This window comes from Castanea sativa, chromosome 2, assembly GCF_040712315.1.
Source record: "Castanea sativa cultivar Marrone di Chiusa Pesio chromosome 2, ASM4071231v1".
NCBI lineage: Eukaryota > Viridiplantae > Streptophyta > Magnoliopsida > Fagales > Fagaceae > Castanea > Castanea sativa.
This window is the reverse complement of record NC_134014.1, coordinates 27,081,844-27,153,932: the sequence shown is the minus strand read 5'-3', so window position 1 is coordinate 27,153,932 and position 72,089 is coordinate 27,081,844. Positions and strand designations below refer to the sequence as shown.

Below are 72,089 nucleotides of genomic sequence, written 5' to 3'. Positions count from 1 at the left end.
TAGTTGCTCCAACTAAATACATCTTCCATGATTCCACCTCAATCTCCATAATATCCGCATCTGGAAAATCTCCTTGGATCTCTTCAGCTTATTCTAATGAACAATGGGCAAAGTGATTGGCAATTACTCTCCCCTTTACAAACTTATGAGTTACATATTTAATATCAAATATTGACAAAAGCAAAACCCATTTAGCTGTCTTCCCGTCTGATAGGGCCAAAAACGTATTGGCCCCTTGTGATGGATTAAGTTGATTAATTATCCAAGTTTATTAATTAATCAAATTAACATGCAAACACATGGTAGCACAAACAAATCACCAATAAACTAAAATGCATCGGAAAATAAATTGATACGGTGATTTGTTTACGAATGGGGAAAACTTCCAAGGCAAAAACCCCACCGAGTGATTTTAAGGTCACCACTCCCAAAAATCCACTATTATCACAGCAAGCGGTTACAAGTAAAGGAATTCCAGTACCTTATACCAACCTACAGTTGAACCCTTACCCCAATACCCAATTGGACTTGTTCTGTAGCGACAATCTCTCCTTTTCAATACACGGCTCCCAGTACGTGACTAACCAATTGTGCAGATCCCAGTACGCGGCTTACTACTTTGCACGAATCCCAGTATGTGACAATAATATAATATAAAAAACGTTTACAGACTTCAGAGCCTATTTAAGGGCTCCATAAAACTTGACAAACAAGAAAACATATTCTAAAATAACTCTTAATTGATACCTAACCATATCAGGAATCAAATTTGACCTAAAAAGCATTAATTGCACCTAAAAACAAGGAAATAAATCACCTAAACCTAAAATAACGATTTTACATAAAAATAATAAATTACAATAAATAAACAGTAAATTGTGTCCTACATCACCTAGTATGACTACTAAAGGACATAGAGGAATTAGAATTCCCCTTAAATTGAGTCAAAAAGCTCAAAGCTTTTAATAACTCACCAAGAATAGGTGCAGAGCATTTAGACAATGGATAAGACCTATTGGACACTCGCTTATGAGGAAACAACTTAAAACAATTAGGACAAGTGTGACTAGATACACCACAATGGTGACAAACATGAGTAGTTTTAGAGCTACTCGGCTTCCTAGAAGGAGGTCTAACCTTAGAGGTTGACAGAGACCTCAACTTAGGACAATTTGGCCTAATATGACCAACAATATGACAATGATGACAAGTGGGGACAAATTCAGAATTTTTATTCAACCTAGGAGGAGTTTTAGACATAGGTTTAGAAATTTCAACGTTAACATCAAATTGTTTACCTTTGTCTATCCTAGCAATATTAGCCTTCAACTCTTCATTATTCCTTTTAAATGGGGGAATATAAAAATCTTTTTCTTTTGAGTTAGGCTCAACAACAAGTTTGGCACTAGTTAATTTTTCAACTTCAGTTTTAAATTCAACTAGTTGCTCTTCCAAACTCTTAATTTTGTACACCTGAGATGAAATTTGATTTTTAAAATTCTCATTCAAATGATTGGCTTCATCCAATTTTGCAATCAAATCATCTTTTTCAAGCTTGACCTTTTTAAGTTTAGCTTTTAATTTTGTAGAACATTCAAGAGATTTCATACAAAAATTATAAAGCTTGCAATAGGCATCTTGAATATCATCATCATCATTCAACCCAAGATCATGCAAATCAAAACAATCAAGAGTTTCCATGACAACAGGGGTCAATGGATCTCACAGCAAAGATTAAACCCCAACCAGAGTGTGCTCGCTCTGATACCACTTGATAAGCCAAAAACATATTGACCCATTGTGATGGATTAAGTTGATTAATTATCCAAGTTTATTAATTAATCAAATTAACATGCAAACGCGTGGTAGCACAAACAAATCACCAATAAACTAAAGTGCAGCGGAAAATAAATTGATACGGTGATTTGTTTACGAATGGGGAAAACCTCCAAGGCAAAAACCCTACCGGGTGATTTTAAGGTCACCACTCCCGAAAATCCACTATTATCACAACAAGCGGTTACAAGTAAAGGAATCCCAGTACCTTATACCAACCTACAGTTGAACCCTTACCCTAATACCCAATTGGACTTGTTCTGTAGTGACGATCTCTCCTTTTTAATACACGGCACCTAGTACGTGACTAACCAATTGCGCGAATCCCAGTACGCAGCTTACTACTTTGCACGAATCCCAGTACGCAGCTTACTACTTTGCACGAATCCCAGTACGTGACTAACTCCACAGCAACCCTTGGATTGTTGTAGTTGATTTGCAGCAGCTTCACATAGAAAAACCAATAAGATCTTCAATGTTGGTGCAAGAGACTTTGCTTGGTTGCAAAACCCAAAGGTGTACAAGAAACGCAGCAAGAACTCTTTCTTCTGTAAGAGGAGGCTAGGGTTTCAAAAAGAAAACCTTATGAAGCTCTCTAGGGTTAGGTTTTTCTTTTTCCACCTCCTTTAAATAGGAGCTTTAATGGGCTCTCCTATTCCAAATAGATTTACACAAACCTTGAGCTTTCCTAGTCCAATAAGAATTATACAAATCCATCAACAAATAGCCTTTTAGAATAAAAATGTTGCTGGCTATAATCTGAAACCGGTAAGCTCGATCGATTGAGACATCTTTCGAGCTTTAATGAATCTCGACAGATCGAGCTTCTGTCGAGGAGGTATCGAAACATGCAATTTGCACTTTTCTTAAGCAGTTCTTGAGTAATCTTCATGTCTTCAGTTTAACCACTTGTAATGATCATCTTGAACTTACTTAGACTTACCCAAATATAAGTAAAGTGCGTTTTATCAAATGATATGCCAATTACATAAAAATATGTCCCCAAAAATCTCCCCCTTTGGCAATCCGTGACAAAACCACAAGAGTACATTGAATGTCCTAGAATGCATTCTACTCAAGATTACAGTATAAATAAGCCTAATCTAAAAGATCTGAACCTTGGAAGTTGCTGCAAGAAGAAGGTTCGGAATCTTGACTTGGCTTAACTTGTCTTTCCTGAAAGGCACTAAACAAAATACATCAAGGTACCATGTGGAAAACAATGACAAGTTAAATAAACAAGAAACATGTTTATAAAAAGAGAAAAAAACAACACATGTGAGATAAAGAGTGAAACACATACATCATCACATATACCACTTGGTAAGCATCATGTATGTAAAAATGGTTACAAACCCAAAAGATACACAACACAAGAAATATATCAATATCAATGTGTATCAAACTAACTCTCCCCCTAAGTTAGTTACAACAAAAACTTTCTTCCCTTTAACATGAAGTTCTCCCTCTAAGTCTATTACTCCCCTTGAGGAATGACATTCAATTCTCAAATTTCTCCCCCTTTTTGACACGATTGTCAAAGGGCATAAAAAGCCAAAATACTTGACCGGAGATAGACAGGAAACAGATATAGAGGGAACTAGGAGAACAAGGAACCATAGACCTGTAAGAAAAAGAAAAACAAGATGCTATGGACACAAAGGAAAAAAAATGCAAAACAAAGAAAAATGAAATGCATGCCAGGGTATCTCGATCGATCGAGAGGTTTCAAGAATCAATCGAGAAGAAACCAACCTTGATGGATCGAGAAGCTATCGAGGAGCTATCGAGCAGACAAGAGATATCTCGATCGATCCACCAGCTATCGAGAGGTGTCGAGATTGCAATAAGATGCAACTGAAGAGCTCGACAGAGAAGCCAGGTATCGAGAGGTGTCGAGAAGGTATCGAGATGGCTTAAAAACAGTTTTTCAAAGAGGAGAAAAACACAGATATGAATGCAATCAAACATGCAACTCAGCCAATGATCCAACCAACATTTTAACCTCTCAAAACATCTCTCAACCAACAAAGAGTTAAGCATTTAGCTCCCAAAAACACACACATACACACTAAACAAGTCTAACCAATTTTATATTTCAAAAATAAGTTAAGACAGTTTAGTGAGCAAACATCAACACAAGTAAACCTTGTGATGGTCAAATCACATTGTACCTGCACATGTATCAAGAGTAGCAAAGAATATTGTGTGTTGTGTGTGAAAAACATTGCAAGATTACACAAGTGTCTCAAAGTTATGACGATTTGAGATATGAGAAAATCACTTTAACTCACACACAATCATAACTGTTTGATGGGGACTATCACCTTTAAGGTACATCCTATAACTCCCACATCTCCTAGAAAACACGCTTGCAATCATATTTAAAGCATTTTGTTCTTTTTGCTTTTATTTTCTTTGCATATTTTCTTTTTATTAAGCAAACCATGCATGGGTATACAAAGGAGAGAAAAGAAATACCCAATTATGTTAAGCTTTTGACATTGCACTTTTGCTATGCTGAAGCATACAAATGTCATTTCATGATTGGCTTGTAACAGTGGTGAGATGGTTATTTATGCCTTTCTCTTAGGATTTTCTAGTCCTTCCCATCAAAAAGAGTGATATGGGTGTTAAGTACAAGAAATCACTTAAACTTGCTCATCACAAACAAAGAGCCACAAAGCTCACTTGCTTAGTTTGTGCATAAGAATGTTCATCTAAGGTACAAGAGATACAAATTTTAGAAAACTTTGTTTCAAATGCCATTTTAAGGTTCACAAGAACCAATGTACACATACACACACTATTTTTGTATTTTTCTGAATTTTTCAATTTTTTTTATTTTGAAAACAAACAAAATAAAAACTAGACAACCAAACAAAAACAGACAAATAATCATTAAAGCATGAAAGAAAGATGCATATGCATGAAAGCATGATAGAAAAATGCAGATGCATGAAAACAAGCACAAAGAGTCCTACTTTAGATAGAAAGAATTAAAGCAGAGGACAAACAGAAAAAACACTTAAGTCTTAGGCTCCTTTCTCACCCACACAGCACGAGTCTTTGGCCATGAAGATGAAAAGGCACGTGTCCTAGTGATGCGAACCTCAATCAACACGCTTTAAGACCCAACAAACAATATTGGAATATGATGCGAACCTCAACTGACACGCTTTGAGACCCAACAAAAATATTGGAATACTTGCCCAAGAAAGCTAAAATTCAGATTTTTGATAGAAACCTTGACCCAACGTTTATAATCGAAACGCGAACCAAAGGTATAAGTTGACATTGACCCAATGATTATAAAGAATCACGAACCAAAGGTATAAAGTTTGAACGCCACAAGGAAGAATCCTTGATAAGTTCACAATTCCTGAAGAACCAAAAGAAGAGCAAAGCCTCACCTTTTCTGATTTTTATTCAATAATATAATATAAAAAACGTTTACAGACTTAAAAGCCTATTTAAGGGCTCCATAAAACTTGACAAACAAGAAAACATATTCTAAAATAACTCCTAATTGATACCTAACCATATCAGGAATCAAATTTGACCTACAAAGCATTAAATGCACCTAAAAACAAGGAAATAAATCACCTAAACCTAAAATAACGTTTTTACATAAAAATAATAAATTACAATAAATAAACAGTAAACTGTGTCCTACATCACCTAGTATGACTACTAAAGGACATAGAGGAATTAGAATTCCCCTTAAATTGAGTCAAAAAGCTCAAAGCTTTTAATAACTCACCAAGAATAGGTGCAGAGCATTTAGACAAAGGATGAGACCTATTGGACACTTGCTTATGAGGAAACAACTTAAAACAATTAGGACAAGTGTGACCAGATACACCACAATGGTGACAAACATGAGTAGTTTTAGAGCTACTCGGCTTCCTAGAAGGAGGTCTAACCTTAGAGGTTGACAGAGACCTCAACTTAGGACAATTTGGCCTAATATGACCAACAATATGACAATGATGACAAGTGGGGACAAATTCAGAATTTTTATTCAACCTAGGAGGAGTTTTAGACATAGTTTTAGAAATTTCAGCGTTAACATCAAATTGTTTACATTTGTCTATCCTAGCAATATTAGCCTTCAACTCTTCATTATTCCTTTTAAATGGGGGAATATAAAAATCTTTTTCTTTTGAGTTAGGCTCAACAACAAGTTTGGCACTAGTTAATTTTTCAACTTCAGTTTTAAATTCAACTAGTTGCTCTTCCAAACTCTTAATCTTGTCCACCTGAGATGAAATTTGATTTTTAAAATTCTCATTCAAATGATTGGCTTCATCCAATTTTGCAATCAAATCATCTTTTTCAAGCTTGACCTTTTTAAGTTTAGCTTTTAATTTTGTAGAACATTCAAGTAATTTCATACAAAAATTATAAAGCTTGCAATAGGCATCTTGAATATCATCATCATCATTCAACCCAAGATCATTCAAATCAAAACAATCAAGAGTTTCCATGACAACAGGGGTCAATAGATCTCACAGCAAAGATTAAACCTCAATCAGAGTGTGCCTGCTCTGATACCACTTGATAGACCAAAAACGTATTGACCCCTTGTGATGGATTAAGTTGATTAATTATCCAAGTTTATTAATTAATCAAATTAACATGCAAACGCGTGGTAGCTCAAACAAATCACCAATAAACTAAAGTGCAGCGGAAAATAAATTGATACGGTGATTTGTTTACGAATGGGGAAAACCTCCAAGGCAAAAACCCTACCGAGTGATTTTAAGGTCACCACTCCCGAGAATCCACTATTATCACAACAAGCGGTTACAAGTAAAGGAATCCCAGTACCTTATACCAACCTACAGTTGAACCCTTTACCCTAATACCCAATTGGACTTGTTCTGTAGTGACGATCTCTCATTTTTAATACAGGGCTCCCAATATGTGACTAACCAATTGCGTGAATCCCAGTACGCAGCTTGCTCCTTTGCATGAATCCCAATACGTGACTAACTCCACAGCAATCATTTGATTGTTGTAGTTGATTTGCAATAGTTTCACATAGAAATACCAATAAGATCTTCAATGTTGGTGCAAGAGACTTTGTTTGGTTATAAAACCCAAGCAAAGTCTAGGGTTTCAAAAAGAAAACCTTATGAAGCTCTCTTGGGCTCTCCTTTTCCACCTCCTTTAAATAGGAGCTTTAATGGGCTCTCCTATTCCAAATAGATTTGCACAAACCTTGGGCTTTCCTAGTCCAATAATAATTATACAAACCCATAAACAAATAGCCTTTTAGAATAAAAACGTTGCTGGCTATAATCTGAAACCCGTAAGCTCGATCGATAGAGACATCTATCAAGCTTTAATGAATCTTGACAGATCGAGCTTCTGTCGAGGTGGTATCAAAACCTGCAGTTTGCACTTTTCTTGAGCAGTTCTTGAGTAATCTTCATGTCTTTAGTTTAACCACTTGTAAGGATCATCTTGAACCTACTTAGACTTACCTAAATACAAGTAAAGTGCGTTTTGTCAAAGGATATGCCAATTACATAAAAATATGTGCCCAACACCGTCCTATGTAGGCTTTTCCATTAAGTATTTCAAAGGATCCATTCTTGCAATCAACAAGACCTTGTAAGCAAGCATATAATGTTTGAGTTTGTGAGTTGCCCATACAAGTGCTACGCATGTCTTCTCTAGTGGTGAATACTTTTCTTCATAAGGCAACATCTTCTTGCTGATGTAGTAGATTGCATTCTCCTTCCTAGACTCTTCTGGTTATTGAGAAAGCAAAGCCCCCATTGTTGTATCTACAGTTATGAGATACAACAATAATGACTTTTTAGGTACTGGTGGGACAAGTACCGGTGGCTTCATCAGATAATTCTTGATCTTTTCAAAAACTTCTTAGCATTGTTCATTCCATACTGTAGGAACTTCCTTCTTGAGCAATCAGAAAATTGGTTCACATGTCATGGTAAGCTGAGCTATGAACCTGCTAATGTACTGTATCCTCCCCAAAAACCCTCAGATCTCCTTCTCAGTCCTTGGAGGCTTCATCTCTACAATGGCCTTGTTTTTGTCTGGATAAACTTCTATTCCCCTCTGGCTTACCATAAACCCCAATAGCTTTCCAGATGTGACTCCGAAAGTGCACTTCTTTGGATTCAACCGTAACTTTTAGAACCGGATTCTTTCAAAGAACTTCCTCAAAGCTGGTATATGCCCTTCATGCTCTTTAGACTTCATTATCATATCATCAACATAACCTCTACTTCTTTATGGATCAAGTCATGGATCAAGTCATGCAACAAAGTGGTGGTTGCATGTTGGTAAGTAGCACCAACATTTTTAAGGCCAAATGGCATGACCTTGTAGCAATATGTCCCCCATGGAGTAATAAAGGAGGTTTTCTCCACAACTTCTAGAGCCATCTTAATTTGATTATACCCTAAAAATCCATCCATAAATGATAGTAAGGCATGACCTGCTATATTGTCAACCAGGATGTCAATATGAGGTAAAGGAAAATCATCTTTTGAGCTAGCCTTATTCAGATCTCGGAAGTCTACACACATTCTGACCTTCCCATCCTTCTGTGGTACCAGAACCACATTAGCTAACCACTCTGGATAGTTGACCACCCTCAGGAATCCTGCATTGTACTGTTTCTCAACCTTTTCTTTGATCTTGAGAGTCGACTCTAGCTTCATTCTTCTCAATTTCTGCTTGACCGGCTTCATGGTTGGATCTGTTGGAATGCAATGATGCACTATATCTATATCAATCCCATGCATGTCTTCATATGACCACGTAAAGACCTCTTTGAATTCTGTTAGCAATGCCACTAATGCATATTTCTTAGAAGTGGTTAGAGTATTGCCCACTTGTCTCATTTTAGGTTCATCATCAGTTCCTAGGTTAATGGGTTAGGTTTCTTCTTTTATGGGTTCTAGGTGTCCTTATTTTAATTCTTTATTATTAAGAGTTTCTTTACCAACTTTAGAAATAAAAACATTCAAAGCCAACAAATAAGCAGAATTAGAAATCATATTATAAGGAAAAGAGTTCTCAAGAGAGTCAATAGACTTAACTAAATCAGACTCAACTGTAATACTATCACAAACAGACTTAACAAGAATAGGAATACTAGTAGAAATAGACTCAATGGGGACCGAAACAATGTTCTTAGCAGGGGTGACTGGCTTGACGATCTTGATCTTCTTGGCAGGGGTGACTGGCTCGACGGTCTTGATCTTCTTGGCAAGAGTGACTGACTTGACGATCTTGATCTTCTTTACGGAGTTCTCCATAGGGTGGGCGGCTCCCTTCCATGCCCAATTCTTCAACTTAGTTATGGCTTCAGTGATGGCAAGCCTCTCCTAGCAAGTTCATTCTTTTCTCAGCATCAATAACGGGGGGTTTTCATCCATATAATCCATGCCTTCATCATCAATCTCCATATCTGTGGGCTTGTCAGTCACATAAGCATCCAAACGCTCTATGCTATCGATCCACTCACCAAACAGATCTTGCTTCCCTTTGTAGCTCAAGTGGGTGTGTTGAAGGAGGTGTTCTGACTCGCCCCCTTCCATCTTCTCATTATCACCTTCAGCATTCTCAAGTGTTAGGATTTTGAGACTATGGATCATCAATTTTTGGTCTAGAATGGCCAATCTAGCATCCATGTCATCATCTTCTTCATTGTATAGGGTCAATGAGCCAGGTTTTGAACCATAATATAATCCCAATTCTGGAATCTCTTTACCATGATTGTTATATCGAGGTCCTAACTTTGAACTAACATCCTAGTGCAGCTCCAATCCGAGAGACGCCCATAGTCTACATTATCGACTTCTCCAATTTCCTCTCCTACATCTTCTAATACATTTACCAGCCTGTATTAGTCACTATCAGTGTCACTCCACCTGTTAGCTTCAGCATCATCTTCAATATCTTCATTGTAGTAATCTACATCATCATCATACTGTTCATAATAGAGTGCATAATCTTCATATTCTCTATCACGGGTTCACCCCAATCATTGCCACTGTATTGGCTATCATAGTCTTCACTTTGTTGCTTTCACTATCACTTTGGCTATTGTCATCTCCATGTCCACTGTCACTACTGTTGCTATCACTACTACTATCACTCTTGGCATCACTTCCTTCATCATCATCACTAGGGGCTGCTTTCCCTTCCTCGTCTTCATCATTGGCTCTTCTTGCTTCATACGGGCTTTTCAATGCATGCTGGCAAGCCTCCCAGCATTCTTCTTCTTCTATATTGCAAATGGCATCTCCAAGGAGTGTAGCCATGGCATCAGGGTCCATGTAGTCAGCCCAATCAGTAGGAACCTAGGTTGTATCTTCCTTCTTACGTTCTAGAAGTTTGTTTTTGCAATCAAATAGTAGCTCAAACCCAGGCCTCATAGTTCTGGTCTCAAGGTCAAATCTCAATTCAGGGAATCCTTAATAACGTTGACTATCTCCAGCTTTGACAAACTTTCTGTTTAATGTTGGAGTATAGGGCCTTAGGGGTTCCGGAGGACAAGGAAGTCCCTTTGCTTTAGCTTTGACTCAAGCTATCTTTTTCACCTCCGTCTATAATAAATCATCATCAATGGGCTTATAGCCTAGCCCAAAAGGTGGTGTGGCAGCAGAAATTATCGGGTCTTGAACAATCAACTCCTTCACAGTCTTCCCCAAGTTCATTCATTCGGATCTTGACCAAATTCTCCCCTAAGATAAGGCTTGGTTGGGTTAATCACAGCTAGGTCCCTATCTATATCAATCAATCAAGCAATCACACACAACATGCAATGCAATTTTAACATGAACCAGCCTAAGGGTAGGTTCTAAGCCATTACGTTGTATGGTGGGTTTGTTGTTTCATTATTTCCTATAGCTAGAACGTTACACCTCCCAACTTGTAATGTATTGAACATTGCATTGGTCCGAATGGCATGGCTTGTCCTTTACAGTCAACAAGAAATGATCCAGTGACTTTAGGAACTGGATACCCGAATCTAATGAAAACCGGTGATCCATGGTTACTACCACCACATGTTGTTGAAAGGAGTGCATACATATTTGTTGTTTTGATGGCCCACACTATGACAGTTAAGGAAAGCTTTTAACAAACAATACAAACCACCAAATATCATACAACAATCTCAACAATCATAAATAAGCAAACAAACAACAATATCATGCAAGACTATGCAAAAACAACGGTACATATGTGGTCACTTAAATCTAATACGAAGCTTAGCCCTCGACATCCCCAATGGAGTCACCACTGTGAGAGACCACAAAACCTAGGGTGCTCTCAAAAAAGAGATTTAGGTGCTTTTTCAAGACACCTCTCTTTTTTGGGTAAGTGGTGTGGAATCGTCACTTATTTTTTTATACCAAAAAAAATAAGAAAAAATTAAATACAACTTTACATGTCTAAAATGTTCCATTACCATTAATTGAATAAAAAAATGCAAACTTGATAAATTGAGTTTACATGGCTTTGGGTCCTAGTTATAAACTACCAAAAATACATAGTTTTTTGTCCTAGCTACAATCTACCCAAAAATAAAAAATAAAAAAGATAAAGCCTAGGTCTACCTATACAAAGACACTAAATTCGGAGGCTAGATTACGAAATGGGAAAGTGTTAGGCACCCATTCTGCCTAGACAGAGTTTGGTCTTCTAGACTCTCATGACCAATGTACCCCTTTATGCATGATATGAATGATATGTTTCATACACAAAACACTTAACTAAACTAAGTTACATAAGTCTGTTATGAATATGTCCTCTTCTTTGTGAAAAAAAAAATCAAATTTGTTGTTATGACAAAAAATTTGGTTTGATTCATTAAAAAGAAACCAGATATGTTTTCGTATATGTAAAAAAAAATAGTTTTGGTGAAGAAAAATCAGATCTATTTTATTAAGTAAATCAAGATTTTTTTTTTTTTTTGGGTTTAAAAAATATCAGATCTGTTTTGGGAACAAAAGAAGAAAAAAAAATTGGTTTTTAGTTTGTATGTAAAAAATCAGACCCGTTTTGTAAATAAAAAAATCTAGATTTGTAGAAAGCTTTTTTAAAAAATTAGATCTGTTTTATATGTGAAATAAAATAAAATAAAATAAAAAGATTTCTTTCTTTTGAAGAAGAGAACTACATTCATGAAATAAACCTACGCTACTCGCATAAAAAAAAACATCACTACTCATGACATTCTTTTTTATTTCAAAATCTGCTATGTTTAAAAAATTCAGATCTACATCTAAAGAAGATATAGATCAGTTTTTGTGTTTTAAAAGATTGCATCTAAGGAAGATACAAATCCGTTTTTGATTTGAAAAAATTCAAATTTGCATCTAAGGAAGATACAAATCAATTTTATTTTTTTTTTTTTTTTGAAAAAGTCATATTTGCATCTAAGGAAGATACAAATCAATTAAAAATTCAGATTTGCATCTAAGGAAGATACAAATCAGTTTTTGTTATGAAAAAAATTTAGATTTGCATCTATGGAAGATACAAATCAATTTTTAGTTTTTTTTTAAAAAATCAGATTTGCATCTAAGGAAGATACAAATCAGTTTTTATAAAAATTCAAATTTGCATCTAAGGAAGATATAAATCCATTTTTGTTTTGAAAAAAATTTAGATTTGTATCTAAGGAAGACACAAATCAGTTTTTGATTTGAAAGAGATGTGATAATAAGCAGATTTTTGAAACTAAAAAAGATAGATCATGAAAATAAATAAATAAAACATCAAGAACATATTTCAACAAAAATATTGACCATACATGTTACGAGCATTAGAAATTAAAACTAAAAGACTATCTACATCATGCATCATCAAAATAAAAGAACACAAAAAAAAGGGTAAAGAAAAACCACCTCTTGCATGGGCGTACTGTTCTTATCGAGGGAATATTTTAGGGTTCAAAGAAATTTGTTCAAATATCTTTGAAACCTAAAATACCTTGCTTACAAAAAAGAAATTCTTAAGGCTAGAGCCTCCAGAAAGTCTTTAACGTAAGAGAGAAAATAATAGAAAGGAGAGTCAGAAAGAGGGGAAATTAGAGAGTGTGAAAAAGTGTCTTAAACTTTGAGATGCAGCCTCTATTTATAGAGGCTGGGGGGTTCAAAAAATTAGTTAGACGATTAGAATATGAACTGGGACGCGTCCTTATCTCTGAAAATCAAAAGGGATGTGTACCTAACCCAAGTGCCCTCAGGCCAAGGCCCGAGTTTGTGCCAATCAACACTTGGAAAATGTCGATCAACACTCCAAAAGTGCCGAATGGCGCTTTTGGGTGCCGGTTCCTCATTTGAGTTTTGGTCCATTTTGGACTCCTTTTTTGAGGTTTTTTGAGCCCAGACTTGTACTTAGACGCATTTTTTTATCCATATTCTAAAAATTAAACTCTTTTCTGGATAATTTAGGTCTTTTCAGCGACAATTATCTTGTAGATAAATACTCCAAAAGTCTGGATTATCCACAATTTTATTGTTATCCAATTATCCTCTTTATTCCTATGCAAGCAAGCCCATTTTTGACACTAACTAACAACCAATCACAAAAACATTTAATTAATTTTAATTGTCTAGCCAATCAAAATTAATTTAAATTAATCATGCGTGGTTGATTCTACCTAAACACAATGCATGCTAACCATACAGACTTGATCATGCGATATCTTTCAATCCAACGATCTAATTTGAAAATTGGGCATACTGTCGCAACCTTCAGTGTTGGAAAATCTGGTTTTGTATCTCATACAAAACTGTAACGTCCCAACCTGTTTAAAAAAAAAAAAGGTGTAAGATCAGATTTTTTGAGTCCACACGTGCCCCCCACCTAACCCCACTCCCCACCACTCATTTTTCACTTATCTCTTACTCTCTTTGACCAGCTCCTCACTTCTTCTTCTCTTTTCTTTCTTTTCTTCTTTTTCTTTTTTGGTAGAACACTCCTCTTCACTCCCTCAAACTCTCCCACCGATACCTCCATATCACTATTTCTACCATCATTTTTTCAGGCAAGATCACCGGAAAATTCTTGTGAACCCATAAGCACCTTCACATCTTTTATTTAAGGTAAAATTTCTAATCTTTTTGGTGGGTTTTACACTTTTGCTTGAGGTTATTTTTATCTAAGCATGAATAATGATACCCATGTGATTAATAAGCATTGGAAGTGATATTTATGTGTTTTTATGCATGGGTTTTTATTGGAGGAATTAATTGATGAGTGGGTATATAAGTTGTGCTAAAAATGGCTACTTAAGGTTTATGTATGGTGAAAAATTTAGTGTTTTAAGTTATGACATGCGATGGTTGGTAAATTTAATTTTCCATTGCCATTGGGTTTATTTGGAGTTAGTTGAAGTTCTAAATTTCTTGTCTTGGAGGATATTTTGATTTTGCTTTTGCTTTTATAAGGCTCTTAATGAAGTAGTGTAAATTTTATGGAAGCTAGTCATAATGTTGGAGATGATATTGAATGGGTTAACTTTATAAATTGGAGTCTATGCCTTGTGAATTAATTTGTTGAGAAACTTTGGAAGAGGAATATGTTATTGATGAGGTTAAATATTGGGCTTGCCTAATTAAGTGCTTATTTGACAATTCCTAAATTGTAGCTAGATACAATTTTAAGCTTTATGCTTATTGTGTTAGGTTTGCTTGATATTGTTGAGGTTCTAGCTAATCTTCTTTGGAGCTTGGAGAATTAGGCTTTTTGCGGGTTGCAAGGTAAGTAGCTTCTTAATGGAATATTTTTGGAAAATAACCATGTTTCATAAATGATGTTTTTGGGTCAAACACATTTTGGAAAATTATATATGGATATATGTTTTCTTAAAAGTGTTGTGTTGTGACCCTATTATATATTATTATATATGAAAATGCATCATATTTGGTATTGTATTTGGGGAAAAGCATGAATTTTTGACATGGAAATTATGAGCATCTTTTATTTAATCTTTGATAAGGAAATTATGGATTCTCTGGTTTATTAGAAAATCTAAAGATGCTTATCTTGTCTTTTTATTGGGAAATTGATATAAAATCTTTTTGACAAGAATGAAGTTGAAAACCTTACAAACTTTGTGGAAGTTAGATTATTTAAGGTTTTCCTGAAATTATCTAGATATAAACTATGTATTTGAAAGTAATGTAACCTGTGAGCTTTATATGGTTTTAACACCATGTCATGTGTGATTTTTCGGTGATCACCTGATTTGGTTTCTGTAGTCTTTGTGACAACGGAATCAAATCCAAGTCAGTGCCCTTTTACTTTGGATGACGCATTCTTCCTTGCCGCCCATAGGGGGAAGAGGTTCCTTGATTGTGTGTGGGTGAGGCTGCTGCCCATGGGGCCAAGAGACCACATGCAAGATAGGTCCTATTTGACGCACTCTCTCTGCTGCCCATGGGAGGGAGAAAAACCTTGAGGGTATGGGTGAGGTTGCTGTCCATGGGCTAAAAGTTTGCATACTAGAGAGGGCAATATCATGCCAGTTGTGAATGGGTGGATCCCCTGACCGGTCTATGTGGTAGTGTGGTATATTTGTGATAATTTACCTTATGTTAGATATTATTGCTTTGAAAACTATATTGTTGGTGCTCACAAATTATAGTATATAGTTTCAAGGTATTTACTTAGAGAAACTTTGTGTTTCATTATTTAATCATTCTTGTCATATTATTATTATTGAAAATGAAACTTGCATTTTCCCCCACCCCTATTAATTATGCTACTTATTGGGCGTTAGCTCATCCCACCCTCTAACAGTTTTTCAGATTTATTAGCTATACCTTAGGTATGGGACTTACTTCTTTGGTGATGATTAGAGTGCTATGTTAAATTTGGAGACTTCTGCTGTAAATGGTTGGTGACTCGAGCTTGCTATGTTCAACGAGACCTTAATTATTTCTATTGGAGGTTGGTCACTTGAGGTTTGTCAGCCTTAGGCGTGGTAGGCCTAGACTCGATATTAAGATTCCTTATTCTTGATAAGATTGTGACTTTGTGTAATCCAAGAGTTTTGTAATATATATTCATGTATTATGTGGAGGCACATGATTTTTAGTTATTGTTCATAAATGTGTTATAGAGCTCTGACTTGTAATGTGGAGATTTATGGTTATATATTCTTATCATGTGGAAATGAAAGAAAAATAAAGATCTCCTATAGTTTGGTTTTCCAAAAAGGGAAAAATCTATAGGTACTTGAGACGTCTTTCTCACGCTTTGGACCCTTTGGGGTTTGGGGCGTGACAAAAACACACAGCGGAAGCAATCACGGATCTACTACATTCAAGAAAGATAACATGTAACATTGAATTCTAAACAATGAATAGAAAGCGTACCCTGATGCAGTGAAATTCAAAACCAAAGCTTGAGAATACCTTTAATCTTCATCTCAATCCATATGGTGCCCAAGAAGTGTGGTCTCTCAATCAGTTTTCATGTATGTGTTCAAAGGGGAATAAGAGTGGCTTACACCCACATACACACCATTTCCTTCGTATGAAAATTATGTATGTTAGTCTCTTTATACATAACTGATTATCTAATTAGGCTAGCATTTTGGGTCTGCCCAATTAGACTTTAGTTTGTGGCTTGAGATGGGACCAAAAGGAACAAATAAGACTCTAGCTCCAATGGGTCTTGGGCTTTTCTGTCAACTCTTGACAAGTTCAAAGTTACCATTAATTATATTTAATACCACTATATAAATATAATTGCACTCTAGGCCTTATTAATAAATTATATCCCAAGACTCTAATCATATCATTTGACCCCTCCATGAAATATCCATAGTGAACAAAGTCATAATTAACTATCACTTTGTAAACAACTATTTTATCCTTGAGTACCCAGTTTAATTTTTTAGTTATTCACATTCATTGAAATCCAATTTCAATAAATATAAGTTTTAGTAACTCCTTACTAAAGTGAGCGTCCTGAATAACCAGTTCTCATTAAACTTATCTCAAGGGGATATTTTGTGTCTCTACTAAAAGAGATTATGGATTCCATCTTAAGAATATGTGTTCCCTCAACACTATGTGTGGTTACCCAATATACTGAGGTTTTGACCATGAATATTAGATCTCACTCTTGATATGTCAAAGTAACCTATATTTCATGATCAGACCCACTACCCTCTCAAGATTAAGAGTCTATGAAATTAGAAGTCGTGAGATTAATTATTCTGGTGACAGTTGTTAATTGAATAATTGATCTCACAGCGGTCCAGTTTTATATGTCTTAATTCTTAAGACATATCAACACATCAACTAGAAGTCTTCACTTCTATGATCAAGACAAAACATCTTAGTTGATGTGTCATAGTCTTCACAGATGAAACGCCCAATTTCATCACCGACTACGAACTACATTTTGAGTTTACAAGGAACTTGTGATTTACATCTTCTGTGACTTTTCACATAAACCACATACAATGCATCTCATGGACTATTATAATGTCTCATAAGTTCATTTATAAATAGTCTCATATAATTAAATAATTTAATTAATTATGACATGCCAATAAATTGGATTTTATATCACAAACCCTAACATTTAGAACCTCAAGATCATTTTTATGATATGCAATGAACAAATTAATGCATGTAAGGCAATCATGAATTTTGGGTATATATAATTGGTCATTCTAGTTATCTCCCTTAATTAAATCATGGGTGCAAAATCGAGTGTCTACACATGGAGTAGACATGGAGTATGGGCGAGAGGGCGATGAGCCTAGTGAGCCACAGTTGGCCTTCCGTCGCCTTCAAACTAAGCTGGCTGAGAGAGAGCAGGCTTTGAGAGTTGCTACTACAGAGGTAGGCACCTTGCAAGCTTTGCTAGGGACCGAAAGACAGGGGCCTACTTCTGATGCCATGATGGAAAGGGAGCTTGTCTGTCTTCGACATTCACATGACAAACTCAGAGGGGTTGCTGGAGACCTAGGTTTTCATGCAGCCGAGTTACTTCGCACTCATGCTCATGATGACCCGATTCTCCATACTGGTTTTGGGAGATTGTGCCAGGTCATGTCTGATCGCTTGGTCCATGTTTAACTTGCTGGTGTTCTTTTCTGCTTATTTTTTTTCTACACATGAGCTATGTAGTTAGTATCCCACCATGTATGAAAAGGTCCTTTGTAAATTGTTAGGCAATTGCGTAAGGCCTTCCTCTTTTTGTTTGAGTTCTTAAAGCATAGTCTAGTCTATTAGACATGCTTAGAAACTGAGAGATGGTGGAAAGAGATGTTTATGATGATATTCAGGATATATTAATGAGATGAGATTTCATGTTTTGATACCAGAATGTATGAAAGAAACAGAATGGCACAATACAAGCATGTTAATGAATATGCAGGCAAATGCTTTGAAAATACAAGGTTATACAAATAAGTGATAGATGTAAAATCCATGCATATCTATATCTTATTGTTCCAAGGATACATCCTGTTCTAGATGTATCTTTTCCCTTTCTCATTGAGGTAAATTTCCCATTGGTACAAGTCAGGACATCTTAAGCGAACCTTTGGGTCGTGGCAGTATTGTAGATAGAGAGCAATCTCAAAGGCATCTTCACATCTTGTCTTGGATGCTAATCCATTTAATTTTCTGATCTTAAGCAGAATTTCAAGCATGCCAAGCTAACTGATTTTCCTTTTAAGACATAACCGAACCAAGATGGCTGCCTACGTACCTCCACTAGGAAGGACCAGGTCATCACGTAGTTCAACTAACTTTTGATTGCCTTAATTTTTGCCTAGACCGCCCTTTCGAGTTTCCAATCTAGCAGGCTCTCACACACTCCTTCTTTTGCCCTCCTTTTGCGTAGACCGCCCTTTCGGTTTTTCAATCTACCTTTCGTATTTCCTCACGCTCTCGTTCTTTTGGCTCTTCTTTTGCATAGACCGCCCTTTTGGATTTTTGATCTACCTTTTTACATTTTTTTTTTTTTGTGTTGACATAAAAATATAGAAATGAGGTGCATTGAAAGGCTCTTTCATGAAAAGTACCGTATGACAGCATCAAAATTGGTAGGCATATTGAAGTCATGCCCGTCCATGTCGGCTAGAATCAAGGCTCCTTCAGAAAATGCCTTCTTTACCAAATATGGGCCCTCGTAAGTTGGGGCAAACTTTCCTCTATGATTAGGCATGGCCTGGTTGCACTTCTTCAAGACTAGATCGCCTTCTTCGAAGACCCTAGGTCTAACTTTCTTGTTGCATGCTTGCTCGACACAGCGTTGGTACAACTATCCATGGCACATTGCGGTCATGCGCTTTTCATTTATCATATTCAGTTGTTCATATCGAGAACGAGCCCATTCAGCTTCTGACAGCTCTATTTGAGATAAAATCCTAAGAGACGGGATCTCTACCTCTGTGGGGAGGATGGCCTCCATGCCATATACTAATGAATACGAGGTCGCATCCGTGGAAGTACAAACAGATGTGCGATATGCACACAAGGCAAACGGCAAGTACTCATGCCAATCTTTATATGTGTCTGTCATCTTCACCAAGATTTTCTTTATGCTCTTGTTAGCGGCTTCCACTGCACCATTCATCTGAGGGCGATTGCTTGAGTAACGCTTTTGTACGAAGCGGCTTCCACCCATTTTGTGAAATAATCGATGGCCACTAAGATGTACTCATTAAAGCTTTCAGAATCATGTTTAATACAAAGGTTGAGGAGGAGCATTCTTCCTGTCTTGATAGGCTTGGCAACGGCGACATGTCCTCACATGTTTAATGCAATTACTTTCCATGGTGAGCCAATAGTATCCAGCTCTCATAATCTTACGGGCCAACTAGGGTCCACTGGCATGAGCTCCAAGTAAGCCTTCATGCATCTCTTCCATCAGATAATTAGCCTCAAGGGCATCTATGCATCGAAGCAAGGTAGAATTGTGGTTCCTTTTGTACAGGACTTCTCCACTCAAGAAAATTGGTAAGCCATGTGCCAGATAAACTTCTTTTCACTATCCGTTGCACTGAACGAGTATTCACTATCCTTGACATAAGCCTAGATGTCATGGTACCATGGCTTTCCATCGACTTCAACTTTGACATTCATGCATTCTTCGATGTTCATGCAATGGGCAGGCACACCCCGGACTTCTATGTGCAATTGCCGCATATCATCTCCTTGTAATAACTTGACCATGCTAGCTAGTGTAGCTAAGGCGTCTACAAACTAATTATGCGCCTGGGCAAATAAGCAAATATGATGTTTCGAAACTTTGGAATCAAGTGGCTGACGCATTTCTGATACGGAATCAACTTGGTATCTCGAGCTTGCCATTTTCCTTGAATTTCGGAGATGATCAACAAGGAATCTCCAAAGACGCTCAAGTCATAGGCGCCAAACTCTAGGGCCACTTGCGGGCCGACTATGCATGCTTCATATTCTGTGACATTGTTGGTGTAATCAAAATTTAGCTTGACTGAAATAGGGATTTGCTGGCCCTTGGGGGAAACTAAGATTGCTCCCACTCCTTTTCTGGTAGAATTGGTGGCTCCATCAAAATAAAGCTTCCAACGCCACGGTTCCACATTGTCTAGTTATGGCTCTAGTGCCATGACATCTTCATCAGGGAAGAGGGATTTTGAAAGTTCTGGATCATTTAGCAGCTGGTCCGCTAGGTAGTTAATCTCACAATTGGTGAACTTCTTGCTTAAATAGTAAATCACCTTTTCTTTCTAATCGGGCTCAGTTAGCTGGCCTAACATGCAACCCATGAAGGCTTCTTGTACCGCTAGGTAAAGGATTAACAGATATCCCGGTGTCGGGGGAAACAGAACAGGAGGGTTCAATAAAAACTGCTTGATCTTGTCAAAGGCCACTTGGCACTTATCTATCCATTCTATCTTTGTGTCCTACTTTAAGAGCTTGAACAGTGGATCACATATGGTGGTCAACTACGCTATGAAATGAGCTATGTAATTGACTTTGCCTAAGAAGCTACGAATCTATTTCTCGTTTTGCGGTGTCGACATGTCCCAGATAGCTTGGACTTTTGCTAGGCCCACTTCAATTCCTCTTTGGCTAACTATAAAGCCAAGCAATTTCCCTAAACTAGCTCCAAAGACGCACTTGTTAGGGTTTAGTCTCAATCTATACTTGATATTGTGCTTGAACAGCTTTCTCAAATCTATCAAATGATCCCTGGAAGTGCAGGATTTGGCAATCATATTGTCTAAGTAGACTTCAATCTCTTTATGCATCATATCATGGAACAAGGTTACCATGACTTGTTGGTAACTAGCACTAGCATTCTTTAAGCCGAACGGCATGACATCATAAACATAGGTTCCCCAATAAGTGGTGAATGCTGTCTAAGCTTTGTCTTCCTTGGCCATCTTGATCTGATTATAACCCGAGAATCCATCCATAAAGGAGAAGAACATGTTGGTAGTGATATTATCAATCAGTGTATCGATATATGGCAATGGGAAATTGTCCTTGGGGCTAGCCCAGTTCAAATCTCTGTAATCAACGCACATGCATACTTTCCTGTCTTTCTTAGGCACGAGAACAATGTTGGCGACCTAATTTGAGTAGGCTATCACGGTAAGGAAACCGGCTTTCAACTATTTTTCTACTTCTTCTTTGATCTTCAAAATGATCTCAGATTTCATCCTTCGAAGGGCTTGCTGCACAGGGGGGCATTCAAGTTAAACTGGAATTTTGTGCACAACATTCTCAGTATCTAACCCTGGCATATCTTCGTAAGACCAAGTAAAGCTCTCTGAATTCCTTGAGTAGCGCTATAAGCTCATGTTTCAAGTCTTTAGGAAAGTTTACCCCAATCTTGACAGGTTTTTCATTCTCGCCTTCATTGGCAAGGTTAACCACTTCTATCTCTTCTATGTTGGGCTTGGACCCTTCGCTCACTCTGTTTAGAGCTTCCAAAATATCACGAGGCAAACTCGAAATTTCCTCTAATCCTTCTATATCATGATCCAACTCTATTGTATCATTCACGTCATCAATATTCTCGTTATGGCAACAGGACGATGTACCCGCTTGGGAATTAGAATAAATCCTATAAAACAGAACATATACAGAGAAACATAAGATAATTTGCACACACATATTCATAGGAAAGCAAGTAAAGAGATAAATGCAAGGATTTCATGAATAATACGCTAGATAATTTTCATTAACGGGTTATAGATAAGGGGATAACAAATTTCATGCCTGATAATGATAAAAGGGAAAAAAAAATTTTGGAAATAAACTGGGGAAATGCAAACAAGGAATGCAAAAAATAAGAATAAACGTGCAAAACAAACTAGATATACTATTCCAACTCTTCCGGGCAATTGGAGGGCCCAACCACACAATGATGGAACACTCCTTACTCAACCGATGCAATCACAAAGCAAGGCTCGATGGTCCAATGGCCTACTGTCTCGCCTGGCACATAGGGCCTAATAGTAGAAGTTAGATTTCACATACCCAAAATTCTTGATTGTATTACATGCATTAATTCATTCATTGCATATCATAATAATGATCTTGAGGTTGTAACAGTCGCAATGGTATGTTCGATTTCTAAATCGGACCATCAGATTGAAAGATATCACATGATCAAGTCTGCATGGTCTACATGCATTTTGTTTAGGTGGAACCAACCACACATGATTAACTTAAATTAATTCTAATTGGCTAAACAATTAAAATTAATTAAATAATTTTGTGATTGGTTATTAGTTAGTGTCAAAAATAGGCTTGATCTGATTTTTTTTATTTACACAAAAACATATTTGGTTTCCTTTTCATGAATTAAAGTATTATTTTTTAATTCGCAAAAACAGATCTGAATTTTTCTAAAAAGAGGATACATTCGTAAGATAGATTTATGTGAGTTAGTTTTGGTTAAGTGTGTCATGCATGTTCAACATATCATTCACATCATGCAAAAAGGGTATATTGGTCATTAGAGTCTAAAAGTCCAAACTCTATCTGGGCAGAATGGATGCCTAACACCCTTCCATTCCATAACCTAGTCCCCGAATTTAATTCTTTTGGATAGGTAGATCTGTGCTTTGTCTTTCTTTTTATTTTTGGTAGATTGTAACTAAGACTCAAAGCCTTGTAAGATCAATTTGCCAAGACTATATTTATTTCTATTCAATCAATGACAATGAAGCATTTTAATCATGTAATTTGTATTTATTTTTTTCTTTTTTTTGTATAAAAAATAAGTGCCAACCCCACACCACTTATCCAAAAAGAGTGGTGCCCTTCAAAGCACCCAAATCTCTTTTTTGAGAGCACCCCATATTTTCTCGGCCTCTCCCAGTGGCGACTCCACTGGGGATGTCGAGGGTTAAGTTTCATGTTAGACTTAAGTGACCAAATATATACCCTTGTCTTTTGCATGGTTTTGCATGATATTGTTGTTTGTTTATTTATATATATCTTGAGATGTTGTATGATATTTTTGTTTGTGTTTCCATGTCTGTTTGTTAAGAGCTTTCCCTAACTATCATAATGTGTGCCATCAAAACAAAAAATATGTATGCACCCATCTCAACAATATGCTAGTAGTAACCATGGATCACCGGTATTCATTAGATTCAGGTACCCAGTGACGAACTCACCAACTCATAGCCCAAAGTCACTAGATCATTTCTCGTTGACTATAAAGGATAGACCAAGCCGTTTGGACCAACGTAATGTTCATTACATTACAAGTTGGGAGGTGTAACATCCTAGCTATGGGAAACAATGAAACAACAAACCCACCCTACAATGTAATGACTTAGAACCTACCCTTAGGCCAGTCCATGTTAAAATTGCATTGCATGTTGTGTGTGTTTGTTTTGCTTAGTTAGTTGATGTAGATGGTGACCTAGCTTTAATTGACCCAAGAGAGTCTGTTCTTAGAGAGAAAGAGAGAGAGAGAGAAGGAAGAATTTGGTCAAGATCAGAAGGAGGACTCCAACAAGAATCCAAGGACAACACTCAAGTTAGCAGTTCCAGTTCCAAGCCCATCACGGTACTGAAGCCCATTAGCATAGAAGACACTCCGCTGCTGCAACATCACAATCTCGTGTTCGACCTACAAGACAACCCAAAGCCAAAGTCCACCAAGATTTCAACCCTTTGGATCACAAGTTCATCAAAAGTCAAGCCTATCAAGCTCAAGGAAGGTTCAACCCTAATGAGTCACTAAAGAATTAAAGATGTTCTCAACTCCATCCTGGAAGGTCAAGAGAATACAAATGAAGAGCTAGCCCAAATCTCCCGAATAGCCAACTCTACATTACAAGTCAGCTTAGCCAATCAAGCTATGCTTTCTACCTTGTGCAAGGATAATTCACTAGAACCTGAAGAGATCCCACTCTTCCAATTTCTAAAGAAAAAAGCTAGGGATTTTCATGAGTTATCTTTCCAACTATCCTCTCCAATCAACAAGAACATGTCAATGGACTCAATCCCCAAGGAGGTAGTGCCTTGCCACATCAGTAACGGTGCAGTCAAATCATCAAATGTCAATTCTAGGCCTCGAAGAAAGTTCAATGAACTCCACATGCCTATGAGCCAATTGTTTAAAAAGCTCAAACTTGAAGGGCATCTTGGCCCACTTGAACCTTGACCTCCTCCAAGCCCACTACCTAAAGGTTACAAGTCACATGAGTTTTGCAAATATCATCAAGAACCTAGCCATCGGATAGACAAATGTACAATCTGCAACATGCCATTCAAAATCTGATTGACAAACAAGTCACTACTCCGCCATCATCAGCCAACCATCCAAACTTTGCTTGAATTTCATCTTGCAAGTTTTTAGATTGGCTATTTGGTTTTATTATTTATTTAAGATTTGGTTTCTAGTTGGTTATTTTCCCAATAAAGTCCATGCCATGTTTGATGCATTTGATTCATCATGTTGTTCATATGTACAAAAAAAAAAACCCCCCTTTTGGACAAGGGGCACTAGACCTTCAAATCATTTCAATTCATTTTCAAAAAATTGGACTGGGGGCATTGGGCCTTTGTAGTAACTTTTTTCTAAAAAACCTTTTTGTTCTTTAAAGACTGCAAGATTTTCCCCAAAGCCTCCCTTTCAAAGACTCCAAAAAAAATTTCAAAAGCTTTCTTTTTAAGAGAATACAAGAAGATCCATTTGATAAAACTTTTTCCAAATCATGATGATTAATTGCTCTACCAATCAATTTGCTCCAAAGAAGGATTTAACTTCATTCAATCCATGTAAGGACTTTTGCTAAACATTTAGAATACAAGAATAAAAGGTCTTAAAAGGCAATCAAATAAATTCATCCAAATTTCTCAAGCCACATACACTCAATCCCAATCTCTCAAAATTTTGTCATATTGTTGGAGCATTTGAACTCTTATTTCAAGAATAACTTATTAAAAGAGCTTAAGACACTGTGCTAACAAGTAAGCATCACTAAAGATAGGAGGCCACCTTTGGTAACTCACATTATTCCTTGACACCTATTACAATAATTATCCATTGCTAGCCAATTTGAGCCTCTAAACAGTTAGCCTATTTTTCAATGAACCCACTAAAAGCTTAAACCTTGAGTGGGAAAATTAAGTATGCATGCTTAAATCTCAAGATGAGAAAGTGTTGACCTTATGGATTTAGCACCACTTGGTAAGGTCCTCAATGAAGATAATGAGACCTATGAAGAGTTCATCAAGTTTAGAAAAGAGAGTTCATCAAGGAAATGGATAGTTCACTCCATCAAACTAGAAATGAAGAAAACCCATCAAGGAGAGATAAGATTTTGAAAAAGCATCAAACTGTGAGAAAAAAAAAGTAGGCCATCAAGCTAGAAAAGACTTCAACCAAAAAAAAGGAGAGAGAGAAAGAGAGAAGTGAATGCAAGAATTTTCATCAAGTTGTGAAAGAATACTAATTCATCAAAAGACACGAGAGACATGAGATTCCATAAAAGATCATTCAAGTTGAGAAGAATAAGCAAAAATGAAGACTCATCAAGAGCAAAATCTAATCAACTTGAGGAAGATGAGGAAAAGAAAAAATAACACACATTTCAAAAAAAAAGTGTGTTTAATCAAGTCAAGAAAAATGAAAGTGCATTAGAAAGAATAAGAGGGTATCAAGGAGAAATACAAATTCATCCAAGAAAGATAGAAATCTGTCAAATTGAAAGAAACCAAAAAAAAATGCAGTTGAGTGAAAGCCAATAAAATTCAAGAAAAAAGAAAAAAGAAAAAAAAAAACTCGTTAGGCTGAAAACCCAAAAGGGCAGTCTAGGAAAAAATTAGAGCAAAAAAAAAAGAGCCTGCTAGGCTAAAAACCCGAAAGGGCGGTCTAGGCAAAACTAGGGCAAAAACAAAACAAAACAAATCACAAAACAAATCACAAAAAAATGAATGAGTGATCTAACCACAAGATAAGATGCTAAGAAGACCAAAAAAAGGATGTAGTCAAGCTAAAAAATCAAGACCAAATGAAAGGAATCAATGAAGACCAATGAGAAGATGATGAACATGACAAGGATTTAGCACAAGAATCAATGATGGAAGATGTGGAAAAATCTTCCAATACTTGAATTTAAAGTATTGCACACTTGGAGAAATATCATAAGAGTTTTGAGCCTTTTATATCCTTCCTTTCAATAACTTGAACCTGGCCTACATTACAACCTTTGAATAAAGCCCTCCTTGATTGAAGTCCTACTGTTTGAAAGCACATATTTAGCTCTGATGATATTTTCTCTTGTATTAAGAAGGAAAACTGCTCAAGATTATCAAGCCCCACTGGCTGGTATCTTTAAAAGACAAAATTTCACAAATTCTCAAGTAACTTAAAAAAAACTTTTAAGCTCCAAACACTACCTTTGTTTGCTTCCAACAAAAAATAACTCGCAAGAGAACAAATTTCCAAATTAGCAAAAATTTTAAAATCTTCAAATTTGGGATTTTTTCCTTTCTTGCTTATTTCCAACATGTGTGATCCCCAAGCATTTCATTCTTTGATTGTCTTTGAAGATTTAGGGTGGGTTTGGATTGGAAGGCTGCGTCCTGCGTTTACGTTTGAGACTTTTTTTTTTTTTTCTTCCCTGCGCACATGTTTCAACGGGGGACAGGTGCACTGTTCACCACTGTGCGTGAACAGTAACCGCACAGTGGTGCACTGTTCATGTACTTTTTAGATTTTTTTTTTTAATTAAAAATGGGACCTGCATCACTATTCACCCATTTAAAAATTATTTTGCTACAGTGTTTTCAGTTTTCAGTTTTCAGCTGTATCCAAACGGACCCTTAATCTAAAAAATTTTCAAAATGAAGAAGCAAATTTGATTACATGTTTTTAATGATTTCAAATCCTTTCTAGCCAATGAGATCGAGTTAACAATTGAGCATTATGATTCGTCAAAGAGGTTGTTCAAAGAATCACCTTTTGTTCATTTAAAAAAGATAAAATTTCAAAAAAATCTCATTCTAATTAAATTACTTTTTTCAACAAAAAAAAAAGAGAGAGAGAAAAAAAAGAGACTCATTTCAAAAAATATATTTTTCAAAAGAAATTTCAAAACTTTTTTTTTCGAACTACGTCTAGACATGATCCTCTATGAGAGAGGTACGTAGGCAGCCTTTTCAAGGCCCAGTCACAATCACCCAAAAAGAAACTTCATGTCAAAAAAGATTTTTCGAAACTTCATTTTTCAAAAAAAAAAATTTGAACTACATATGGACCTGATCCTCTATGAGAGGGGTACGTAGGTAGCCTCTTCAAAGGCCCAGTCACAATCACCCAAAAAGAAACTTTATTTCAAAAAAGATTTTTCAAAACTTCATTTTTCAAAAAAAAATTTGAACTACGTCTGGACCTGATCCTTTATGAGAGAGGTACGTAGGCTGCTTTTTCAAAGGCCCGGTCACAATCACCCAAAAAAAAAACTACATTTTCAAAAAATCTTTTTCAAAACTTTTTTTCGAATTACATCTGGACCTAATCCTCTATGAGAGAGGCACGTAGGCAGCCTTTTCAAAGGCCTAGTCACAATCACCCAAATAGAAACTTCATTTTCAAAAAAGCTTTTTCAAAACTTCATTTTTCAAAACTTTTTTTCGAACTACGTCTAGACCAGATCCTCTATGAGAAAGGTACATAGGCAGCCTTTTCAAAGGCCTGGTCACAATCACCTAAAAAGAAATTTCATTTTCAAAGAAGACTTTTCAAAACTTCATTTTTCAAAACTATTTTGCCGAACTACATTTGGACCTAATCCTCTGTGATAGAGGTACATAGGCTGCCTTTCCAAAGGCCCGGTCACAATCACTCAAAAAACATTTTTTCAAAGGCTCAAAATCAAAACATTTCTTTGTGTGAATTTAGGCTAGGAGCATTTGTTTTGCATTAAGCATGTCATCAATTTTCAGTGCAAGCATGTCTAAACTAGGGGCATTGGCCCAAAACATTTTTATAATAACTAATTACTAACAAGCTCGTGAAAAGAATCTTTTGCAAGAGGTGGACATGGATCCTTCATTCACTCAACATTCAACATCAATCTTCAATTTAGATGCTATCATGTGTCTCTAAAAAAAGGCTCAAGATATGCCAATTGGCACTCCAACAGTACAATTGGCACTCCAACAGTACAATTGGCCCATCATTCTAGCAGTCCTTGTTTTGCCCAATTTTGTGATTTTGATCTTGTTTTACTCAAATTTTTCTTTATTGAAGGTCCCTACACAATAAGATTTTTTTCAAAATTCACATTGATTGTTGAACTAGGGGCATTCGACCATGCCTCATTCATTTTCAAAAAAAAAATCATCATCATCATCTTTAAATAACAAATCAAGATTACCAAAAATCATGCATTCATTTCTAAACTAGGGGCATTCGGTCATGCCTCATCCATTTAAAAAAAAAAATCATCTTTTCCTCAAATATCAAGGTTTTCAAAAAGCATGCATCAATTCGCAAACTAGGGGCATTCGACCATGCCTCATTCATTTTCAAAAAAAAAAAAAAAAAAAGATCATCATCATCATCTTTTCATAAAAAACTAAGATTTCCAAAAGTCATACATCCATTTCTAAACTAGGGGCATTCAATCATTCCTCATCCATTTTGAAAAAAAAAAAATCATTTTTTCCTCAAAAGTCAAGGTTTTTAAAATCATGCTTTAATTTGCAGGATAGGGGCATTCAGCTATGCCTCATTTTAGTAAGATCACCCATGTCTAAACCTGTCAAGTAAATTCAAACCTTTGTACCGCAAAGCTTCATCATAAAAATTCCAAATTTCTAGGTTCTGAGGTAGAGAAGCCCATTGATTACCTTCTATCAAAATTGAGGTAGAGGAGCCCCTTAGTCACCACGATTCAGGTTCTGAGGTAGAGGAGCCCCTTGGTCGCCACAGCTCAAGTTCTGAGGTAAAGAAGCCCCTTGGTTACCTTTCATCAAGATTAAGGTAGAGAAACTCCTTGGTCGCCACAACTCAAGTTCCGAGGTAGAGAAGCCCCTTGGAAACCTTCCATCAAGATCGAGGTAGAGAAGCCCCTTGGTCGCCACAACCCAAATTTTGAGGTAAAGAAGCCCCTTGGTTACCTTTCATCAAGATCGAGGTGCCCCTTGATCACTACAGTTCAGGTTCCGAGGTAGAGAAGCCCCTTGGACACCTTTCATCAAGATAAAGGTAAAAAAGCCCCTTTGATCGCCACAGCTCAGGTTCTGAGGTAGAGAAGCCCATTGGACACCTTTCATCAAGATCGAGGTGGAGAAGCCCCTTGGTTACCATAGTTTAGGTCTCAAGATAGAGAAGCTCCTTGGACACCTTTCATCAAGATCGAGATAGAAAAGCACATTGGTCACCATAGCCCAAGTTCAGAGGCAGAGAAGTTCCTTGGTTGCCTTTCATCAAGATTGAGGTAAAGAAGCCCCTTGGTTGCCCCAATTCAAGTTCCGAGGTAGAGAAGCCCCTTGGATACCTTCCATTCAAATCAAGGTAGAGAAGCCCCTTGATCGACCCCCCACATTCAGTCTAAAATAGAGAAGCCTCTCAGTCACTCCAGTTATCAAGATTCATTTCAATATTGGTTAGCAAGTAGGTGGAGTGTTTTCAGTTTTCTATGTTCCAAGGTTTTAGGTCCTAGGGCTAGGTAATCTTTGAAAAATCAACCTCAATTACATTGTGGCTGCTAAAATCAGTGTCTTTGTTTTACATTGACATTTGCTTTGCAAGCTCTGTCAATGAGGGGCATTCTGTAAACACTCGATTTTGTACCCATAATTTAATCAAGGAAGATGACTAGAATGACCATCCACATACCCAAAATTCATGATTGCAGTACATGCATTAATTCATTCATTTCATATCATAAAAATGATCTTAAGGTTCTAACAGTCGCGACAGTATGTCCGATTTCCAAATCGAACCGTCGGATTGAAAGATATCGCATGATCAAGTTTGCATGGTCTGCATGCATTTTGTTTAGGTGGAACCAACCACACATGATTAATTTAAATTAATTCTGATTGACTAGACAATTAAAATTAATTAAATAATTTGTGATTGGTTATTAGTTAGTGTCAAAAATAGGCTTGCTTTCATGGGAGTAAAGAGGATAATCAGATAACTACAAAATTGTGGATAATCAAGACTTATGGAGTGTTTATCTACAAGATAATCATTGTTGTAGAGACCTAAATCATCAGAATAGAAGTTTAATTTTTAGAATAAGGATTAAAAATGCGTCTAAGTGCAAGCCTTGCCTCAAAAAAAAAAACCCAAAAAAGGAGTCCAAAATGGTCTCAAACTCAAACACGAGACCGGCACCCCAAAGGGCCATAGCCTGAGGGCACCTAGATTGAGATAAATCTCATCCTTTTCAATTTTTCAAAGATAAGGACACGTCCCAGTTCGTATTCTGATCATTCGGCTAATTTTTCAAATATTCTAGCCTCTATAAATTGGGGAGGCCTCTTAAAATTCAAGACACTTTTTCACTCTTTCTAACCCCCCCCCCCCTTTCTGGTCATTCTCTTCTTTTCTTTTCCCTCTTACATTAAAGACGTTATGGAGGCTTTTGCCTTAGGGATTTTTTTTCTGTAAGCAAAATATTTTAGGCTTCAAAGAAAATTGAATAAATTTCTTTGAACCCTAAGATATTCCTTCACTAAGAAGAGAACGCTCATGCAAGAGGTAGTTTTTCATTTTTACTTTTGTTTTTCTGTTCTTTTCTATTAATTTTGTTTGATGATGCATGAATAGGCTTAGAATGTTTTTATTATTTCTTATTCTTGATGTAATTGCCATGTTTGGTTTGAAATTTATCTTTAAATATGTCCTTAGATGATTCGTTTGTTTGTTGTAATCTTTCTCTTGAATCTCAAAATATACTAATTAACAAAGATTTTATTAAACTAAAAACTGATCTGAATTTTTTAGATCTGATTTTCTAAATTAAAAACTGATCTATATTTTAATTAAATACAGATCTAATTTATTTTACATATAAAATTGATCTATATTTTCATTAAATACAGATCTAATTTTTTTTACACATAAAACTGATCTGTATTTTCATTAAATACAAAGCTAATTTTTTTATACATAAAAACTGATCTGTATTTTCATTAAATGAAAATCTGATTTTTTTTAACCATAAAAACTGATCTGTATTTTCATTAAAAACAGATCTAATTTTTTTTAACACACAAAACTGATCTGTATTTTCATTAAATACAGATTTGATTTTTTTTAAGAAAAATTTCTGTCACAAAATAGCAGATTTTGAATTTTAAAAGAAGAAGTTAAAAGTTGAGATGATTTTTGGATTGATGCATGTAGAATAGATTTATCTCATGAGTGTAGTTCCTCTTCTAAAAAAAAGTCTTTTTCTTATTTTATTTATAAAAATAAAAAATAAAAAAAAAACAGATATAATTTTTTTTCTCTACAAATCTAGATTTTCTTATTCACAAAACAGATCTGATTTTTCCTAATAAAAATCACCATTTTTAACTTTGTTCCAAAACATATCTGATATTTTTTAGCAAAAACCTTGTTCTTTCTATTTACAAAAAAAACCGATTTGATTTTCTTTACAAAACAAATTTTTTATTTACACAAAAACAGATCTAGTTTCTTTTTAATGAATCAAATTAATTTTTTTTAATTCAAAAAAACATATCTAAATATTTCTAAAAAAGAGGATACATTCATAAAATAGATTTATGCAAGTTAGTTTTGGTTGAGTGTGTCATGTATGTTCAACATATCATTCACATTATGCAAAAAATGTATATTGGTCATTAGAGTCTAGAAAACCTGCTCTGTCTGGGCAAAATGGGTGTCTAACACCTTCCCATTTAGTAACCTAGCCCCCGAATTCAGTTCTTTTGGATAGGTAGATCTATGCTTTGTCTTTCTTTTTATTTTTGGTAGATTGTAACTAAGACTCAAAGCCTTGTAAGGTTCAATTTGCCAAGACTATGTCTATTTCTATTCAATCAATGACAATGAAGCATTTTGATCATATAATTTGTATTTATTTTTTTTCTTATTTTTTTGAATAAAAAATAAGTAGCGACTCCACACCACTTACCCAAAAAGATGAGTGCCCTTCGAAGCACCCAAATATCTTTTTTGAGAGCACCCCGAATTTCCATAGCCTCTCACAAACCCTAACCCCCAAACCGTCCTAAACCAAATGGTCAAACAAATATTGAGAGTAAGATTGAGAATGTACCTTGTGATTCGAAATTGAAGATGCGGATCACCAACTAAACACCTCAATATCGTCAACGTCAAGATTGAGAGTGAAAGTACAGAGCGAGAGCGAGAGTGAGAGTGAGAGTGAAAGCGAGAGTAAGAGCGAGACTGACAGCAAGAGGGAGATCAAGAGAGTTAGACTGACTGAGTATAAAAAAATGAGTGATTTTTAAAACTTGCATAGTACCCGAGTTTAGAATACTTGAGTACGGGGAGCCTGGTACTAGAGCCATGCCCGAGTTCATTGAACTAAAGTATGGTGGACTACAAATTATTGGAACTTGAGCCATACTCAAGTTTAGGGAGCTCGGGTACTATATATTACACTAACACAATACTCGAGTCCACTAAACTCGAGTTCAAGGCACACATTTCTCGAGTTTAAGAAACTCGAGTACCAAGTGGCATTTTTTTAATGCCCAAAATCCAACTCAGCTAGTGCCACGCTGGCAAACTCCTTAGGAACTCAAGTTCACTGAACTCAAGTTTCAGAAACTCGAGTACCAAAAAGGTAGTACATTGCTAAATATTTCTGAAACAATTCTAGATTGCCACAAATTTTGCCAAAACGCAGTATTTGGCTATTTTCACCACATTAACTTATATTTCCTATGTCAGATTTGACATCCCCGATGAAGTTAAGAAAGGAGAAGAAAATTGTGATTTTAGAAATTTCTCCGAACATTAAAACTCACATAGAGGCTTGGGTTTTCTTGTTATTTTTTTATTTATTATTATATAGTAAAAAAATTCTGACATGGCTATATAGTTGTCAGTTGATGTGGTAGGAAAAATCAATTTTTTATTATTCAGTTTAACACATCAGATTTTTCCATCCAATGAATAACAACAGGAACTAAATTGATGCGACACTAAAAAGTTAGGAACCAAATTGACACGATTGAAAGGTTAGAGACCAAATTAACATTTGGTGTAAAGGATAGGGACCAACTATATAATTTACCCTAAATTTTATTTTTTGTGTTTTCTTTACTTGAAAAAATATATATCCCTATTACACTATTTTGGGTAAAAAAATGTACTATATTGAGAGCCTTTTATCCTACAAGCGGTGTAGGCTTGTATGGATAATCAGCAAAAGTGGCTAGATTGTTGTATCCCGAGGGCGGCATGCACAATGTTTTAGTTTACTACACCAGAAACCTCGTAGATGCGTGTATCGTCTCAAGACAGAGACATGGTTCACGCCTTAACCCCGCCATCTCAAAATATATATAATTGATGGTAAATTACTTCTTGTTATGAGATTACTTTAAAACATCATTAAGATAATATCTTTCCACTATTCACTAATTTTATGCTAAATCTAATTTATGTGAATTTTAATCATTTATATGATATGTTGAATGTAATGAAATTCAATTTATTTTTCAATTATTGTTCTTAGGAACAACAATTCAAGACGATGTTTAATGTTTACAGTATATATGATGTGATTATATAAATTATTGTTATATATATGATAAATTGGAGAATTCATTACATAAATATTTCTTGTCCGTGAATTTCTTCTTGATTCTTCTTTGAATTCATTGGTTATATATGCATTTATAAATTGTTTATGGTGGCACATGGAATGGTGGCAATGGAATAACAATTTCGTGGAGATTCAATTTAAGAGCCTTGGAGTTCAGTGGCGGAAATCTCAACAAGCTCTCAAATGAAAGGCAATCTAAGAGGGAGGAAATTATAAGTTTGGGGTAAAGTATCTCTTATTCTATTCGATATATTGCTACCATATAAAAATAAAGTTTTGTATGCAAACACCTAAAATTGTTATACCCTAAACATGTGTATATACATAATAATAATATAATTTGGGCCATATGTCAATTTTTTTGCATGACATATAATATCTTTGGATACATACTAATATGTATCACAATGCATTTTATGTGATTGTTAAAGTTCTTCTCAAAATTGCAATACTCTCACCCTAAAAGAGATGGCAATAAGGTAGCTCACAGTTTGGCTAGAATCTCTATTAATTTTTCAGATTGTGTAGCGTGGACGGAGGATGTCTCACCACCTATTCTTCATGTACTTCAAGCCGATAAGGCGCTCTTGATTTAACTATTTATGAAAGTCTTGTTCTCAACAAAAACAAAAAAAAAAAATGTGATTGTTAAAGTCGTATAAAAAAATTACTATCTGATTGTTGTGTAGTGCCATGAATTTTAAAAGACTTTGTGCATCATAAGTGATATATTTATTCATGTGTAAAATTATGAGTAAAATTTAAAATATCATATCCATAAATCTCTCTCTAATTCCAGGCATGTGATGGAAAATTTGATCTACAATTTTGTGATTGATCTATTTGGTTTTTCAAGTGTTAGTCATGGCTGAAATAAATAGTATTGACTAAATGAACGGTACTGGCTAAACTTTTTTTAAAAAAAGAGTTTCAACTTATAGTGTCTACTCTTGAACCTGTTTAGCTATATTCCCTCTTCAATTATCTTTCCTTATAAACATTATCTTTTCAAATGTTTAGACGTTTTAAATATGGGAAGATATATAAGACTCTTATTTTTTTGATTTGATGAGGAAGAACCAATGTTCAAATGTCATTTTAAAAAAAAGTATTTATGTGAAATTGTTAAATCTCATGAATTTTTATGAACCCCACAAACTATGGTGTTTCTATTTTGAAGAACCTCATATTGAGAAGAGTTCATGTGCCTTCAAATAATTAAGAATTTTATGTGGCACGTTTTTCATTTAAATTTTCTCAAATAGTGGGGGGGATTGAAATTGAGGAATATGGACAAAAAAATGTTTTGGGAAATATTATTTGGGACTCATAAAATAGTTGATGATAAATTTCAACTGTGTAAATTTTTGACTGACTGACTGTATGTAAACTATCTTGAGAATTGAGATAAAAATTATTTTTTGGCCTAAGTGTGTAAAAAGTTTATCCTTGTGGTAAAAAAGGTACTCCTATTATTAAATGAGAATAATGGTGTCATATCAAGTTGGTATTCCTATTGTATAATAATAAAGACACAATGATGCCCTTGTATAAAGTAGACACTTGTATTTGCGCCAAATATTAAATGAGAATGAATAGGCATTCCTATTATACAATTATGTGGTATAATGACGCCAAGTTTTTTTTTTTTTTAAATATTAAGTCCCTTATACTTGTGAATTATGAACATTTTTTGTTCCTAAATCTGGTTTCTAGTAGTTAGAGACTACTAACCCTATGTTGATGCTAATAAATCTACATCTCTTGCCATATATTTATGAGTTGTGCAATGGAGGAAAAACAATTTTTAGTGAGATTAACCACCAAGAGCAAGAGTATTTTTTTTTTAATGATATTTATGTATAAAGTGGTTTATACTATAATAGAAACACATGCTTCTAGCATGCTTCTATATTGAATATATAGTGATAGAAAAAAAAAATGAATGTGATTATCACTGGCATGTATATGATGATTTTACCAAGAAGCTAATTAAGCTTAAGCCTGTGAAGAAGTAAATAGCTTACATTTATGTTGCTGAAAAAAAAAATGAATCTATCTTATATTAGCACTATTTTATTATAATATTTTTTATATAAAGTGTTGTTTCCCTAAACTTTTGAGTCACTATATAAAAGTGTTGTTTCCCTAAACTTTTGAAACTTTTAAGTTCCAATTTGTGTGTGTGTGTGTGTGTCTATATATATAAGCAAGCATCCCTTCCTTGGGGAAAAGTGGGTTCAAATCCTCCTCTTCTACCACCCGAACATATTATTGAAGCAAGAACAGATTGAAACAAATTGGAACCATGGTCCTCCATATATTCCACTCCCAAAAATAATGCACATCTAAAAATTTCACAGCAATTGTACAGCACAACCCGGAAACAACATCAAATTCACACTTTACGCAAAATTCTTAAGGTTTCTGATCCAAGAAAGAATTTGCATTAAGCGTACTCTGCTTCAATCAATTGAAACAAACTGACAAAGCTATATGAAAGGTGCTCCATCAAAAATTTGCACCCAAGAATACAAATAATTCCATTTACAGAGAAGCTAATGGACCGTTAACATTGAATCATGTATCTATATAATCTGCAGACTGGATATTTCTTAGAAGCTCCTTTAAGTTAGCCAATACGTGGCATGGACCTAAACTCTTTACACCAATAAAGTTCAAAAGCTGCTCTAAATCCTACAACCAAAAGGGAAAATGTTAAGTTTACTTGCAGTATCAAAAAGAATACGAATTAAATTTTGAGCAAACTAATTTAAAGAGAGAGAAAATAACAATAAAGCTGTCATCAACCATGAATTAAGTAAAATTTAGGGTGTAAATCAGCAGATAAATGCCCTAACATAATAGGATTTTAATTCTTTTTGGGATAATTCGATGGTTGGGGAGGGGGTATTTGAACCCTAGATGTCTTCATTAGAAATAGGGAGGTGCCAACTAGTTGAGCTATACTCTTGGCGGCTATATAGGATGAATTGGTCTTTAAAAGCAACGTCCATATGTATAGGAAACCAAGAGATGGCATAGCTAGACATCATATATCTTACCATATAATAAAAGTTCTCTTTACACACTAATGCTTGCCTCATGTGTCACATTAAATTAAATAATAACTCTTTCACATAAGTTTTAAGAAGATTAAAATACTACTCCCATAAAATGAAAGTTACAAGTAATTTTATTATTTTGTTTAAAGTATTTAAATACTCTATAACATGTGGTTTAATAAAAACTCGGCTTACATAAATGATTCTATATCACTCAGATTTTTTTAAAAGTAAAATCATTTATTAGAAAAAGAAAAGGGTAGATGTGCACTAATCCCTTTTAGATCATACAACTCAGAAGGAAAGAGAATCGACAAAATCAACAAACGACATGGAGGAGATGCCACCTAGAGCATGCATCCAATCAAACAAAGTATGCAAAATATGCTCCATCAGAGACCCAACTATTTCTTTCATACCATAGATTCCACATCACGCACAACAACAGAGCTCGCCATACCTTGGCACCTCTATGGCACTGAAACTGACACTCCCAACATTCCAACAGATCAATCACCGATTTAGGCATTACGAAGACAGTGAAAACGAAGGACTATAAATCTGCTGCCATAGAGCAGTGAAGAAAAAGACAATAGATTATCCACTACATTCGCACATAAAGCACCAATCAACTATTAAAACATGTTGCTTTCAAAGATTATCAACTATGAGAATTCTCCCAACTCCCAAGAGAAGCAGACCATGTGAAAAGGGAACCCTTCCTTGGAACTTTGGCCATCCAAATGCTCTTCCAAGGGAAAAATGAACCTTTAGAACCCTTTAGAGCATTATACTATGGTCTCACCTCAAACACTCCTTTCTTTGATGGCAACCACACCATTTGATCTTGACCAGAGGAGACAGGCGTATTTATCATATAGCACCCCAAGAAAAAAAAAAAAGATTGTAACCCCAAATCCTGCAAAGGCCGGGTGAATTGAGGATTCCAATGTCTTCCTTCCCCCTCAGACGGGCCAGCTAGATATGAGAACACTATAGCCTCCTCGTTCACTTCCAAATCATACAGGTCAGGAAACCAATCCCTCAAAGAGCAGTCACTGCACCAAACATCCATCCAAAACATTACCCCGGACTCGTCTCAAACCTCAAGCCATAAGAAATTACAAAAAGAATCCCAGCCTGTAAGAACACTCTACCACAAACTAACTCCATGCTGACCCCGAATTTGCTCTGTTGTCCCACCACCCACCCTTCACCATATTTTGCATAAATTACTCTCCTCCATAAATGGTCCCTCTCCACGCCAAATCTCCAAAATCACTTCCCTAAGAGGACTTGATTAAAAGAACTACTTTTTCTAATACCCAGACCTCCCTCTTTGACGGGAACAAACCACTCTCCAATCCACCAAAAAATAATTCCGATTATTTTTTTAAAGTAAATAATTTCATTAATTAAGAAAAAAGTGCCACCGGGTACACAGGCTGTATATAAAAGGTAACACAAAAACACAGAGAAAGTAAACAAGAATGAAAGACAGCAACTATTGAAAGCTCAAGGAAGTCCAAATAATCTAGAAACCCCTCTACAGAAATGAAATAGACAGTGAAACCCAATCATAAAAGGACCTCAGAAATAGATATTTTAACTTCAGTCACACTTGGCTCTTCCCCCTCAAAGCACCGAGAATTTCAGTCTTGCCATAGGCACCACAAAAGGCTCAACGGAATGACTTGCCATATTTTCTTTAATTTACAATCTAGCAACACAGGAAAGTGATTTGTTAATGGCCACTGTAGTAGCTTCAGAGTCAAATTGGGGAAGTGATTCAATTGATGAAATATTTTCTTTAATTTACATTTGATTTGTAATGTCCTTATGCATCGCACAGGCATACAGTTATTTCAGGATAAAGATTCTAAAACATAGGTAATTCATGATACATCACTCTGGCAAACATTGATACTAGTTGCTGCCAAACAGTTACAGAAACTTTAATTTTTAGTGACACTTCTTTAGAACAATGATTCCATGTATCCTACTTGGACACATGATGAATTGGTGTTTCTAGAGGTAACCACAATACTCTCAGGAAAATAAACCAAAAAATAAAATTAAAAAAAGGATTAAGTTAAGCTAAACTATCAACAAAATTGCCTAGTTTCATAAAATTAACAGGAATGATCTATATGAGGATCCCAACCATAGCAATACAAAAATATAAATTATAGTAGATAAAGAGTACTGACTACCATCTCTTCGCATTTTGCATATCAAGAGGAACAGTAGTAATCTATCTATAACTTTTAAAAAATAAAAATTCAATATTCATAAGATAAGCAGTTTTGTTACTTGACCCCCAAAATAATAAGTAAAAGAAAAAAATTTCAACTTCCAAAAAGGATCAAATAAATATCATAGCAAAAGCAAACTTTCCTAATGATGTCTGCTTCAAAATGATTGAAGGAAACAGATTACTACAATCAATGCAGATTTGTCAACTCTATCAATTCCCCTATAAAACTCCACCTGTGCTTTGTGCTTAATTTCATATATTTAGTTTACAGCCAGCCCTTAGCTCAGGAAAAGGAGGAGGGTTGCGGTAGGTTGACGACCAACATAAGATTTGGTCTCTCTATGAATGGATCCAATACAAATACTCTTTGGGGCATCCCCTACTAGCAACACACTGCATCAGACCCCGGACGCAGTGAAATTAGCCATCCCCACATTTTGGGACTAAGGCTTTGTTGTTTTTTTTTTTGATAAGTAATAAAGAAATTTTATAAAAACACACAGCCCAGTACATAGGAAATGTACAAAAAGGAAAAACATCAAGAAACCAAATTACAATGATCTAACAACACAAGAAGGGAGATACATGAAAAAGATGGTAAAACAAGACACCATTCGAGAAGAGTAAAAAAGAAGAAAGACTTAAGCTCAATCATGGACTGTTCACGACCCTCAAAGCTTCTAGAATTTCGTTCCCGCCACATACACCACATCAAACAGTGCGGCACAAACCTCCAAATAACTACATTACGATAACGCCTGAAATTGCATGTCCAACAATCCAACAAATCCACTACCCTCTGAGGCATCACCCAACAAACACCAAACAAACTAAAGATCATACTCCACATCTCAAAGGCTATAGGACAGTGAAGGAGGAGATGATCTACAGACTCCCCACACCTTTTGCACATAAAACACCACTCAAGGACAACAAAATGCCTCTTCCGAAGGTTGTCTATAGTTAGAATCTTGCCTAAAGCCGCAGTCCAAGGGAAAAAAGCTACCCGAGAAGGAACCTTCGATTGCCACACCATTTTCCAATGGAAAGAACTGCCAGTAGAAAGGGAAATAGAATGGTAATACCCACTCACCTTAAAACCTCGACTGCTGGCTGCCATCCAATAAAGAACGTTAGAACCAACACCCCGCACCTTTGTGGAGTATATCAAAACCATAAACAAATCCAAAGATTGTGACTCTTGTTCATTCACTAACTGACGAAACTAAATGTCCCAAGAAACTCTCCCATTTACAAAGCACATAACCTCAGAGACCGAAGCATCCCTTGCCCTACTGATATTATATAGATTTGGAAACGCCTCCTTAAGCAGACAATCCCTACACCACACATCATCCTAAAACTTCACACGGGTTCCATCACCCACTTCATACCGGATGAACTTGGAAAAATTCCCCCAGCCACTCCGAATGAACTTCCACAAACAAACACCATAAGCCCAGACACAGATTTTGTGCACCAACCACCTCACTCATTCCCATACTTCGCCCCAATGACCCTTCTCCAAAGGGCATCATTCTCCAAACCATAGCGCCACAACCATTTGGCTAATAAGGTAGAGTTAAACCTTCTCAAACACCTAATGCCTATCCTTCCATTCTTCACTGGCCTACATATCTTAGACCAATTTACTAAGTGAATTTTATGCTCATCCCCCATACCAGTCCAAAGGAAGTCCCTTTGTAATTTCTCCATCCTCTTAGCCACCTTGTTTGGGATAGGGAAAAGAGAAAAGAAATACGTAGGTAAGCTAGAGAGAGTACTCTTAATAAGGGTAACCTTGCCCCCCTTAGATAAATACAACCTCTTCCAACCAGCTAGCCTTCGCTCCATCTTCTCCAAAATAGGATTCCAAATCGTCTAATCTTTAAAAGAAGCACCCAATGGAAGACCTAAATATTTCAGCGGAAAAGCCGACTCCCTACAGCCCAAAATCTCCACTAGCTCATGAAGATTAGGCACATCCCCAACTGGAACCAATTCAGACTTCCCTAAATTAATTTTTAGGCCAGACATCTCCTCAAATCTAGAGAAAATCTCACACAAGGCTGTTATATGATTGCTATCAGCATCACAGAAAACAAGAGTATCATCCGCAAACAAAAGGTGAGACACAGTCATTAAGGAACCAGTCACATTCCCCACTGTGAAGCCTGAAAACTGTCCTGCTGCAGTAACTACAGCCAACATACGGCTCAATGCCTGCAATGACAATATCAAAAAGGAAAGGGGATAAAGGGTCACCTTGCCGAAGTCCTCTAGAACTCCCAAAAAAGGCAGAAGGGCTACCATTGATCAAAATGGAGAATTTAACAATTGATACACAACACCTGATCCACCTTCTCCACTTGTCAGAAAAGCCACACTGCTGTAACAGAAACATGAGAAACTCCCAATTCACATGATCATATGCTTTCTCAATATCCAATTTGCACAGCACCCCCGGAACCCCTGCCTTCAACCGATTGTCTAAACACTTAGAAGCAATAAGAACAGAATCTAAAATATGTCTACCTTTCACAAAGGCATTCTGAGATTCAGAAATAAGGCCGTGAATCACCCTACGCATTCGATTGGCTAACACCTTAGCAATAATCTTGTACACCCCTCCCACCAAACTAATAGGCCGAAAGTCTTTGACATCCACAGCATCAATTTTCTTAGGAATGAGAGCAAGAAAAGTAGCATTGAGGCTCTTTTCAAACACGGCGTGGGCATGAAAACTATATAACACATTCATAATATCTAATTTCACCAAGCTCCTACAAGACTGGAAAAATGCCATTGTAAAACCATCCGGACTTGGTGCTTTATCACCATTGAAATCATGGACCACTCCAAAAACTTCTTCCTCCTCAAAAGGCCTGTCCAACCAAGTGGCATCTTCCTCAGTAATCTAGAAAAAACAACCTCATCCAAAAGAGGTCTATGGACCTCATTTTCCATGTACAACTGCCTATAGAAATGAGTAATGCACCCCTCAATGCTCCCCTGATCCGTAGCTAACTCTCCATCCACCATAACCCTATCAATAGTATTGCATCTTCTATGCGAATTTGCAATACGATGAAAAAATTTTGTGTTCCTATCTCCCTCTCTAAGATACAGAGCCCTAGATTTCTGCCTCTAGCAAATTTCTTCCAACAAAGTAGTTTTTTCTAGCTCTCCACGAATTCGATCCTTATCCCTACTTTCCTCTGCTGAAAGAACTCGGACATCTTCAATAACTTCCAACACATTAAACTCCTTCCATAAATTATGCACCCTCAGACCTATATTGCCGAACTCCTCCACATTCCATCTTTTTAAATCCACTTTCAACATCTTCAGTTTGTTAGCCAAAGCAAAACTAGGAGTTCCTTGGAAATGATAGGACTCCCACCAAGAACTCACCCTATCCAAGAATCCCTCATCCTTCAACCACATGTTCTCAAACCTAAAAGGTTTTTTGCCTCCATGTAAATTCCCTCCCTCAAGAAGGATAGGAAAGTGGTCCGAAAGTAGCCTAGGTAGACGACGTTGGCACACAGAAGGAAATTCCTCCTCCCAATCTGCTGACACTAGAAACCTATCCAATCTAGATCTTGAAACAACCTCTCTAGAATTAGACCAAGTGAAACTCCCCCCAATCAAAGCAGGTCAATAAGGCTATGCTCAGAGATAAAAGCTAAAAACTGATGCATAGCTGAAGTGAAATTTGCAGAACCCAAACGTTCAGAAGGAAACCGCACCACATTAAAATCACCTCCCACACACCAAGGTACATCCCACCAACTACGTAGACCAGCCAACTCCTCCCATAAGAAACTTCTGTCTCTATCACTATTTGGTCCATAAATACCAGTGAAAGCCCAAACAAAATGATCCACCACATTTTTTAATTTACAAGAGACCGAAAAACGGTCCACCGCTTCCTCTACCTTATCCACAACCCTGTTGTCCCACATCAATAAAACCCCACCTGAAGCACCCACATAGCCTAAATATAGCCAATCTACATGTTGACCATCCCACAAACTGCAAATAACACCTCTATTAATTAACTCCATCTTAGTTTCTTGCAAACAAACAAAATCTGCTTTCCACTTTCGAATCAAATTTCAGACCTGGAGCCGCTTATCCTGCTCATTCAACCCTCTCACATTCCAAGAAACAATTCTCAAATTCATTGATGCACTACAACAGCCCAATCCCTACTAGCACTCCTATTCCTTTCTGACTCATTCTCATCACCCCACGAACTCAATACACTCTTTAATTCCCGATGCCCTTTGTGCCCAGCCTTTCCCATCTTCCTCTTAGAAGCTACATCAAGCATCCGCTTATTTCTTCGAGCTTCTAGAGCTAAGAGCAAACCTGTAACCTGTTCTTCGAAGCCCTCAAGGGAAGTCCCAACAGATTTCTAGAAAGCTTTAATTCTATTAGTTACCCATAGTGACAACTTGGTGTTATCCACATCCCTCTGACATCCTAACTCCTTAACTTTAGTAACCTCCGTAACCACAGAATTATCCATCACCAACGGTGCCACTTCTAATGGTTCACCTAAATGTTCCCACTCCAACAGCCCCTCATCAAAGTCCCAAGCTTCATCCTCTGACCCAAAGTCCGGGACAACTGAACCCCCTTCACCTTCACACTCAGGAACCCAACAAATAATTTGTCCCTCGTTAAAAAGAGAAGCCAAACCTGGTTTAACTACACCCTCCGAGGCAGTCTGATCCAACATGGCTTCAGGAGGACGATAAGCGGAAAGCGGAATAGCTAATTTCCTCCTGTCCCGAAGTTCGAGCATCCAATCTTTCGAATTACCACATGTTTTGCTCAAATCACCAACAAACTCACTGATTGGAGGACCGTGTGGTGTTTTGGTGAAGAACGGTTCTGATTTCTCCGATCCCTCTGCATGCTGGGATGACACAACCGGAAAATTCTCGCAACTCCCCTGTTCTGACCCCATACCTACTGCGTCACACATCGGAATGCTACTGCCCACCTTTTGTGTGAAGAGAGGCGGCTGATCTGGTAGCTTGCTAGAGGGCAGCGGAGGAAGCCCAACAACTGTCGCAATCTGTGTCACATGTAGAGAAAGGATGAGACGCCGAAGACCCAGACCCAGAAACCAAACCCGAGACACTTGGTTGAACAGCGTTATAAGCGAGAGGAGATAAGCTAGGCACTGTATTGGTAAAGACTGAACTACGTGGCTGAGAATCACCCAATTTAATGGGGCTGTATTTAGGCCTGAGATGCTGAAGATCAGACTTAGTGGTTACTGTTTTATGAGGCCCGGCTTGGGCTTTGGGCTTTGGGCTTCCAAGCAACCTGGGGCCTTGGCCCATTTCCATTAATCAACACCGATTTAAGAGGATGTATTATTCTCTCCACTGGGCTTAACAGCAACCGGGCCCACCTCTTTAATATCAGATGACAACATGTTTTGTATAAAATTATCAATTCCTTGATAAACGACGTATACTTGAAAATGTGAGATTTTTATGTGTTGCTTACGAATCAAAGGCAAAAAGAAAACGATTAGGGAATTATAGGCTTATGCTTCTATCTTGAAAGCACACAAATTAATTACATCTCACCTCAAACCATCACATTTTAAGAGTGTGTTTGGATGAGCTTATTTTCATTGTCTTATTTTATTTAAAAAAAATAATGTGTGAAAGTACAACTGCACTTACAAAAAGTGAGGCTTTAAAAAGTTACATAAGCTGGCAGTGAAAACTAAGATAGAAAACCTAAAACCCCAGCTTAAAGGGGATTGGACAGGAGAAATACTAAGCAAGCAATAGTGCAATGCCTAACATACTTGGAAGAATTCAAAAGAAAAACAAAAATATATTTTGGGGAAACTTCCATATTTTACTACAGTACATAGCCCAAGCAACCTAATTTGATTCAATGTTGCAATTTGCATGAAAGTTTTAGAGACCAGAGATTACATATCAAAGAAAGCACACCTTATTTAACAAGAATACAGCATAAGCGGCCCTCGTTGTGTCTTGACCTTCTAAAAAGAGAGGGAACTCCACGTGCTTCATACTTGTGGAAAGCTCAGTATTTGAAGATGAATCTGATGGTGTAGGCTCTATAGAAGGTGAATAGTCAATAATATATGAATGTGAACCACCCAAGCGAAATGGGTAACGCAAAGGAACTTTTAAGTAGGAAGCTATAAGAGAAACAGCCTGCAAAAAAATCAGGCTAATAAAGTACTTTCCAATATGTTGGTCCAGCAGCAGGCTTCAACACTTTAACAAAACAATCGCTGCCTAAGACGCATTAGCAAGTTATAACACGATGAAAAAATTATAAATTCCTATTAGGATGAATAAAAATGAACTATCAATACAGAAGAGCAGGTAGTAGATGATGTTCTATTTGATATTGTAAAGTTTATGTAAAATTTATCAAAAAATAGAAGTTTATTTAAAGCAAAGAGAAAGGACACACATGTGCGACATATTTGATAAAAGTTTATGTAAAGCAAAGAGAAAGGACACACATGTGCGACATATCCCAGGGCAGTTGCAGACCTCTGAACCTCTTTCTTGTCAGTGAAAAAACTCATCTGCTTAAAAGGAAGCATAGTCAAGTGCAGACCTAAAATTGTCAAGGATCCATGATTAACAGGTTTTGATCCAGCAGAACTCCCTGATAGTACAAACAAACCAAAAAAAAAAAAAAATTAACAAGGAAACTAGAACCTAGTATATAACAGGCTCACATGAGAACCTAGATATGAAGCATTTAAAAATTACTGCACACATATCGGGATGCATGCCCAATCAACAGATAGACAAACATTTACAAATCATCATTACAGAGCTATCAAAAGCAATGAGAAGAGTACAAAGTAGTATTGCTTAAGATGCTTGGAATCCCTAAAGCAGGTCAGCTAATAAAATGAACCAAGGGTAATGTTTTGTGTTCTGTAAGCTGTACATTCAATCCAAATTATTTCCAGAAGTCAGATGTATAAAGGATATCTCAAAAGTTATCACTACAAAGCTATCAAAAGTAGTGAGAAGTGTAGAAACGAGTAGTATTGAAGGTGCTGGGAATCAGTGTTGTTAAAAGCGTGCTTAAGCTCAAAGCTCAAAGCTCAAAGCTCAAAGCTCAAAGCCCCAATGCTCCAACGCTTTTTGCTTCAAAAGTTAGGCTCGTTCAAAGAAGCACGCTTTAGGCGGGCTTTTTTGCACTTTTTCAAAAAGCTCAAAGTGCGCTTTTTGGAGATTTTATATATTTTTCAAAAAAATAAGCCAAAACTGAATTAAAACTATAGGATCTTGACATTATTGATATAAACCATTGATTTTGCATATTTTTAGTGCAACATACTTATCAAAAAAAAATATTTTGAGTATAACTTGTCCTAAAACCCAACCCACAACCTCCCAATTCTTCTCTATTTTTATTTTTTCTCCTTGAAACAGTAACTGACCTAGCTTGTTGGTACCAATTACCATGTTGCAATGTCCTCATATTCTTAGCTCATTCATGAAAAAAAAAAAAAAAAACATGAGATAATATATGTGGCAATTTTTTAGTAACTTCAGTGGTTGATGTTGAACATAGCAAACTAATTCTTACAGAGTTATAGTCATTAAGTGATTATATTATTCACTAATATTACTAATTAGTCATAGGGCATTATAATAATAGGAGTTTAAGAAAGGATTTTACATGGAAGTACTCATATCTAACTTATCCAAAAAAATAAAATGACTTGACTTGCAATTTTTGAGTTAAAATTGCAAAAGTAGGGCATATCTAAATGTTATATGAATTATATAAAAAAAATTAGGGTAAATTCCACAAACCTACTCTGAGGATTGTGATAGTACCAATTAGGTCCAAAACATTCTAAAATCTACCAATTTAGTCCTCAAAAGACAATTTTGTCCCTAACTTTCTTTCTCTTTATCTAATCTGTCTCCGTTCCTCTCCCCTTCTCTCTTCTCTTTCTCTCTCTCTCAGATCTCTCTCTCAAAACCCACTGCCCAACAGCCACTAGAAAAGCCACTGACCACCACACTCATATCACCCACACCCACACCCACTCTGTCTCCGTTAATCTCCTCTCTCTCTTCTCTAAGTTCTCTCTCAGATCTCTCTCTAAACCCAAATCAAAAAAATACCCATTTCAAAAACCCATCTTCTTCGTCTTCTTCCTGCTTGCCTAGGGAGAATCCGCCTCCTCTTTGGGAGCTAGACCGGCGCCGGAGTCTCAGCCTGAGCCTCAAGCAGCTCCTTTGGCAAGAAAACCTTCTCTCTGCTTTCTCTCAGCTTTCTCCCTCTCACACCCTAACGCTTCAACTCTCTTTGTCTCGTGATTTTGGGTGAAGGAGCAGCAATTGAGGAGTAAATCGGTGAGTTGTGTTTTGGGTGGAAGTGGATTAAAATAAACTTTGTTGGTTTTTGGGTGGCACCGTGGCAGTGGCAGTGATTCCATTCTGATGGTTGAGAGTGGTATGGTTTTGCTGGGAGGTGGTTTTCCTAGCCGGCTATGGTGTGGGTGATATAAGTTTGCTAGGCAATGGGTTTTCTAGGCAGCAATGGGTGTGGGTGATATGAGTGTGGTGGTCAGTGGCTATTGGGCGGTGGGTTTTGAGAGAGAGAGAAAGAGAAGAGAGAAGGGAAGAGGAACAGAGACAGATTAGAGAAAGAGAAAGAAAGTTAGGGACAAAATTGGTAGGTATTAGAATGTAATGGACCTAATTGATATTATCACAAACCTCAAGGTAGGTTTGTGGAATTTACCCAAAAAATTATAGGTTCCAAGAGGCCTTTGCGCTTAAGCGCGCCCCTCGCTTTTACCAACACTGCTGGGAATCCCTAGAGCAGTTCAGCTCCAGCTAATAAAATGCAAACAAGGTTAATGTTTTGTGTTAGAAAGCATTGAATGTGCACGGTCAATCCCAGAAGGCATTGAATAAGCTGAACAGTAAATCCAGATATATCCAGAAGTCATTCTTATAATTGAGTTTTAGAAATGAAGGGAAGTTGGTTTTATCCTTTGAATAGATAGAGTCATACAAGCCCAGTGTCAGACCACTTTGAGGAACTCCTGAAAAGGAGTTAAGCAAAACCTCTAAAAAGAAATAGAAGCTTATAAAATGATTTACAAAGCCAACAAAAATTCTAACTTTCTGTCTCAATATAAAAGATACGCGTTCATTGAGATACAATGAGAAGAACAGCAAGTTTAACATAAAAGAACTTATCCCATAAAAGAAAATATAAAAAAATATAAGCGGTTAATTACTTAATTATGACAGCTAGAAAACTAGAATTACCTACATTTTTTTACAAGTAATAAAATTTATTAATAAAATAGATTACTACATAAAAGAACTTATCCCATAAAAGAAAAAATAAAAAATATAAGCTGTTAATTACTTAATTATGACAGCTAGAGAACTAGAATTATCTACATTTTTTTACAAGTAATAAAATTTATTAATAAAATAGATTACTTCATGTTCATGATGATGAGCACTCAGTAACCTAAAAGAATTACCAAAAAAAAAAAATTATGCACAAAATAGAAGTGATTTGTGAGATCTATAAGAGTGTTACTAATTACTATTCATAAGACCCCAAGCAAAAGACCAATCAAACAGAGTTCGAATCAGCAATGCTTCCAACTAGTTCTTTGATTCTGTGAAGAGTAATCTACATGACTCCAACAGATCAAGAATGCAGATATATACCAACAAGTAAGAAATATTGTTAATGCAGAACGATTTTAGAGAGGGACAAGAGTTTACAGTAACTATGAACCATTAGATTCTTTGGTTATGTCAGCTCTTGCTCTCAACTATTTGTAACAAGCAGAGAAGGTCCATTTTGAACAATTTTGAATGCAATACAACAAGTTTCAAACTCACTAACACATACCTGGTCTACTACTGCTAGGAAATAACTCAAGTTCCTGCTCCTCTGCAGGTCCAACAGAGATCTTTACAGGATAGAGCAATGAAACTTGAGATATCATATATTGTTGCCTCATCCTTAGCCTTTTTTGTAAATTTCTGAGACGAACGTAACCCTTCTCTCCAGCAAGTAACCTATTTGATTCCTTTAATATAAACATGATCAGCTTTTAAGTTAAACCAATGCAAATATAAATACTTGCAGCAATGAAACAGGAACACTGGATACATGGTACAACCAACTGTAGACCATAGATTATTCTGCACATTCAAATGGGTGCATGTGTTCCACACAAGTCCTATTTGGCCATGATAAAAATAAAAATAAAATTTTAAAAAAATATTTTACTTCATACTCTGATCAGGAATTCAAAAAGTTGATATCCAATATCCACACCATAACTGCAGAAACTTAACTCCCAATACTAGTCAGAGTTACCAAATCATGACATCAGGTGCCAAGGCTCTTTCATAACATAACATGAATCAAAGACTATTTCATGAGGTAGTTACATTTTGGCACCTCAGTTTCCCACATCATGATAATATTTCGTCTTACTGTCTATATAAATTTGTTTTTTGATAAGTACTCTATATAAATTTTAAAATTGGTATTTAAGTTCAAGCTGGTTTTCAAGTCATTGTTTTGTCAATTGGTAAATACAAACATTGAATATTTGGAGGGCATGTTATGTGAACAAATACTGCAAAAGAAAAAAAGCATACAATTGAAATCATTATTGATTCGCGACCTGTTTAAGTGGTCTCAGGTTTGGGGTTTTACTCATTGTACCTCTGTTTTAGAGTTTCACAATTCTGTTAGCTTCGCTGTGTAATTTTTCTTGACCCTTTGTGTTCATCGTCACTAACGTAAAGTCTGTTATTTCAATAAAGCAATTCTACTTTCTTATAAAAAAAAAATTAAAAAAGCATGTATACCTGCAATCGCTTCCTTGCAACAGAAAGTGCAGTCCCGGCAACCAAAAGTGATCTAACTTGAACACTAAGCTGGTCCTCTTGCTTGTTAGCATCCTCCTTTGCAAGCTTGGAACGCATGGACATGTCTTCCATCACTTTTTTTTTAGCATCAAGTTTCTCGTGCATCTCCTCGAGCTCATTCAATTGATTTAATGAATGAGCATCAATCTGCCGACAAACACAATGTTGAGGCCCGCTAATCCGCGGGCTAATCAATTAAGCCCCCCCAAGAAAACCAAAAAAATAATCTTTTTTTCTTTTCTTTTCTTTTTTTCGTTGTGATTGCTCTCCTCCTCAAGTTCATGGTAAGGTATCAAATACAAAAACTTCAATCCAATGGCTTCTAAATTAATTGATTCATACAATCAATTAGTAAGAAAGTAAGTATGTGGAGTGGGGAAAATGTGATATCTTCAGATATGATACAAAACAGTTTTTTTTTTTTTTTTTTTTTGGATGAGGTGGAACCTTAGCTTAGCAAGGCAAGGCAAGGCCCTTGGAACCACACTCCACACCGCCCACCAGAACCATGCATCAGGCAGGCAGGTAATCCTATCCTATCCTAGTAGGAATTGAACCCAACCCCCTACTACTAGGTTGCACCCTGATGGTGCTGGGTTGAAAAATGTTTGAATAAGAAAAGCTTCAATTGTTAAATTTTTAAATAAACAAAAGCCAAAGAAAAAGAAATTGAAATTGAAATTGTGAATCGCAGAGCAATAGATTTTGTGTCTTTACCTGAATAAGGGAGTGGAGTTTACGGTGAAGAGAAAGTTTGTTTTGGTTAGCTTGTTTGAGCGCAGAAGAGAGACTCCATAACCTAGCAAGCTCTTGCTCAAAGTCCTCCCACTCGATCACCTTCACCTTCAAATCCGAATCTCGCTCTCGCTCTCCTTCCATCATCATCATCATCAATTATCTCAGCCAGGCTCGGCCTCATCTCATCCTCCAAACTCACCGGTTAGGGTTTTCATTTTTCAACATCACCCAACCCATTGTTTTCTTTTTCTTTTTTTCTTGGGAAATTTTGTTTACGATGAAGCGAACAACTGTAAATACGATCGTTCGTTTGTTTGTTTGGTAAACGGTAGAATGACAAGTGGAAGTTACAAGCTGTTCATTTTTATTTTTTTTAACAGTATAAATATCCTAATCTAACTTGATCTAACTCTATATATATATATCTACGACACCTGAAGGGCAGCAAAGGGTTTCTTTGACTTTCTGGCTGAAAAGTATTGGTAAACCATTAATGAATTTCTCCTTCCAAAACGGAGAATTACAATCAGTCCTATGCATGACTCTAGTGGTAAAGATATCTTCATACCACTTGTAGTCTCCTAGGGTTTTACATCTAAAGTTACTTAGCTGCTCGTAAATCCTAGATGTAATATTGCTAGGTTTTCCTATGAAGTGTTTCATGATCGTATAGATCAGGGTATTAACTCCATCAAGAACTCCTGATATCTTCATACCACTTGTAGTCTCCTAGGGTTTTACATCTAAGATTACTTAGCTGCTCGTAAATCCTAGATGTAATATTGCTAGGTTTTCCTATGAAGTGTTTCATGATCGTATAGATCAAGGTATTGACTCCATTAGGAACTCCTTGTTCAACTTCATTGATGATGGGGGTTCCTTCCTCATCTTTTTGAACTGCATGCTTGATGTCTTCCTTAGACATTTATGTTAGGCAGTTATTCCACCATTGTAGGAGTTTTCCTCTGAATCCTAAAGCTATCATCTCAACGACTTCCTTATGAGGACGGTGTTCATCTAGGTAGTTGTTGGCTACCATGGTCATGTGTTGGATTTTGTTTAGGATTTCCTGTTAAATGGACAGAGGTCACATTCCCAGACAATTGGATTATAGAGAATGAGAACCATACTCTACAGATTGGACGGTGTTCATCTAGGTAGTTGTTGGCTACCATGGTCATGTGTTGGATTTTGTTTAGAATTTCCTGTTCTGATAGACCATCTATGTTTCATTCATAGAGTCTTCTAGATGACACTAAGAATTGGTTACTAACATTCATTTCCTCATACTGGAGGTCAGGGGGTGTTGGTCTGGGGTACCAATTCTTGGTTGAGCTGGTTGGATTTATGTTGGGATGGTAAAGCCGTTTTACCTGTAAATCCTAAAACTGGTTTTCTAGTTGTTCTATCTCTTGGTCAGAGGCTTGGCTAGAACTGCTAGAGGCCGTTTGGATGTTTAAAACTTTAACTGACGAAGGGGTGGCTGGTTCCTTCTTTATTAGTTCTTCTAGCTTCTGGGCGATTATTTCTAAGGTTGTTTTGTCTTTAGAATAACTGAGGCTGGTGTGCCTGGTTGTAGGTAACTTGACTAGAGGCTTTTCTAGGGCTTGGATAGGTGTACTAAAGCTTCCTGGCTGGAGGATAACTTTGTTTTCTATCTGATCTTCTATCTTGTCAAGCTGTTTTCCTATAACATTTAGACACTGGTTGGTATAGTTGTTTTGCTCAATCACCTTGTCGACTGGTTGGTGCCTATCAGTGGTGACCTTGAATGGAGAGGCTACTATATCCTTTTTGCGGTGACTAAAGGTTATGGCTTCTAGGGGTGGATGGCTAGACCTTACAACTTCCTTGGTTGCATTGGGTCCTTCTATGGTCCAAGCTCTGGTGAGAACACAAAACTGCTTGTGCTGGCCAAAATACCTTTCAAAGTATATGAAAAATGGGACATTACGGGATATTTCCCTCATGAATGCCGTCCATGCTTCCAATACTTTTTCTTTTTGTTCTCTGGTATAATTGGCTTTGTAGGCTTCTCTTTTAGCTCTGTTTTCCTCATAACTAAATTCCTTACCTAATTCTTCTAGGTCAGGAACGAATTCTCTGTTTAGGGCCAAAATGTTCAGAGATTCTTCTTGCTAATCTGGAGGCTGTTCCATATCAGTTCCAGATGGGGATGGGGGAGATTGCTCACGATCGTCTTCCTCATTAACAATCGAATCCTGTTTGGCTGTGTAGCAAGGTATGGTAAGTTGGGAATTGGTTCTAACTCCCTGGAGCTGTACACCTAGGTCTCTTCTAGACTTTGGGAATGGTGATCTTAAAGGTCTGGTTGAGCTACACTGGGATGCAGATCTATTTTTAAGGTAGATAGGTGACTGCCTATGGGGCTACTGTAGATCGGTTGGAGATCTAAACCGGGATATGTCCAGAGGTGGTTTACACTCATAGTCTAGAGGAGTGCTAAGCCTAGATCTATCGAAACTTAACCTAACCATGCCGTCGGCTAGTTGTTGGACAAATTCTAGATCTGGATTCTGGACTGGGTTTTGGATCTATAGAATATGGTTCTCATTCTCTATAGTCCAATTGTCTGGGAATGTGACCTCTGTCCATTTTCAAGGTTCTAGGGACCTGAATCTTGGCACTCAGGTCAATGGTTTGGATGAGGGTTGTCTCACCTCTCTCCCTTCTATCAAGTGCTCCAACATTCATGTTCGTTCTCATGCACTTGTAGTATACTCTGTATATCAAGGCGATCTGACTAGTCCCCTGCGTCATGAGGGTTCCATGGGTCTTGATATTGAGTGTGAGAGCTTTGATAACTGTGCTATCATAGATGTGGATAGTGAAATCTAGGAAACAGTTAAAATGGATGGGTACGTTGCTAAGACTGGTTTCTATGGTTCCTAGGAGGCTGTCATCGAATCTGATGTGACGAGCATCTCTAAGGGCCATGAGGATTGAGCTGTTCAAACCTCTTCTGGTGAGTGGTTTCACTCCGATTTGGACTAATCCTATGTGTAGGAAGTTATGTCCTTTGTCTTTATGTTTCTGGATAGCTGAAGGGGATAACAAGTAGCACGTTTCGTACTCCTTGTTTATACCATAAACTTGTTCTACGGTCTTAACATGGTAGTCTGACTTGAACGCTTTGCTCAAAGACCATGAAGACTTATAGAATTGGCTGGTGGCTACTTTGAGGATATTCCAATCTCCTATGTCTAGATCTAGATCGATCTATCTCTAAGGTAGATAGGTGACTGCCTATGGGGCTGCTGTAGATCGGTTGGAGATAGCACTATTCACAGAACAGTAAAGGTTACTGTTCGCAGACATAATCATTCAGAATCACTGTTGCTTTCGGTGGAAAGAGTTTTCACCCCAGTAAAAGCATTTCACCTCCCGTGATTCCAGCAATCTCCAGAAGGATCCAAGGCTCCCTCCAGCCTATATAAGGAAGCCAGAACTCCATTCTTCAGCAGGTCCAATTTTAGGAGCAATTCAGCAACTCCAAAATTCCCTCCTCTTCCAGCCAAGAGTTTAGTTTCTCAGCTTTGCCTCCTCTTTACAACCTTTAGCATTGTAATCAGATGGCTCTAGCCTATTTTCAGTTTTGTAATATCATGGCCTCAACCGGCCTTTATCTGTATTTTCCTTACATGGCCTCAACCGGCCCTAGTCTGTAACTTACCCTCTTTTGGTATCAGAGCCAAGTTTGGCCCGGTCGTTGTAAGTTACTATTTATCATTCAATCAAGTTGGTTGGCACTGCCGCCATAGTTATCCAGATTATTTTGGCATTATAATTACTTTGAATTATTTTATGGATATATCTCCCATACCCCATATTTTGTTTTACATCTATTTCATGATAACTCTTCCATTCTCATTTATTTATTTCTTCTTCTGCTACTATTTCATCATCTTCTATTACATCTGCAAATGGTAGGCTGAGCCTCCTTCTAACCATTCTATTTGTTATTCTGTGATTATTTGTTCAGATTAACCTTTGCTTCCCTGTTATCCTGATTCTTCCTATTTTTTTGTTTAGCCCTAACGCTTGTTGCAGAAATATATACCTGTGAGATTTGTTACCAAAGTTTGTGTGGTCTTTAAACCTTAAAGTGGCCGAAAATCTTCCTGGTTTTGGTTTGGCCAGCCCGTGTTAGCCGAGGGAAGGCGTTGAAGGGTGGTCTCCATTTTTGGAGGAAAGTACGGCAGGTGTGAGTTCACAGATCAGGTGTCTATCCCACTGTTGTATACTTTTGTTTCAGATCTAAAGGTTAGATCCAAAAGTTTGAGGATAAAGGTGACTAGGTTGTAGGGACCACCCTTATCTGCAACAAACGTTAGAGCTAAACACAAAAATAGGAAGAATCGGGATAACAAGGAAGCAAAGGTTAATCTGAACAAATAATCACAGAATAACAAATAGAATGGTTAGAAGGAGGCTCAGCCTACCATTTGCAGATGTAATAGAAGATGATGAAATAGTAGCAGATGAAGAAATAAATAAATGGGAATGGAAGAGTTATCATGAAATAGATGTAAAACAAAATATGGGGTATGGGAGATATATCCATAAAGTAATTCAAAGTAATTATAATGCCAAAATAATTTGGATAACTATAGCGGCAGTGCCGACCAACTTGATTGAATGATAAATAGTAACTTACAACGACCGGGCCAAACTTGGCTCTGATACCAAAAGGGGGGTAAGTTACAGACTAGGGCCGGTTGAGGCCATTTGCGGAAAATACAAATAAAGGCCGGCTGAGGCCATGATATTACAAAACTGAAAATAGGCTAAAGCCATCTGATTACAATACTAAAGGTTGTAAAGAGGAGGCAAAGCTGAGAAACTAAACTCTTGGCTGGAAGATAAGGGAATTTTGGAGTTGCTGAATTGCTCCTAAAATTGGACCTGCTGAAGAATGGAGTCCTGGCTTCCTTATATAGGCTGGAGGGAGCCTTGGATCCTTCTGGAGATTGCTAGAATCATGAGAGGTGAAATGCTTTTACTGGGGTGAAAACTCTTTCCACCGAAAGCAACAGTAATTATGAATGATTATGTCTGCGAACAGTAACCTTTACTGTTTTGTGAATAGTGACTTGTCCCTCTGCTTTACGGAGTACTGTTCATCGGTTGCTGTTGGATGAATAGTAACCTGTCGGGGAATCTGCTGGGTGCTGGTTCTGCGGGTACTGTTCATATCAGTGGCTGGTGCTGATTTTGAATAGTAACCGGACTTGAATTTTATCCTGAGTTACTGGTCAGGATGCTTTAGTCAGTATCAGAAGCGTCTGATGGATAACCATCATAGGGATCCCATGGGGAATTATCATCACAATTGTGCTCGTGATATCTGGCATAATGGTTGCAGAGTCCGCAGTATATTAATGGCTCATAATTTGGTCCTTTTGTGATGAACCGATTGAGATTAATGTAATTAACTCTGTGGAGATTTGGAATAGCAGCGGAGTAGGGTTTGTTGGTGAAAACAATAATTCTTCATGTGTTACCAACATGATGGTAGTCTCTCCATAAATCTTGCACAGTATCTAGGATTTCATTGATGGAATGCTTTTTCCAACAGTCTGCAAGAGTGAATGGATACCTATATGATAAGTGGGAATTTCCTTCATACTAGGGCCCTTGATGGGTATGGCCATTAATGAGGACAAGATGAGTGGATGGTTGGACTGTCATCCAGTTGTTTCTTTCCCATTGTGGGATTGTGCTCCAGCATCTGATAGAAACAAAAGGACTTTTGACCTGTTTCACAACCTGTTGGATGATTTGTGGAAACTGGCTGATCTGGTCATGGCTTGATAGTTTGATCATTTTTATGAAGCCATATTCGAACATTTTTGATAACCAGTTAGGGTCCTTGTCAGGTTCTACTTCAAAGTTTATGAGGAGTCCTGAAAAAGGATGTTGTTGCTCATATACTCTGAGACTGCTCCCAAAATACTTCTCCCACTCATTCTGAACTGGGTTATCACCTGTATCTCCTAGATTTGCATATGGATAAGGAGTGGTGATAAAGACTTTGAAATGCTCAAACCATTCATTAGATGATTTGAACATTGCCTTGGATCCTAAAATACTGGTTTGTATCTCAGGAAGCAAGTTGGCAACAACACTTCTTAAGATAGACTAAGTCTTAAGACTGAGTCTAGCATAGTCAGTGCCCATGATAGTCTTTCTATCCATGGAATGGATATCCTCTTTGCCAAAGAGTTGACTAAGGAAGGATAGATTTTTTGCCTCAAGGTTTACCAGGTGGATTTCTATTGCTTTGAGGGTTCTTTGGAAAAGTTTATTGCTGTTTTGGGTAAAGGCCATTTGAAGGTTATCAAGGATGAATTTAATAGAGGCTGGTAGATTTGAATAGGCTCCATTTTTGAAGTGGTATTTTCTGGATAAGACTTCCTGTAGGATAATAGCCATATTACCACTGGAATATGTCACCTTTACAAGGACAAATTCCTGAAGGGATGTCGATCCTCTATGGTTGGTAGAGGATGCACCTTCATGCATTACAAAAGACTGTCCCGCTGGTAGTCTTTTGTCTTGAGGATAGCCCTTGGTGGGTACTTTCCCCTTGCCCTTCTTCTCTGCTGAAGAAGTCATCGTCCACTTACTAATGGTATTAAATATTGCTTTCTCTTTATCTTGCGAAAAAAGGTTTGGATCATTTGAGATTTCCAAATAATTGTTAAAAAACCTTTTGTTTTCAAAACTGATGGATGCAGAGATGAAAATATTTTTATGATGAATGCATGATGAGAACTGGCAACAATTGGGGTCAAAAGACTCATTAATCTTTTTGGCTGAATCAAGGTGCTGGGCTTGATTATAAGATGGAAGGATTTGGATGGTGACAGTACTGAGAGTTTTTGATATAGAAGCTTTTTGGAGGGAGTTAAGTTCCCATAGTTCAGGGCTTCTCATGAACTCAAACTTGACTGACTGACCAAAGGGATGGGTTGTGATACCTTCATTGTCTGTGATGAAAGGGTATAACAAACACAAGAAAGGATTTCCTAAGATGACTCTATCTATCATGTTTTTGACAAGGACAAATTTTGTCATAAAGGATATGCCACCCTAGCAAACCTCAACTTGTGGGAGACTGAATTCAATTTGCATTCTTCCGCCACTGGCGGATGTCAATCGCTCCTTGGATTTTTTAAAATACCTAGAGGAAATGATTCCTTCTTGGATGCAATTAAGATCAGCACCTGAATCTATTAAGGCTATGACCTTGAATTCAAAGCCTTTGCTAATGATAATCCTGACCTTGGAATGCCATTTATAGAAGTTAATCCTGCTGATAGTATCTAAGAACAACTCTTTGCTAGGTTCTTGAATAAGGTCAGCTGTAGGGTTAACTGTTTGATCAACTTCATCATCTGAGGGATTATCCTTATTGCTTTGATGAGAAGTGTTCTCCAAAAGTTGGATTCTTCGATTGAGAAGATCATAACCGACCTTTAGAATGGTTAATTATTGCTTTAGGGTCGTAACTTCTTATTTGGTTTCCTTAATTTCCCTCTGAAGGTCGTTGATCGTAACTTCCTTCTTAGACTGGGTAAACCTATTGTAGATTTGCTCTAGATCTACCTTGGGTTACTGTATCCTTTGCAAGTTTGCTGGTTTCCTTTACTAAGGTCTGATGGAAAAGGGTAAGCTTCTGAGCTTTGATGACAGGATCTTCTATTGCCTCTATGAGGTCTAAAAGAAGTTCTTCTTGCCTATTAAGAACATTGATGGTTTTGTTCCTATAACAACCATCTTTGCATGCTGTAGGTTCATCCGGGCCACTAGAGGTACTGGTTCTAGAGGAATCAGAGGATGACCTGTATATCTGCTTAAGCTCACTGTCACTAGCACTGCTGAATGACTCACTATCTGAGTGGTCAAGTTCTAGTAACTTGAAAAATCTCATTTTTGCTAGGTTGGTCACTAATGAGGGTATTGATAAGGGATTTGGCCTTAGCTCTACACTCGCTCTTGAAATGACCTTTCTTTCCGCAGTTGTAGCATTTGCTTGATGCTTGTGGAGTGGGTTCCTTGGATTTTCCTTTCTTATAGAAATCATCAGTCTTGTACTTTTGTTTTCTATAAGACTTGGTTGCTTTCTTCCTATAGGATTTCTCAAAGGATTCCTTTCCTTTGTGCCTAGATTTCCTATTGGAAGGTTTGACTGAGGGTAAGCCATACTGTGTACAAAAATGTCCCATTTCGTACTTGGCTTTGTTCTTGTTGATTTGGCTTTGGATTTTGAGATCTCTGCACATCTTCATTCCTTCACTTCGAATGGTGCTAGAGATGTCTCCGAACATATATATATATATATATATATATATATATATATATATATATATAAAATTCTTTTCGAAAGACTTGAACTTCAACCCTTATCTCTCATACCAATCTGTTTATTCTTAAACTTGAAAAGGGAATGGGTATCTCTCTATATAATCTCGAGAAATTAGCATTTAACCAAGGAAAATTATTAGCTACTCCTGGAATACCATAAATGTGTAGTTTCTCCTCTCACATGAATGGTGGATTCCACCATGAATTTAATTAGTGAGACCTATTATTCATGTGAGATGAGAGAGTTCGCATTTATGAAACTCAAAGAATACACAATAATTTCCCTTTAACCAAAAACAAAGAAAACACAATTATTATATTATACTAGCCTCTAAGCACACGTGTGAGCGCATGCTCAGAGGCTTTTCTATTTTTTGGGTAAGAATTAATTTAAAATATTTATTATAATTTAGGATTACTATATTTTTCAATCACAAAAAATGTGGATGTACCGGTAAATGTGTGTGCTTTTTTTTTATTATTAATACGGCAGATGTGTTTTTATAAAGAGACATATGTTTGTTTTAATTTTAATTTTAATTTTTTTTCTAAACAGATAAAGCAATTTGAAATTCTTTAGGAGAGTAGTCCTATTTTGTAAGCAACTTTTTAATGAGAGTTAAAGATGTATCTATTTATTAAAAAAAATGTGTTTATATCTATTTAGTTTAGTTTTTTTTAATAACTATTAAGTTTATATATATATATATATATATATATTTGTTTTTGGATAAATGTGGGATATATAACTTATTTTTTCTATTTAAAAAAAATAAACGTACAGTTGCTTTGAAAGAGTGGGTTAGTGGAAGAGTGCTCATATTTTGTATGCAATGTTCTAGTGCAAGTTAGACATGTATTTTTATCAGACTATCCTTTAGTTTTATCTCTATTTAAACCTAAATGAGTAGGGGTATTTTGAAACAAAAAAAAATCTTATCCAAATAAGGGAAGCGGTTAAATAATAGTATAGATATGGAAAAATATATATATATATGTATTCTATAATTTATATCTATATCATATCATATACTATATGTAATAGCAAAAGTCTTTTCCTGCAATTAAGGCCGTGCTGCCAGGTAAGAAAAAAAGCCATCTAATTTTCATCCACATTATAATTAAAAAACGAAACATTATACTGTTTAGCAATGCTAAAACACTGTTTAATAGTCTTTTGAGTATAAAAGAGAAAACTAACTATACAATCAAAAGGCTTGCTATACGTAGAAAGAGAGAGACAGAAATTGCTACTCTGTTCATTCTCTGCCCCATCCCTTCTCTGCTCTATTCGTTTGCTGCCCCATCCTTTCTCTTCAACGGTGTATTCAGAAAATACGCATTGATTTTTCCCTAGAATTTCTCACCGATGCTTTTCTTATCCAAATTTTCAAAAATAAAAAAAGCCAGCTGTATATTCTCTTCATTTTTTCTCTGAACTTTCTAGGGTTCTTCTTTCACCCTTATTGGAAAACGATGATAAATGGTGGGTGTACTATTGTGTAATTGTATTATGTTTTGGCTTAGGACTCTATCACCACGAGTCAAACTCAAAACCCACCCACACCGATTATGACTCTGTTGGGCAATCCAATGGATCAAGAACCCTTTACCTTTGACTATTAAGGGATTTTTAAATATTATTCTATAAGGGCAACGGTAAATTTTTTTTAAGAAAATAAATTGTGGATTAAATATGCTTTAGATTTGGTTCTTTTGGTTGGATTTTTTTCCATTTGGGTATTTGGGTAAGATTTGGTTTTTATCAACGACTCTAGATTAGAATGGTTTGGTTTTGGGTATTTGGGTATATACACACTACTATAAACGAAAGACTCTAGATGATAATGTTTTTTTTTTTTTAATTTATAAATCTATATTGATACATTTTTCTTTTTCTTTTTTTTTGTATGTTCTTTTTTTACCCATTATTTTTAAATTCTTTGAGTGCTTTTTCCCAAATTTCTCATACATAGAGTTCTATTTTCAAGTTCTTTTACATGTTTTTTCCCCAATTTGTCGCACACAATTTTTTTTTTTTTTACCAACCCAATCTAAAATATGTCTAGAATATCATCATCATCATCTTCTTTTTCTTCTTCTTCTTCTTGTCAATGTTGCATGCCATATATTTGATGAAATTTCTCATAGTCATGGGGTATTAATGTCTCTTATATAAAATTTAAAGAGATGAAACTTCATAATGATTTTTAAAATATAAGAATCTTGAAAAAGTTGATGTTATGAAAGGACATTAACAACAGTGAGAATATTTTAAACCTCCTTATAGGGAAAATTGGTGTAAGGGTAATGTAACTCTCGTGTGTTTTATGTGTTGAGATTTCCATTTGATAGTTTTGATTTTTCTATTTGGGTTTCTATTGCTTTAGTTTCTATAGGTTACATTTGTATCTGTTATTATGTTTTTAATAAAAGCTTTAGAAATTGCAATTGGTAAATCAATTTCGCAAACACATTTACATCTTTGATTAGTTTTGGTGATAATATGCTTTTTTCTTTCAAAGATTGCCTTTTAAAAATATTGTTTGCTAATTTATGGGTTGACAAAATAGAATTTGAATAGTTTTTTTATAGAGTTGATCTAAAATATCCCACAAGGTGGGATGCAAAATTAAGTGTGGACACACAGCTTGAGGTCATTCACAGTGAAAGCTCCTACCTATGCCATGGAGCTTTTTTAAGAGCATGCTCTGTTAGTTTATTTTATTTTGTTATGAGATAATAAAAACTTTATCATAATTATCTTATTGGAATTTTGGCATAGTTAAAAAAAGATGTAGCAAGGTATATAAATGTGCACATGCATAAATATATGCATGTATCAGTCTTGTCAAATTTGTAGTAAAGAATTATTATATTCAACTATAAGATTTTATAAAAAAAATATTGTTTCTTTAGCCAATCTGATTATTTTGGTTTTGATGTAATAATCTTCTTCTTCTTTTTCTTTTTGGAAGGAGTGACAAATTTAGGTTTAAAACGAAACTAAAAAATTAAACTAAAATCAAAGTAGAATTTTTATTCATATATATATATATATATATTTATATATATATACTTTGGCATTGTAAAATGAAAGATTTGCAGATCAAGTGTTATGACAAAAATTGTGCTTGTCCAACCAAGAGAAGAGATCATTTCAAAAAGTATTCTTGGAAGAAGAAACATCCTCAACAGAAGAAAAAAATTTTCAAGAAAAAGAAATGGAAGTTCCTCAGAAGAAAGCAGTTCAAAGGAAAATTTTCAAAAGTTTGTTTTGTTTGTAGACGGCCCGGCCATTTTGCAAAAAATTGTCCAAAAAGAGAAAAAACAGCAAAGCTTTTGGAGCAAGCCCAAATTCATGCAGGCGACACCCCATTTTCAGATGTTGAATCACTTTTCTCACTGGATGATGATTACTCTCCCCAGGCCTTGGCAATCATGGGTTATTCAATCTCAGAAGATGAGTCAGATTCAAGCAATACTGATGATTCAGACCAGAAATCCAAACCATATACACATCTCAGCCTCTTATAACTCCAATAACTGGTCCCACACCAATAGCTCAAGTTCACATCCTCCTTGATACTTATTCCAGACCCATCCTGGTAATAACTTTGTTTGATATAGGAGCAGCGGCAACAATTCTCCATCTTAAGATTTTACCTGAAAACTTTTGGCTGCCCCATCATCAGATGTTCAGAGCAGCCATGAAGAAACATTTCTGATCACCCAGAAAAGTAAGCCCATTCACATTCGATTTTTCCAACCCTTACCATTAGACACCAAATCCTTGGATTCTCACTCACAGGCAAAGGGAACTTGTCATCAGCAAGGAAATGAAGTTTTTCCTTTGAACTGCTTTCTTCTGAGGAACTTCCATTTCTTTTTCCTGAAATTTTTTTTCTTCTGTTGAGGATGTTTCTTCTTCCTATAATACTTTTTAAAATGACCTCTTCTTTTAGTTGGACAAGCACAATTTTTGTCATAACACTCGATCTGCAAATCTTTCCTTTTACAATTGTCTTTAAGCTTGCTGTGGACCTTGTCAATTTCTGAAAGAAACTTTCTTTGATTGCAGAGTTTTTCAAGAGCAATGAGCACATGCTGATAGATTTCTCCTAAGGAGGCTTGCTGCAGGGTGATTTTTTGTAGGTTCATCATGCAGAGGGTTTCATCACCTAATGGTTCTGGGAAGGAGTTAAGGAAAGTGTGCTTGGAATTGACATCATCCATTATATTAAAGGAGTAGTACCTGCTTGACATTCTGTCAAAATATTTTTCCAGATCTTTTCTTTCAAAAGAGCAGCATTTCATCAGTAAGAATTCATCTCTTACTACTTCAGTGTAATGAGTTAGCGAACCAAGGAATTCATTATGAATGATTGTGAAAAAAGCTTCTAGAGTGTTACACTGGGCTGCTTGTCTTTGCCTGTATTCTCCAAGATTAATCCACCATTGTCTCAATCTTCCTGTAAGTCTTGCGACAAACTTGGCAATGATTTGTGCAACAGTATTATTTGGGGCTTGAAGTTCAGTTGTACACCATGAATACATGTTGAAAATTTCATCATGCCATTTTGAAGGAGGTCTGTTATCAATGGTAAACAAGTGTTTTGAATCTGTGGTTGATGAGTAGGTTAGTCTGGTGTGGTGGTCAGGGATAAAAGGTGGTGGAGGAAATATTGGTGGTGGTGGTGGAGGTTGTTTAGGATGAAGGACATCTTATTCCTCTTCTACCTTTGGTTTTGTCATAAATATTTCATCTAATTCAAGGTCAGATAAGTCGAGATCTGCGTCATCAATGATTGGGAGGATACAGGGTTCTGTGGATTCTTGAAGATTTAAAGTTCTAAGAAATGATGAAATCGGGTTTGGGGGGTCAGAGTTTATGGCCAGCATGTTCGTATCTAGGGGTCTGGAAGAAGCACCAATTGTTGGATCTGGTGGTTGGTATAATGGTTCTTTGTCTTTTTTGAGGATAGGAGGTTCATTTTGTGGTTTGGTTTGAGGTTCTAGTTGGAGTGGTGGTGTTTAGTTTGTTATGCCCGGAAAAATTCCACTTGGTTTAAAAGGATTTTGAGCAGAATATGTCATGTTTAGTGGTTGGAGGTTTTGGTAGGGGGAGACTGGGGAAAATGGGGAAGTTAAAGGTATGGACAGGTCTTTATACAATGATTGACGAGGTTGATAAGACATGTAGACTTGCATTGAAAGAGCTTGGGTAGCCACCTTTTGTGAATTCTCCATAGACTAAAGTAGCATCAACAACTGTTTTTTTTTTCTTTTCTTTTTGCCTAATGAGGGGAAAAGAGACAGACAAATCTTTTACTGTGGAGACAATTGTTTCCAATTCTTGTTCAACTAACTGTATCTTTTTCTTCAAATCTTCAATAAGAGAATTTGAAGAGGAGAAGGTATGAGTTACTGCTTCAATCATCTTTTGTTGATTATCAAGAATCTTTGAAAGGACCTGGTTTTGTGCAACAGCATTTTCTGCCTGCCAATTTAGAGCTGCTTCAGCTGAGGAGACATGTTTTTTGGTTCTATCTGGATTGGTTCCAACAGGGTTTTTGATTTTCTAAACATGTTTAACGTTGACTTGTGGATGGTCAAAACTTTCAAGAGGAGGAAAATTTTGTGAATAGGAGGGTGATGCATGGTCAAACATATAACAAGGATTCATGATATATGTAATGGTTAGTGGAACTCATTTACTGTTTCATTTATCAATGTTTAGTATTTTTAAAACTGACAAATACTTCCATTCTTCATATTTTTAAAATAGGTCTTGATGCCTACAACCTCCCATTAAAGAATATGATGCTTTGTTTAGTGTTTTGAAGTGCATTGTTTTCCCATAACATTGTACTATAACAAGAATAACTCAAGGTGTGGTTATTCTATCTTTTATATCATATAGGTGTAACAATGTATATTTTCTTTATTTGTAAGTAGTCAATTTACATATTTGCAAAGGTTAGATCTTTTTGTAGTGGTACTCTAGTTATGTAATATATTATAAGCCTTTTTAAAAATCTCTATATACTACTTCCGTGTTTGTGTGTTCTAATAAGCATTATTATTTCCTCAAAAAAAATTACGTATTTGCAAGCAAGTGAAGCGATTTGTTGGCATAATGAAGTTGAAAAGATTTTGGATTCATAAATCAACTTTTATTCTTTGATGTGAGTTAATGTAAATTTTTTTTATTCAAGGTTTTCTTATAAATTGTTCAATATACATTTGGCAGTCAAACAGATTCATTTATATTTGAATAAATTTTTTATTTCAGTTGTTTTCAATAACTGATATTAAGTTTGCTTTTGGAAGAATTTTGTCAATTCAACAACAATAGAATAGTGTGGAAAAATTTAAGGTGGTGCTTTTCCATTAAAGTTGGATTTTCGGTTTTTCCACATTAAAATTTTTCCTCTTCGAGTGTTTGTAACAATAGTAATTAAAATATTATTTATTTGTATTTATACATTGGAATTTTACCTCATATTATTATTGAATATGTTCTCCTTAGTTTTCGTGATTGTTATAGATCAGCAAAAATAGTTTGAGTGAATTATGAATAGAAGTACACGTTTACTAAAGAAAACAATTTTTTGGAACATGAAGCTTAAAAGGTTGTATTAGTTTCTATCATTTCAAAGGTTACATTCAAATAAGTCTTCATTATGCTATTGCCTCCAGTTGGACAACAATCACCCATTTAGCACACCAAAGAATCCATTTTATTCATGTTGTGTATACCTTTGTAGTTGCAATGTTCAAGATGGACTACATTTAAGGAGGTTCTTCATATGTTCTATAGTTTTTGCATGTGAATGATGATGGCTCAATTCATCCAAGTGAAACAGAGCTGGCATTTACAGTGCATCAAGACTAGCTAGAATATGGCTTAGGTCACTAGATGTATTTTTTGATTAATGAGTTCTCAGACTTTATTTTCTGCTATGGGGAATTTTGGACTTTTGACATTGTTATTGAACCTGATCTATATCGCTTAATTGTCATTTTTGTTTTTTGAATTTTTTTTGAGTAAAAAGTAATACTTATTAGAACACACATAAAAATAATAATAGTGTTTTAAACCGGGTTTATAATACATTACATAACCAGAGTACAGCTACAAAAGGGTCTAACCTTTATAATTGTAAACCAAGATTATAAACAGCAGACACTAGACACGCATAACCTTCGTGTGTGTTGTTTTTTGAATTGATTGACATTATTAAAACAACGCCTTTAATAAACATATTAATTGTTGTATTTTTATTGTATTGTTATGTTAAATTGATGGTATTTTAAATGTGTAAAATGTTCCATCATGCATTGTGCCGGTTAAATGCTAGTAGTAACTATTTCTGTATTCATTTGGTCTGTAAGTTTTACTTTATTTCTCTTATACATTCACACACAAATTTGTACATATATTGTTTATTGAAAGGTTTTTCAAAATTAATGGTTCAAATTATTAAAATAAAAAAGAGAAGAGATTTTTGATTTTGCAAAAACAAAGAGAGAGAGAGAGAGAGAGAGAGAGAGAGAAATAAAAAAGGGGGAAGGGAAAATTATTTCCAAAATGTTTCAAACAAAAAAAAACATTGTTCAAAATTTGTGGCCCCAAATTTCACTACAAATGAAAAAAGTGACAAAAATTGATCAAGTAAAAAAAAAAAAAGAGAAAAAAAGGACAAAGAGAAAATTTGGATTTTTTTTTTAAAAAGAAGGAGCTTTCAATAAAAATTAATAATTCAAATTTCAAAGAAAAGAAAAAAGAGAAAAATTTTGCAATGATAAAATTGATTACTTCAAAACAAAAAAAAAAACAAAAAAAAAAAGAAAGGAGAAAAATTTGAGATTTCAAACAATTAAGCAGATAGAGCCTCAATCTTCAAAAATTCTAATGTGAATTTTTTTGTCCGTTATTGGAAAAATTTTAGGTTTTCAGATTGAGCAGATAGAGTTCTCAGTTGTCCCACCAAATCGAGTAGATAGAGTCCTTGGTCGCCCTGAGTTTCAGATTGAGTAGATAGAGTTTTCAATCACTCTACCAAATTGAGCAGATAAAGTTCTCGATCACCCCAAATTCCAGATAGAGTAGATAGAGTTCTTAATCGCCCTACCAGATCGAGTAGATAGAGTTTTAAGTCGCCCTAAATTCCAAATCAACTAGATAGAGTTCTCCATCGCCTTAAATTCCAGATTGAGCAGATAGAGTTCTCAATAGCCCCACCAAATCGAGCAGATAGAGTTCTTAGTCGCCCCAAATTCCAGATTGAGAAGATAGAGTTCTCAGTCGCCCTACCAGATCAAGCAGATAGAGTTCTTGGTAGCCCAAAATTCTAGATTGAGCAGACAAAGTTCTTAATTGCCCCACTAGATTGAGCCAAATAGAGTTCTCGGTCACCCCAAACTTTAGATCGAGAAGATAAAAATCTTAGTCTCCCTACCAGATCGAGCAAATAGAGTTCTCGGTAGCCCCAAATTTTAGATTGAGCAGATAGAGTTCTCAATTGCCCCACCAGATCGAGTAGATAGAGTTCTCGGTTGCCTTAAATTCCAGATCGAGTAGATAGAATTCTTAATCGACTTAAATTCCAGATTGAGCAGATAGAGTTCTCAATCACCCTAAATTCCAAATTAAGCCAATAGAGTTCTCAATCGCCCCACTATATAGAGCATATAGAGTTCTCGGTCGCCCCAAATTCTAGATTGAGCAAATAGAGTTCTCAATCGCCCCACCGAATTAAGCAAATGGAGTTCTCAGTTGCCCCAAATTCTAGATCGAGCAGATAAAGTTATCAATTGCCCCAAATTCCAGATTGAGCAGATAGAGTTCTCAATTGCCCCACTAGATCGAGCAGATAGATTTTTCAATCGCCCAAGATTTCCAGATTGAGCAAATAGAGTCCTCAAACCCCCTAAGTTCCAAATTAAGTTGATATAATTCTGTGGGTTCCTTTTTTGGACAGTACCTAGGCTCAAGTGGAAACAAGGATCTTGAGCCTCTAAAGAATTTTATAGTTGTTGTTTGGTGGAATGGGCTTGGTTCACCGCAGCTAAATTGGGCCGATTACAAACCAAGTTGTGCACAATAAATGGGCCCTACAACACATACATATCCACAAATGCAAATATATACATGTTGTGAAACAAATGGCTAAAGAATAGTAAGGAAATAAAGAAAAAGCATGTATGGACGTTAGAGATCCTTAGAAAATAAAGTGATATGTCATAATATTGAATTTTAATACATTGGGTCCTATTCCTTGCTGGGATATGCCACAAGGTTCAAATAAGTTCAAAAGTCACAGACTTGGATAACTCTTTTTAGGCTTCCAAGACTTGTGAGGTTTGAATCCCCTTGAATCCAAGTTTATCCTCTAGCACTTATCTCAGGATCCCTTATACTATTTCCTTCTTTTCTCTCTTTTCTAAAGTCTAAATGAGTCTTTTAAAGGATCTTTTTACTCTAATTAAGTGTTGTTGAATGCACTTTGTTGATGACTTGATCCCTTTTTATAGTACCTTCCTAGGGTTTTTGGTATGTCATTGATTCTCTCCATTTGCTGTCTTGGGTGCTAGAACCAATGTTATGCTAGCCAACATTGATGGCTGGTCCTTTCCTTATTTTCTCATTACTTTCTCCTTTTGAGATTTCCCCCAAAAAAGTTTCCAACGGACCTTCCTATTCTGGGAGGTCCTAAAGGCTAACTTTTAATCCCTTTTTCCAAGGCTTCTAAAGAGACATTTTCAGACCCCTCCTCTTAGTTGTTGCTCCCTTTGTCATTTTCTCTAAATGGGTAGACTCTCCTCTGTCAAGCTGAAAGATCCCCAGCCATCTTCCCTCATGGTTCACTTTCTTGCATTTCCCGAGGTACTAGGCTACTTTTTATCAAGTGTCGATTCCTAAATCACCAGCTTTTTTCTGAGTCATGGGTGGCTTATAGGACATGCCTATCTTCGTTCCTTGTGTCCATAAGCATGCTTCCTTGAGCTTTCTACATCCTAACTAATCCTTTCCTGTGTTTCCCGAGGATCCCCCTAGTTCTGATAGTCTTAAGGTATCCTGGTCCAGCTCCTTTCTGGGCTCCCTAGGAACTCTCCTCACAAAGGCTAGGCTGAGATTTTTTTTTTTATTCCTTTTCTAAGGCCCAAGACTTACTCATTCATGAGCTTGAGCTCTTATTTTAAATGGGCATTGGCTCACGGATTGGGCCTTTCCTATCCTTGAGGGCCCATTAGTTTTGGATTTCAACACTTGTGATATTTTGGATCTTAACAAGTTCTCAGTCATTCAAGTCCAAGTTGAGAAGATACAGTTCTCAATCATCAGCATTTAAACCTTTATTTACGGTTCTTCATTCGTCAAGGAGACTAGATGTCAATATTTCTCATTTTTGTAAGACAATAAAACACTAGTACTATGTCTTAAGGTTCTAGGTTCTAGGGATAGGAAATCTTTGAAACAATCAACCTCAATTGAATCATGGTTCCTTAAATTAGTGTCTTTATTTTACATTGACATTTGCCTTTCAAGCTCTATCAATGAGAGGCATTCTATAGACACTCAATTTTACACCCATAATTTAACATTGGGAGATGACCGAAATTATCATTTTAAGTACCCAAAAATCATAATTTCATTTATGCATTAAATCATTTATCACATAACATAAAAATGATCTTGAGATTCTAACAATCGCGACAATATACTTGGTTCCCAAATTGGACCGTTGGATTGAAAGATATCATGAAATCAAGTTTTCACGATTTGCATGTATTCATTTGGGTGGAACTGATCACATGTGATTAATTGAAATTAACTTTGATTGTTGAATAATTAAAATTAATTAAATAAAATTTTGTAATTGGTTGTTGATTTTGATTAAATATAAGTTTGGTTGCTGGGGAATAAATGAATAGTCTGATAATGTTGACATTGGATTAATAATTAAGTTTTTAGGATAATTATCTCTAAGATAATTATTTTTAAGGATTTAATTATCAAGTTAATATGGGTTTTATTAGGAGGAATACAAGTCCAAAAAATGTCTAAGTACAATTCACAGCTCAGAAAAACACCTAAAAAAAAAGTCTGAAATGTGCAAGAAGGTGAAACTGGACAAAGCACACGTAAGTGCCAATTGGCACTTTAGTAGTGTCGATTGGCACAAAATAAAAATTGGGCCCATATACATTTGGTTCAAGTCAAGACTTATCAGATTTGATTTTTTAGGAATAAAACCTGACCTAATTTGTGTCTGCTGATTATCTAAGCAACCCTAACTTATTTTTTAAGTAGATGCATCTCTATAAATATAGGAGGAAACCCAAAATTCAGCATTCCTCTCTCCCTTTACATTTAAGAAATTATGGAAGCTCTGAAGAGATTCATTCTCTTTGAATTCTAAAATAATCCCCTCTTGTAGAATACATTCATGCAAGTATGTTTTTTTTCTTGTTGTTTATAAGTATGCCTTTGCTTCCATATCTTTCATGAACATGTGTTTATTCCTTTCATTGTTTATTTAAGGGGTAATTCCACTAAACCCATCTGTGGTTTAGGTGAAAATCACTTTGCCTACCCGTGATTTGAAAAGTGTCACTTAACCCACTTGAGGTATGTTCCGTTTGTTTTCCGTAGCACACCTCTGTTAAAATCAAGGATAAATAGGTATTTTTGCTCAAATTTCATGTCTCTCTCCTCCTAAAACAAAAAATAGCACAAAAATAAGATCAAAAGAAAGGGTTTTCACAGAGAACAAAAAGAACATACCCAAAAAAAAGAACACCTACAGCCCCTCACGGCATCTCTATTACTCTATTTTCTCCTCTCTTCCCTTTCTTTGACCCACAGCCCCTCACGACATCGCCACCATCACCACCATTCACTATTGTGTCAAACCAACCCAACCACCAACTCACAACCAATGCACAGTAAAACCCACCATCGATTTCCACCAGCCACAATCCACCACCACAAACCTAGCAAAAACAAAATAGAAAACAAAACCCATTAAACCACGACCACAATCCACCTAAAGAGGGGAGGCATAACGGCGAAATCCAGCAACCCAGCTACCACGAAACCCAGACAAAATCCAGCCACACCACCAATGACCCACAATCCACCACAAAACCAACCAAAATCCACTGCCACAAACCCACTACCATGGCCAAAATCTACCACCATCAAACCCACAAACCATTAAACCCGAAACCCACATTGAACATGGTGAAACCCACGGCTTGGGCTGGCGAGAGTGAGGAACTGAAGAGAGAGTCAGCTCACCTGGCCAAACTCATCCTTAAAACCCACGACCACGTTTTCACAAGCAATCCGAACCTTTTCTCAGCTTAGTACCTCTCTTTTAACTGCTCAGGTGCCAAGCCAAGAAGATCTGTGTCATTGAGTTGCTCAGCTCGAAATGAGTTAGCTCGTTCCAACTCGTCAAAGACGAGGAGGTGAATCAGTTGCTGGGCTCCATGTAAGCTTAATCCAGGTTCGAACTCGACCTGGGTAAGATGTTTTT

At 36.3% G+C, this 72,089-nt stretch overlaps 2 protein-coding genes and 1 long non-coding RNA gene across 6 annotated transcripts; 1 reads left to right on the top strand and 2 right to left on the bottom strand.

Annotated features, from left to right (window-relative positions):
• Positions 1–13,824: 13,824 nt before the first annotated feature.
• On the top strand, positions 13,825–15,857 carry LOC142623430 (uncharacterized). The gene is made up of 3 exons (XR_012842141.1): positions 13,825–13,940; positions 14,523–14,597; positions 15,099–15,857. It is a non-coding gene; the product is annotated as an uncharacterized LOC142623430 (long non-coding RNA).
• A 3,271-nt stretch (positions 15,858–19,128) lies between these two features.
• Positions 19,129–19,494, bottom strand: LOC142625139 (uncharacterized). Its single transcript, XM_075798839.1, has one exon. It carries the CDS (start codon positions 19,492–19,494, stop codon positions 19,129–19,131), a length of 366 nt encoding a protein of 121 aa, XP_075654954.1.
• Positions 19,495–36,407: 16,913 nt separating this feature from the next.
• Positions 36,408–51,517, bottom strand: LOC142624426 (vacuolar protein sorting 38). Of its 4 annotated transcripts, none has more exons than XR_012842333.1 (8): positions 51,127–51,517; positions 50,350–50,584; positions 49,376–49,556; positions 45,978–46,126; positions 45,433–45,660; positions 44,150–44,531; positions 38,772–38,902; positions 36,685–36,814 (listed from the first exon to the last, which is right to left on the bottom strand). XR_012842333.1 is itself a non-coding variant. In XM_075797991.1 (7 exons), exons 1-7 carry the CDS (start codon positions 51,298–51,300, stop codon positions 36,750–36,752), a joined length of 1,386 nt encoding a protein of 461 aa, XP_075654106.1. In that variant the 5' UTR covers positions 51,301–51,515; the 3' UTR covers positions 36,408–36,749. The 4 variants fall into 4 exon arrangements, 2 of the variants coding, with proteins under 2 accessions (XP_075654106.1, XP_075654107.1); XR_012842332.1 differs by having other exon boundaries at positions 50,350–50,556; positions 51,127–51,516; XM_075797991.1 differs by lacking the exon at positions 38,772–38,902 and having other exon boundaries at positions 36,408–36,814; positions 50,350–50,556; positions 51,127–51,515.
• Positions 51,518–72,089: the final 20,572 nt, after the last annotated feature.

Bases quoted from the DNA above. Each gene is read 5' to 3' on its own strand.
- LOC142625139 (XM_075798839.1), bottom strand. From the start codon at position 19,494: ATGGGTGGAAGCCGCTTCGTACAAAAGCGTTACTCAAGCAATCGCCCT.
- LOC142624426 (XM_075797991.1), bottom strand. From the start codon at position 51,300: ATGATGATGATGATGGAAGGAGAGCGAGAGCGAGATTCGGATTTGAAG. The intron at 49,557-50,349 runs GTATACATGCTT...TTTATATTAAAG, and splicing joins TTGCAAGGAAGCGATTGCAG to GAATCAAATAGGTTACTTGC. The intron at 46,127-49,375 runs GTATGTGTTAGT...TTGTACTATCAG, and splicing joins TCCTAGCAGTAGTAGACCAG to GGAGTTCTGCTGGATCAAAA.